This window comes from Nicotiana sylvestris, chromosome 3 (genome assembly GCF_000393655.2).
Source record: "Nicotiana sylvestris chromosome 3, ASM39365v2, whole genome shotgun sequence".
NCBI classification, from domain to species: Eukaryota; Viridiplantae; Streptophyta; class Magnoliopsida; order Solanales; family Solanaceae; genus Nicotiana; species Nicotiana sylvestris.
The window spans coordinates 180,774,553-180,846,641 of record NC_091059.1 but is presented as its reverse complement, the minus strand read 5'-3'; the positions used below and the strand labels follow the sequence as shown (position 1 = coordinate 180,846,641).

General features: G+C 36.7%; 4 protein-coding genes and 1 long non-coding RNA gene across 5 annotated transcripts; 2 read left to right on the top strand and 3 right to left on the bottom strand.

Moving 5' to 3' along the window:
• Window positions 1–24,292: 24,292 nt before the first annotated feature.
• LOC138888442 (uncharacterized mitochondrial protein AtMg00810-like) lies at window positions 24,293–25,018 on the bottom strand. The gene is made up of 2 exons (XM_070170306.1): window positions 24,545–25,018; window positions 24,293–24,454 (listed from the first exon to the last, which is right to left on the bottom strand). The coding sequence occupies exons 1-2, from the start codon at window positions 25,016–25,018 to the stop codon at window positions 24,293–24,295; spliced, it is 636 nt and encodes a 211-aa protein (XP_070026407.1).
• Window positions 25,019–25,828: 810 nt separating this feature from the next.
• LOC138888441 (uncharacterized) lies at window positions 25,829–28,258 on the bottom strand. The gene is made up of 4 exons (XM_070170305.1): window positions 28,073–28,258; window positions 27,369–27,843; window positions 26,888–27,320; window positions 25,829–26,255 (listed from the first exon to the last, which is right to left on the bottom strand). The coding sequence occupies exons 1-4, from the start codon at window positions 28,256–28,258 to the stop codon at window positions 25,829–25,831; spliced, it is 1,521 nt and encodes a 506-aa protein (XP_070026406.1).
• A 3,999-nt stretch (window positions 28,259–32,257) lies between these two features.
• On the top strand, window positions 32,258–52,105 carry LOC104245811 (alpha-N-acetylglucosaminidase-like). The gene is made up of 19 exons (XM_070171246.1): window positions 32,258–32,658; window positions 32,794–32,870; window positions 34,442–34,653; window positions 34,748–34,869; window positions 36,380–36,465; window positions 37,909–38,003; window positions 39,897–39,978; window positions 41,008–41,114; window positions 41,255–41,285; window positions 42,291–42,432; window positions 42,656–42,703; window positions 42,936–43,046; window positions 48,746–48,847; window positions 49,275–49,373; window positions 49,802–49,912; window positions 50,757–51,001; window positions 51,090–51,327; window positions 51,402–51,480; window positions 51,682–52,105. The coding sequence occupies exons 1-19, from the start codon at window positions 32,434–32,436 to the stop codon at window positions 51,936–51,938; spliced, it is 2,469 nt and encodes an 822-aa protein (XP_070027347.1). The 5' UTR covers window positions 32,258–32,433; the 3' UTR covers window positions 51,939–52,105.
• A 1,561-nt stretch (window positions 52,106–53,666) lies between these two features.
• On the top strand, window positions 53,667–59,098 carry LOC138886949 (uncharacterized). The gene is made up of 2 exons (XR_011405910.1): window positions 53,667–54,084; window positions 58,823–59,098. It is a non-coding gene; the product is annotated as an uncharacterized lncRNA (long non-coding RNA).
• A 4,664-nt stretch (window positions 59,099–63,762) lies between these two features.
• LOC138888440 (uncharacterized) lies at window positions 63,763–64,432 on the bottom strand. The gene is made up of 2 exons (XM_070170304.1): window positions 64,199–64,432; window positions 63,763–64,080 (listed from the first exon to the last, which is right to left on the bottom strand). The coding sequence occupies exons 1-2, from the start codon at window positions 64,430–64,432 to the stop codon at window positions 63,763–63,765; spliced, it is 552 nt and encodes a 183-aa protein (XP_070026405.1).
• Window positions 64,433–72,089: the final 7,657 nt, after the last annotated feature.

Genomic DNA, 72,089 nt, shown 5'->3' with positions numbered 1-72,089 from the left:
GCGCCTAATTTCAATGCTTGAAATGTAAGGACTGAAATGTATTCCTCTGTTCTATGGGCGGGCTCCCAATTTCAACACTTGAAAGTAAAACTGAAATATGTTCCTCTCGTTATACAGGTGGGCGCCTGGATTTAGGAAAATGACCTTTTTTTTCTTTCTTTTTTTCTCTTTTTTTCTCTTTTTTTCAAAAATGTTTTTTTTAGCATCTTAGGAGAAAGATTCATCGGACTAAGATTTTGATCCTAGGAGAAGGTTCGTCAGACTAGGTCTCTATCTTAGGAGAAAAATTCATCGGACTAAGATTTTGATCCTAGGAGAAGGTTCATCAGACTAGGTCATTTTTGTTTTTGGTATCTCAGGAGAAAGATTCATCAGACTGAGATTTTGATCCTAGGAGAAGGTTCGTCAGACTAGGGTTTTTTTCTTTTTGGTTGTTTTTTTTTTCTGTTTTTATCTTTAACAACCACTTAGGAGGAAATGCATCTCCTACGGGTGAAACTAAAATGAACTTAGGAGGAAATGCGTCTCCTAGGGGGTAAAACTTAAACTTAGGAGGAACTGCGTCTCCTATGGGTAAAACTTAAACTTAGGAGGAAATGCGTCTCCTATGGGTAAAATAAACTTAGGAAGTGCGTCTCCTATTGATGAAATTAACTTAGGAAGTGCGTCTCCTATGGGTAGAACTGAAACAAACTTAGGAGGAAATACATCTCCTATGGGTGAAACTAAAACCAACTTAGGAGGAAATGCATCTCCTACGGGTGAAACTAAAACCAACTTAGGAGGAAATGCGTCTCCTATGGGTGAAACTAAACAAACCTAGGAGGAAATGCATCTCCTATGGGTAAAACTAAACAAACCTAGGAGGAAATGCATCTCCTATGGGTAAAACTAAACAAACCTAGGAGGAAATGCATCTCCTATGGGTAAAGACGTGGAATGTATTCCCTTATTATACAGGTGGGCGCCTAATGGTAAAGACAGAAAATGTATTCCCTTGTTATACAGGTGGGCGCCTAAAATATGAAATGCACAGACAAAAGTATTCCTCTCGTTATTCAGGTGGGCGCCTGGTGGTAAGGATATGAAAAATGATACGCCCGTGTTATACTGGTGGGTGACGTAGAACAGAAATGAAAAGACAGAAATGTATTCCCGCATTATACTGGTGGGTGACCCAGAACAGAAATGAAAAGACAAAAATGTATTCCCGCATTATACTGGTGGGTGACCTAGAACATAAATGAAAAGACAAAAATGTATTCCTCTCGTTATTCAGGTGGGCGCCTGTCTTTAAAACTTGAAATAAAAAGACTGAAACCAACATATCCTATTTGAGGGCGGATGAACCCAACAGATCCTATTTGAGGGCGGATGAACCCAACATATCCTATTTGAGGGCGGATGAACCCACCATATCCTATTTGAGGGCGGATGAACCCAACATATCCTATTTGAGGGCGGATGAACCCGACATATCCTATTTGAGGGCGGATGAACCCGACAGATCCTATTTGAGGGCGGATGAACCCGACAGATCCTATTTGAGGGCGGATGAACCCGACAGATCCTATTTGAGGGCGGATGAACCCAACAGATCCTATTTGAGGGCGGATGAACCCGACAGATCCTATTTGAGGGCGGATGAACCCGACATATCCTATTTGAGGGCGGATGAACCCGACATATCCTATTTGAGGGCGGATGAACCCGACATATCCTATTTGAGGGCGGATGAACCCGACATATCCTATTTGAGGGCGGATGAACCCGACATATCCTATTTGAGGGCGGATGAACCCGACAGATCCTATTTGAGGGCGGATGAACCCAACATATCCTATTTGAGGGCGGATGAACCCGACAGATCCTATTTGAGGGCGGATGAACCCGACAGATCCTATTTGAGGGCGGATGAACCCAACATATCCTATTTGAGGGCGGATGAACCCGACATATCCTATTTGAGGGCGGATTAACCCAAAATATCCTTAAGACTTGAAAATGTCTTACCTTGAATACTTGCTGGGGATTGGGATGAATTTTCCTTTTCTACCTTCCCCATTTTTATTATTATTCTTTTTTTTTATTCCTTTTTTATTTTTGTTTTGTTTTTGCATAGCTTCTCCCTCCAAAGAATACCTCTCTTACCTGTTGGGGGGTAAAATGTTATCAGCTGGGGGTACCTGACTTCCAGAAAATTTTCTAAATGAAAGGAAAATTTTCTGCCCCAGTTTGATAATATCCCTCGTGGCATGCGTTTCTGCATCAATGCCATTTCCTTTACCTGTTTCAAATCAAACAAAATTGTTAGTTTAAAACATGGTGGTTGGTTGTGATACTCCTGCTGGGATGGTTTTCCCTTTCTCCCTCCTTGCTTTGTGTTTCACAACTTGTTGGGGATGATATTATGTGCTGGGGATAATCCCTTCCTCCTGGGGGATATCCCTCTTCTTTTGTGGCATAGCTTGGAAACTGGCATTTCCCCGACCTCTTAGTCTAGTATGGATTTTGCCAAATCATGCTCACTGCTCTCCTTGCTCTGTTCATGGGCCTTTTGCTGGGGATATATGTTTTGACACTGGCCTCGCGCTTGTTCCTCGCTGACTATACCACTTGGATGTACTAGTCAGATCTCATTTTGGAAAGCTGATGGCCTATTTGAAGTCATTTCACACTTGTTCTGACCAGACAGACTCTATTGGGGAATTTTCTATGAAAGGAGAAAGATAAAAGACACAAAATAAAAGACAAAGGAAACAAATGACTCTTTTACAAAAGAAACTACAAATAAAAATCTATCAAACGCAAATACCGACTCTAATGGCCATGACATGCGTATGTGGCCTATCCTCTGCCGTCAATCATCTTTTAAGATCTTCAATTGGCGATTCCCCCTCTGACTCTCAATCTTATTCGACTTGTAGTGCCCGAAGGGTTTTCACTATCAAGTCTCTCTCATCTTTGGGTTCTTCTCTCAGCTTTCATCGCCTTATGGTGCCTGTGAAGGTTTTCACCAATAAGACTCTCTCGTTTTATATCTCTCTCCAGCTGGGGATTTTGGAGTGTTTCTGGTATGACTCTTTCTGTTGGAGATTAGAGTCCTTTCTGCTGTGGAACAGAATGTTATGTTCGCCGGTAAGACTCTTCATTTGTCTGACTTGGCATCTTTTGAAGACTGATCGGAAGGTCTTTCTTTGGACCGTAATGTGGGTGTTTTGGACAGGCTAGAAAGAAAGGGTATAAAAGGCTCAAAAATACATTAATTTTTTGGGTTATTAGTTACAACCTTCGGAATTAGATTTATTTACAACGACCGCAACCTCTGCCCCAGTTTCTTGCTTGGGGATATCTTAATTGTTTTTTTTTCATTTTTTTTTCAAAACTATGACCGAGCCGTGAAGCGCCTACGTATCCTCTTTGAGGAATCAGGTCAAACGTAGTTCCCAATTCCTCTTTTCATTTGATTTTCTTTTTTTTCTTTGTTATCAATTTCTTTTCTTTTCTTTTTCTCTTTTTTTCTCTCTTTTTTCGTTTTGTTGTTTTCTTTTTTTTCTCCCTTTTTTTTCTTCTTCTTTTTCGTTGCTACTGATTCCGAACGAGGGGTATGAAAGAAAAATAAATAAGGCTCAAAAGGGGTAGCGAAGGATAGAGTGTTTGGGTAGTAGAACAAAATGCCTTCGTCATTCCAGTCTTCAAGACATGCCAAGTGCAAACAACACAATTAAACAATAGATTTATAGCGAAGGATGGTGCTGGACTTGACAATTATATTCAACATCTGTTTGTTCACTTGTCACTTCTAAAGCACCGTTGGGCGACACTCTCATTCTCATCATTATGAACGACCCCCATGCCAATTTAGGCGAATCTTTCTTTAACAGTTTTCTTTGTGTTTAACTTGCCCCAGTTCCACATGACTCGGGCTCCAAATAATCTCAAACCGCTCTTATTTCCTTTAAATGCTTTGATCACCTTCCCAGGGTTTTATGATTAACTTTTAAGATTAGGCCCAAACTGGGTGCGCATGTCATGTCCCTAGAATCGGCATTGAATGAAATGATAAAAGGACTAAACAAAAGACGACTGGAACTAACAAAAGACCGACTTTGTATTAGACTACCGGCGAAATGGTTTGAATAGTAAAACAAACAAAAACAACCAGAATAAAATCCTAACACAAACTGGACAAAATTTAAACAAACTGCTATGACAAAAATGGAAAGATAAGAAGGTTTGACACAGGACAAAATCCAAATTACAACCTTAATAATCCGGACAACAGAAATGACAACAAAATAAGCCACTACAAGCTTCTCTCTTGTTAACCAAGGAACGGAGCTTCCTCCCATTTTATCAAACTTGGCATCGTAGCCACTGAGCTTTGCATTAGTATTGCAATGACCATTGCCAACTTCAATATCATTGCCCTTAGTCAACAAGTTCCCAATAGGACTCGAATGCTTCCGTCATCAGGCCTGATTCCTGCAGAGTGTGCATCAGGAGGTGCAAGTAAAGGATTCTGGGTGTCATTGTCCGGCTTACCACAAACCAACCACCTTAACTTATTTGCAAAACAAACGGGTTAGAATGGACTCAGTCAATCCTTATTATTGACAACATCTTTTCTTTTCTTTTTTCTTTCTTTTTTTTTCCATTTTTTCTTTTCATTTTTTTTCATTTTTTTTTCATTTCGTTTTCTTTCATTTTTTCATTCTCTTTTTTTTCATTCTTTTTTTTGTTGTGGTCGAATCTTATGGAGATTGCCTACGTATCATGACCCCGCATGAATCAGACCTTGCGTAGTTCGTGACCAATAAAAATAAACAATAATGAACATTTTTTCTTTTCACTTTCATATTAAAACAAACTGGGTTTCAAAGGTTTAAAGATGACCTACAAACTTGAAAATCAAACAACCCACCTATTTTAATCAAAAGGTTTACAAACTTCAAAACAAATGGCCAACTTCCTTCTTCCATTTGCTAATTTTAACCAAATGGTTATTTTTGCGAATGTGGCCCCTTCCGAATTTCACATGAATTTTGAGGCCGGGGAGGATTATTTTGACACTTTACAAACTTGTCCATTCTTTTACGAAAATAACCTTTCGACAACTGAAAGATACTCTAAGGCTATTTCGGCAAGAACGGTTTAAGACGCGGCCGAAGCTGGCTCGGCTTATTATGACAAAATTCAAACGGTATTCACCCGACCGTTGACTCTTTGTTTTTTTCAAATTATGATAAAAACTTGGTGTTGCAAAACACGGCCCTTCAGCGTCTCGGGGACGAAGCTTTCTTAAGGCTGTGTGGGTCCATATCTCAAAATGACCCAAAGGTGGCTGTTTATGCCAAGTCAGCCTTCCGGCGTCCCTTTCGGGAACATTTGGCTATTTATGACAAAACAGCATCACCTAACTTATTTATAACTCTTTTTTCATCGTTTTTCAAATTAGAAAGTCAATATTGCAAACACGACCTTTCAACGTCTCGGGGACGAAGATTTTTAGGCTGTGGGGGTCAACTGGACCAAGTCTTAAAAATGACCCAAAAGTGGCTGTTTATGCAAAGTCAGCCTTCCGGCGTCCCTTCCGGGAACATTCGGCTATGTCTTGATAAAACAGCGTCACCCGACTTCTTTATGAAATTAAAATTTGACATTACTAGACTTATTTACGACGAATTGAAAATCTTTGACATGTTTTTTTGTTTTTCATTATTATTTGTTTTTGGATTTTTAGCAAAAAGATGGGGTTGGACCCGATGAGGGTTGCCTACGTATCTCACATCCGGTGAGAATCAAACCCGCGTAGTTCGGGCGAATGAGAATAAGTAGGCAAATAAGAATAAGTAGATGAACTAACTTTTTTTTTGAATTTGCGAAGGAAGGCAAATAAAAGAAGCAAGGAAGTATTTTTTTTGATTGATTTTCTTTTAAAAGAAAGACTTCTAAGATATTTTTTGAATTTTCATTTGCTCTTTTTTTTTCTTTATTCTAAAGAAGAAGAAGAAAAATATTTTCGGAATTTTGCTTTTAATAAAAGGAATGCTTCTCAAAAATATTTTTTTTTGGATTTTGAATTTTCTTTTCAATTTTGAAAAAGAATCAAAATATTTTCGGATTTTTTTTTTATTATATATACATGTTTTTTTTTAAAACAATTAGAAAGAATTTCTAAAGAAATCAATAATGGAAAGTATTTTTGGATTATTGTAATTTCAGCATTTTCATAAACAAGTAAATAAACATATTTTTTTTTTAAAAACAAGACCCTTTTTTACTTTTTTTTTTATGGCAAGACAAACTATTTTTTTTTTGAAAAACAAAACCAAACAATGATGATTTTTTCCACTTTTCCTTTGTTGTTAATAAAACTAACTAATAAGACATATATTTTCCTTATTTTCTCAAAAATTCGGCAGAGTTCCGACACTACTTGGAAATTCGTTTTTTTCACATTTATAAACTGTTATTTTTTCCTCTTTTCCACTATTTCTAACTTGTGGATGATGATGAAAACATACAAAATCTTTTTTTTTTGAATTTTTCAACGTTTTTTTTTATATATACATATATACATATATATTTTATTTTTTTATATTTATTATATTTTCAAAAATGTGGCATGGGGACATAGAGAATTTCAAGATTTTTTGGGTTCCGCAAATGTTCCCCATGTGCTTTTCCCAAAATGAAGCGTGAGAGACATAGTGGATTTCCAAGACTTCTTGGATTCCACAAATGTTCCCCATGTGCTTTCCCAAAAAGCAAGCGTGGGGGACATAGGGAATTCCAAGGCTTCTTGGATTCCACAAATGTTCCCCATGCTTTGATTAAAATAACATCATGCTGGAAATGACCAAATGACCCATACGCCCTTGACTAAATACAACATGTAGCACATAGGATGCCGAAGACGGTCTATTATTTTCAGGTTGCTTGTCCTAGACGGACCCAACCCCTGTGTTGAGTCCCCTAAGTCAAATGCACATGATGCAAATAAACGTTCCTACTAGGGATCCGGCATGAGGCTTTGTTATACTAAGTTTTAAAACCTAGGTGTTTGTTCTAGACCTGGCTTACCCGAGCGGACAACTCGAGCCAAGGATGGGAGCTGTGTACCGGTAACCAAAAGGCCATCCGATTTTGCAACTCCTCCGAATCCTCGTTCTATTTTGGGCATATGACACTAACAGAAAGAAGCCACGACCAGCGTGCGCTCCTCAAGAGAGAAGAGAAGGGTTTCGGCACAGTTTATATGTACAGTTCCAACAATATCAAAGCAGTAAAAGCAGCATTTAGCACATTAGGCTCAAAACATGTAATAAAATCAGATAATAAATAAAGCCAAATAATAACAATTATTCTAAGCTCGAATTCTTAACCCTGAACCAGTGGTTCTGGGTAAATTCCCCAGCAGAGTCGCCAGAGCTGTCACACCTCCTTTTTCCGCGCCCGAGGGGCGCAGGGGAGTTTTTTCCAATTAAAGGACAATCGAAACGGGATTGGTTTAATTATTTCAGAGTCGCCACTTGGGAGATTTAGGGTGTCCCAAGTCACCAATTTTAATCCCGAATCGAGGAAAATAATGACTCTATATTATAGTCTGCGTACCAGAAATCCGGATAAGGAATTCTGTTAACCCGGGAGAAGGTGTTAGGCATTCCCGAGTTCCGTGGTTCTAGCACGGTCGCTCAATTGTTATATTCGGCTTGGTTATCTGATTTTATACAAGTATGAACTTATGTGCAAATTTTATCTTTTAACCGCTTTTATCATTCACTGTTATTTTTATAGGACTTGCAACATCGTGAAAACATGTCTCGAACCACGTTACATCAATGCACCCGTGGTTATTGACATATCTCGACTCGGTTGAGATTTGGATTTGGGTCACATAAATGTGCACCCGAATTAAGAAAAATAAATTATTAAGACGTGCCTAAGGCAACTAACGCATTGTTATTTTGGGGAAGGCCGTAAAATTTGCTAAACGGCATGTCCCGAATTCTAAGTATTTTTAATATATATGCATTTAGAGGGCCCCGCAGCTTCTACATTTTTGTTTGTCGAGGCTCGTCTCATTTATTATTAAAAGGAATTTACAACGTCATGGAAATGCATCTCGGGCCACGCCACAATCAATGCGCCCGTGACTAAAGACATATTTCGACTCCGTTGAGATTTGGATTTGGGTCACATAAATGTGCACCCGAGTTTAGGGAGATAATATTATTAAAGGCGCGCCTAAAGCAACTAGCGCATTATTATTTTAGGTGGGGCCGTGAAATTTCTAAACGGCCCGTCCCGGAATCTAAGTGTTTAATACATACATTTAGAGGGCCCCGCAATTTGTGCGTTTTCATTTGGCGAGGCTCGTCTCATTTTTATTATTGTTTTTTTTTTTATATATAAAAAGGGTAAGCCTAAACCAACTACAATTCGCTAATTTGTTTGTCTCTAAAAGGAAATACTAATTCATTAATTTAACAATGGATGGCTAGTAGGATGTATGGCTAATAGAGAGTGTTTTAAGCTTGACCAACTATAATTAATTATGAGCATACGTTAGAACTAACCCATGTGGCAACCAACAGAATAATGACTAGCAAAATCATGATAGGACATATTAAATCAATCCGGCTACAAATTCGGCAAATTAGTCACGATCATGAAAAAAAATTTTTGCACAACTTTTCGTCTAGCACGCCAATTTGAGATAGCAGTAGCATAAACACAAAAAAAACTAAAACTCGATAGATTTAAACAAAAATTTCATCATAACATGTATTCGAGCTCGGACATGATAGTAACCTATATCTACTCAAATAAAGATTAGAAACTAACCTCTAATGACAAACACTGCTGGAGGTTTACAATTCATTTATCGAACCGAAACGGAACCATAGTCAGCGAGATGACAGCAAACGAAACCAACGAACTAGAACCTCACATCGGCACTCGAACGGACTTCAAACGGGAAGCCATAGAAACAGTCATCAAAGCTCAAACGGAATAGCTCGCACCATAGACTCGAACGCGAAGGGACGGAGGATGGGTCATGGCTGCTGTTGACGTTTCCAGGTGATCGTTTGGACATGAAGGATTGGACGACGCAATGCAGCAGCCGCGATAGCGCTGCTCGCCGGGCTGGGGTATGAACGGAGGTTTGATGGTTGCGTTTTCGACTGGTGGAGTTTGACGACGGGTGAGTAGGGGAAGCTGAACGGGATGGAGGGAGTTGGTGGCGCGAGGGACAGTGACGACGCAGCAGCAACAGCTGCTGCTCTTCCGGCTGGGTTATGGCGGTTTGGACAATAGGGTGGTGGTGTTTGGACGATGAGGGGGAGCTGTTGGTCGTGGTCAGTAGGGTCGTTGATGCTGCAGCTGTTCCGGCGAGGAAGCAACAGCTGCTGCGTGATAGCAGCGGACGTGGGGGTGTGACCGGTTCAGTTGACGATGCAGTAGGGTTTTTTGGACTGGTTTTTTGAAGAAGACGGAGGAACAGTGGTCGTTTGGGCAGCTGGGAGGTTGTCGATGGTTTGGGGTCTGTTTGGTGGTGACAGGGAGATGAACGGAAGGCTGTGTGGTTGTTGACGGAGGGAGCTGCTAGGGCTTCTTCTTCTTCTTGTTGAAGAAGAAGACGATGAACAGTAGTTGTTCTTTTTCAAATCCGAAAATCCTTTTTCTGTTGGCTTTCGTCCGTGTTTTGTATTGGAATGCCCATGAAAATGAGCCCCACGCGTGGTGGGGTTCGAGGCATATGTCCCCCACGCGTTGTGGGGTTCCCCACGTGTCCTGGACACGGTTTATTATGGGCTAGGTCCGAAAATTAGGCCTAAAACCGGGTAGTTTGAACCCGAATATTATTCTATTGCCCGGACCCGAGAAATAGGAACGCGTTGCTTAACTAGTGTAAGCAAAATAACTACCAAAAATAAGACTAGTATTTAAACAAAACTATATCTTTTTAAATATTTTTTCAAGATTTAAAATAGCTACAAAATATTAATAAAACTATTTTTTGTAATTTTCGTTTTTTTATATAAAGATAAAATATAAAGTAATATTTTTGTATTTTTCCAAAATTAAAATGACTATAGAATATTAATAGAACTATTTTTTTTGTAATTTTCGTTTTTTAATAAAGACAAAAATATGAAGTAATATTTTTTGTATTTTTCAAAATTATAATGACTGCAAACATTAATAGAACTATATTTTTTTTTTGTAATTTTCGAATTTATATGAAGTACCAAAATAAAGTACAATTTTTTGTATTTTTCAAGTTTATGAGAGATACATAAACTAAAATTTATATATATATTTTGAAATTTTTCTTTTTTTTGCAACGAAATAAAGAAAAAATAGTTAAAATAGCTATACTAGACCCAATTTCACATATTCACGCTAAAAATGTGAAAATTCTCGGGGAGGGTCAAAAATCACGTGCTTACATTCATGATTCAGAAGACTCATAGAGAAGATGGGTTTCGGCACAGTTTATATACACTTTACAAAATATCAAAGCGGTAAAAGCAATTAGTTAGCACATTAAGCACAGATCATGTAACAAAATCAGATAAAGCTGAACATAACAATTTATTCTAAGCTCGATTTCTAACCCTGAACCAGTGGTTCTGGGTTATTTATCCCCAGCGGAGTCGCCAGAGCTGTCACACCTCCTTTTCCGCCCCCGCGAGGGGTGAAGGAGTTTTTTCCAATTAAAGGACAATCGAAACGGGATTTGTTTATTTATTTCAGAGTCTCCACTTGGGAGATTTAGGGTGTCCCAAGTCACCAATTTAATCCCGAATCGAGGAAATGAATGACTCCATATTACAGTCTGCGTACCAGAAATCCGGATAAGGAATTCTGTTAACCCGGGAGAAGGTGTTAGGCATTCCCGAGTTCCGTGGTTCTAGCACGGTCGCTCAACTGTTATATTCGGCTTGATTATCTGATTTTATACAAATATGAACTTATGTGCAAATTTTATCTTTTAACCGCTTTATTATTATTGTTTTTAAAAGAAATATGAACATCGCTTAAAACACGTCTTTGGACTGCGTTACATGAAATGCACCCACAATCCGGAACACGTTTTATTTGATGTTTTGGGATTTGGATTCGGGTCGCATGAAATGCACACCCAGGCTTAAGAAAGTAAAATATTAAACACGCGCCTAAAGAGACTATCGCGTTATTATTTTGGGGAAGACCGTGAAATTCGCTAAACGGTCCTTCCGAATTCTAATTAAACCATACATTTTGTGAGGGCCCCGCAATCTGTGCCTTTTATTTGGCGAGACTCGTCTCATTTTTATTTTAAAGGATAAACCTACAGTGACTAGATTTCTTCTATTAAGTTTGTCTCTAAAATAAAAGAAAATCTCCCAATTAATTACTTGCTGAAAAACGTAACTTATTAGTTATTAGTTTACGGCTAATGCGAATGGAAAATTGCAATCGAGTTTGTACAAAGAAAGACTGCTTTCATTCTATATTCTATTATTTAATAATACTAGAACATGAGATTGGCACACCATAATATTAAAACAAATTAACTAGTATTTGATTAATTTAAACTAACATTATTAGATGAAGAAATTATACATATGCAACCCCATTACTCATTGATCAGTCAACTACATTTTTATACAAAGAAAGGAAAATTCTATTCAAACACAAATCTAAACAGGAGGAATTCAACAGGAACAAAGCCTGATTAATATTTCATTTCGCTTCAAGCCGAGAGTGTACAAATGTGTACCTGGAAATGGCAGTACAAGAAGAAAAGAAGGAGGAGTCAGCAGCAGTAATAACACAGTAACAGCAGATTCAGCAACACCGCAAAACCAGTAACAACCAGTAGAATAACCCAGCAACGGATTGAAAAATCAGCAATACCAAAGTGCAATCGCAGTCAAAGCAGAAGAAAGACGGATACAAGATGCAGTAGTTTACTAATTTTGAATCACCCTTGAGGAAAGACAAACGGAAATTATTCAAGCGAAAGTTCAAATTGCCTTTCTCTTTTACTCTCAAAATGTTTCAAGTGTCAAAGTCCTCTTCTAAAAAAAAACTCTCCTCAAACTAAAAGCTCTCAAGTATTTCCCTTTTTTTTCCGTCCCAAGTTTTAGTCTAAAACTCCCTTTCTTTTTTAAACTGCCCGTTTTTTTCCAGTTCAGCTCTCAAGTATATAAAGTTTGTCCTCTTTAATGTGTCAAATGACCCTATATATAACAAGACTCTTGTCTTGAGTCCCCAACCCGAAATATTCCCTCAATGGCATGCTTTGTCCCCACTAATTAATGTTTTCTTTATTTTAAACCTTTGTCCCCCATGCCTACATGCTTTGTCCCCCACTACATTAAATAAATATATCAACCCCAACCCATTACATTTTGTCCCCCATGCCTAACATAAACAATTACAATATTCCCCTCCACTACATTATGTCTTGTCCCCCATTATATTAAACAATTATTTCAAACCCCACCCCATTACATTTTGTTCCCCATGCTTACATAAAGAATTTATTCAAAATGTTCAATTCCCAAACTACCCCTCCGACCTTATTGCAATTACCATTTTACCCCTGAATGTACTGCAATTTACCAAACTACCCCATCAGCTATAACCAATTCACCTAATCAATCTCAACCAAAATATGGTCAATATGACCAATTTCTAAACAAATTCAACAACAAATCATATGAACACAGATGAATCATACAACTTCACATTAATGGAAATAAATTAACCATATTGGGAACCAATCCTGGTTAACTTCGACCAAAAAAGGAATGAGCAAAATAGACAACAATATTAACAACACAATACATGATTAAAACTAAATCAACAAATCAAAAACCAAAACATAAACTCACATTAAATCACTGGATTAAAAATGAACTTCAAACAAAGATGAACATGAATTAAAACTATTTTAACAACAAACATGATGGATTCAAATGATTAAACCAACATATTTCCCTATTACAACTAAATTCTTTTAGACAAATAACAAAACAAAATCGAAGAAGAAACAATTACGAATTTAAACTTGAATCTAACAACATTAAAAATTTCTAAAAAATACATAAAACACATGAAACAAACTGAAGAAATAATTAATTTAATTTCAATTTGAATCTAACAAACATTAAACTAACAATTTCTACCTAAAAAAAATAAACAAGAACAATAAAACAAACATGAAACAAACTGAAGAAAAATAAGAAAAGCGATAAACACGAATTGGTTAAACAACTAACCGGAGCGAAACGATGATAAACTTCAACAAAACAAATCTGCCTGGAAAGAATTATCGTGCCAACATAAATTGACGCCGAAGACGACCACGAACGGACATCAACGATGCTGGAGAAGAAGAAACATCGGGCAGCAACGACTTGGACGTGAAGAACGCAGCGGGCAGCAACGATTTGGAAGCTGGAAGAAACTGCTATGGCAACAACGACAACGAAGAAAAAGCAGTGGGCAGCAGTCCGCGTCGACGGGAAGAAGACGCAGCGAGCAGCAGCGATGCTAAGGAGAAGAAGAAGCCACGGGCAGCAGCAACGGGAAGAAGAACAACGGTCAGCAGCGACAAAGAGACAGTAACAGCAGTTGGTCGCAGAAGAAGAAGAAGTGGGCAGCAGCTCGACGGAATCTCGTACTCATTTTGAAGAGCTTGAACACGCAGCCATGGCGGGGTTGTTTGGAGAAGGTGAAGACGAGGGAGAAGACGAAGAAGAAGAAACAGACAGGCTGAATGCTGGGATGGTCGGGGTGGCTGGAAACTCGACGAAGAAGAGGGCAGCCATGGGAGGGGTCATTTGGAAGCTTGAGGAAGAAGAGAGGGGATGGGGGCGGGTAGTTTAGGTTTTTTAGGGTTTGGGTTTTTGTTTTGTTTTGTGTTGGAAAAAATGAAAAAAATGAAGAGGGGTTGGGTATTGGGATTATGGGGCGGACCGGGTCGACCCGTGTGGAGATGGACCGGGTCGTGGGGATGGTTGGACAATTTTTTGGGCCTGTGACTTACAATTGAAGAAGTGGCCCAATCCGATTTTTCTTTGTATTTTTGCTCTCTTTTCTTCTTTTATTTTTCTAAAACTAAATTATAAAAATACTTAAATTATTATTAAGGACTAAATTAAGTTATAAAAGCGCAAATTAACTCCCAATAACAATTAACGCACAATTAAGTAATAATTAAGCATAAAATTGTACAATTGGACATTAAATGCTAAAAATGCAAAAGATGCCTATTTTTGTAATTTTTAATTTTTGTAAAACAAACTTAATTACTAACAATTGTAGAATTAAATCTTACATGCAAAATGCGATATATTTTTGTATTTTTTATTAATTTAACAAATAAACATGCACAGACAAATACAAATAATTATCCAAAAATGTCACAAAAATTCTCAAAATTGCACACCAAGGAAAATCATTTTATTTTGAATTTTTGGGAGTAATTCTTTCATAGGACAAAAATCACGTGCTTACAGGTACAAAATATTTACCTTGTCGATACTACACATGATCACCCCGCCAGTCAAATCTGTATATGTTGGAGTTTCAGTCACTTTCTAATTAAGAATGCGTGGCACATTTGTGCCAACACGAACAGCTAGATACTTGTCAACCATAGAGCAACACTCAAAAAACCATATTTGTAATGCAAGTGACAAACCTCCAAGCCTATACATTGTCAAATAGGCACATTGTTTGTCCCTCGTTGTCCTTAAAATATCTTCAAATGACTTTTTTCCCCAAGCATACATCTGATATTGACCACTTTCAATGATATCAAAATCATCTTTGTTGATATCATGATTATTGGCATCTGAGAATATGAAATGATGGACAAACACCATCAAGGCCATCTTGAACGCATCTTCGTCCGACTTTCAGTCCTTTTTCTTGAAGCGATCAAGAAGTTTCCCCCTCGTTATAGCCTTTTTTCTATCTCCTGGAAAGTACTCTTTTAGCAACCTATTAACATCTGGTTTGTCATAGAAAGTGGTGTCGTCTTCTACACACTTCAAACCAGTGATAACAACAAACTCTCCAATGCCAAAATGCAGCAAACAACCATTAATTTTCACCCACAACTCCATTTCCTGTCATGGGATGACTTCCCTCAATAATATACAATGAATAAGTTGATTTTGAATTTTAAATTTTAAATTGAGGGAGGTCCAAGAAATACCCAAAACAACTAGCACGAAATATTTGAAGCTGCATGTCAGTCAAACATTGCTTCAAAATGCTCACAATATCAGTTTCAGTATGGGAACTAATCCTGTTGTGGAAATGATCAACTGGTTGTATATAGAAGTCCCCAACCTTGCATATGGAAAAAATAACAAGAAATAGATCAGGAACAAAAACTATACTAAAAAGTTTTATAAAAATGTATAAATCAGTGTAGTAGTACTTGTATAAAGATGTATAAACACCTGTATAACTTTGTATAAAATTGTATAAGCATGTATAATTTAATAGCAACACAGGGAATACCTTCAACTTAGCTTTTCTCTCTTTCAATTTGCAGCAAATAGCAAACCTTTGTTCTTTCGATATGCAATCAAGACCACTCTCACCATCGTCCTTCATCTTTCTCCTTTTCGGTTTAACATTGGGGCCTACATCATCTTCATTAACCAAATCAACTTTCAGCTTTTCTTTTGATTTTTCAGGTCTCCCACATTTTTTACTCCTTATTCTAACGATGTTAACCGGAGTAGGAGTATTACTTGTTTGCGAACGAGTCATTCGACTGCTCTCTTGTTGCAATTTTTTTGTAGGAGCAGAAGACTCAAAATTATCATCATCGGGAGCCTGGACATGCATATTCGCTTCAGAAGCAGGGGTTGAGGGCAAGTCCCTCGATGATTTAACTGGAGTGGGAGAATTTCTCGTTTGCGAACGAGTCATTCGACTTCTCTCTTGTTGCGAGTTTTTAGGAGGATCAGGAGACTTAAAATCATTATCATCTGGCGCTTGGACATTTACATTAGCTTCAAAATCAGGGCTTGAGGGCAAGTCCCTCAATCGTTTCGCATAATCGAACTTAACGCCTTTTCCAGCAACCTTCATTTTGCTTTTAGAAGCAGGAATTTTTGAACGCATTGTCGACAATTAACCAAACAAACAAAGCTTTAACAAAAGTGAAGACAACTGAAGGAAAACACAAAAATCAAAATGTAACAAAAATCAAAAGTGAACCAAAAATAAAGGCCATGAACACAAAGCAGGGGCCAATTTTCCCAAATTATAACAAAACTCAAAAAATAAAAAATTCTACCCTAAAATTCGAAATAACAAAGCATGCAAACTGAAAACATCAAGTTTAAGCCTAGAACTGAGATAGAAGGAACACAAAATCAAACGAAAAACACAACAACATTGTAAGAAAATAGGCATAATCAGAAAAGCAAAAAAAAACTAAAAATAAAACAAAATTCAAAACCAAAACTGTGGTAAAAGCATAAAATAAAACGAAAATTACCTGAAAATAAGATTGAAAGCTCGAAAAAGTACTTGAACCCAACAATGGAGGTCGGTTATCGTCAGCTCTGAGAAAGCGTGAGGAAGAGAAACAGAGAAATTGAAATTTAAAATATTAAAATCGTTGTTTTAAATTGTGGGCTACCGAGTGAAAACTAAATTTCATAACATATACAATCTAGGCTAAGCCAGGTAAGGGCTTCAAATATGGGCTATTTTCGAATGGGCTGTATGGCCCAAGTGATATATGATGTAATTTCTCCATAATTTTATGGTGTTTCAAATCATCGGTTTATTTTAAATCCCAAATCGAGGAAATTTGACTATGTTTTAAAGTCTACGAACATAGAAGACCGGTTAAGGAATTCTGTTAATCCGGGAGAAGGTGTAAGGCATTCCCGAGTTCCATGGTTTTAAAACCTATCGTGCATTTTTAACTCTCTAACTGCTTTTTAATTACTTTAAACAATTATGGAATTTATTTGGACAAGTCGCGTTGTCGCGCACTTATTATTTTTGTACACATTGTAAATCACGCCACGTAAAACGTACTCGTGATTCACAACATGTTATTTTTAATTATTATTTGAAGCTAGGGTCGAGTCACGCGAAACGCACACTCGAATTAGGGTTTACGTATCATGACTATGTCATGGGAACCGTATGTTACGCTCCGCAATATTACGTCGATATTACGTCTCGCAGTATTATATTATGATGATGTTACACCTTGCAGTACGACATTACGATGATGTTACGCTTCGCAGTATTAAATTACGACAATGTTGCACCCTGTAGTATTGTACATTGAATTTGTCGTAAGGTAATTGACATCAATCCAAGGAAAAGATTATTTGAAGATTGTAAGGATTATGCTATTTCAAACAAGTGATGAGTAAATTCGTGAAGATGAGAGGGAAGCAAGTCAAAGAAAATGAATTTTCGTCCAAGTTTGACATATTGGGATAAAATACGGGTTGAGCGTTAATAACCGATATTTATGAACTAGTACCATACAAGGTACCATATGACCATGATAGTATGATATATGAAAGTGTATTAAAAAAAGTAAAATTTTAAGTAATTTGAGATAATTCTTAATTATGCGGGTAATTGATTAATTACTGGGTAAAGAAACATTACCTAATTAATAAATTAGTGGATAAAGACTAAAAATCTCCACCCAAAACGTGGCAGCAAGACACATATTAGGAAAATGAAAATGACTCGTAGTCATTTTTGGAGTAGGTGGCAACCTAAGTAATAACTAAAAGACACTTTATTCTCACTTTTTGAATAACAAGTCTTGTAAAAGTATTTTTAATACTACACTTCATAACAAGAACATTAGCAATTCCTACAAGTCAAGTTCCTACATAAAACCAAACAATTCTAGTTGCAATTAAGACACTACCAGACGTTAAATTCTCCTACAAGGTTTCAACGAAATTCTTGCAACCAAACAATTCCAACGAGAATTGTTAGAACCATAGCAACGTAAAATTTTGCGGTTCTAAAGGAGTACGGTGTAACCTTTTTCAAGAATATCACACGAATATTTTTTCTACTGCAGGTATGTTAAGGCTATCCCTTCTTTCTTTTGGCATGATCTATACGACATGAACGAAACGAGAAAATGCACAACTTCCATAAATGACTCTATTCATAGAAATATTAGAGGTGCCTATGTTCTTGAATTCCCATGTATCCTATTATTTTATCATATGTTCATGGGTCTCAGAAAAATACGTAAGTTGAAAAAGTTTACTTCATGAGATTAATCAAAGGCATAATGGTCTTATGATATTCCGAAAGATTTTATTGACGTATTTCTCATGCATTACATTCATTTATACATGTACATTGACCCATGACCAGATGACATTATATATATATATATATATATGTATGGGAAAAGGTTACGGCGTTATATACGCACCACCACCTGATCAGTTGGTATACGTTGATGATTTTGCCCATAGTGACCGAGATGATATGATGGGATGCCCTCAGAGGCCTGATAATGTTATGAAACATGTACCTATGCACGACATGACATTCATACGCATATGCATGACACTATAATTATTTCATGAATTATAGAGTTATCCAGACTTACAGGTTGAGTCATTTATTCTATATTTCTTTTATGTCTGTTATGTACTTATTTGTGTGCCTTACATACTCGGTATATTATTCGTACTGACGTCCCTTTTACCTGGGGACGTTGCGTTTCATGCTTGCATGTCTCGATAGACAGGTCGAGAGCCCTCCAAATAGGCTATCAGCTCAGCAGAAGATGTTGGTGCGCTCCATTTGCTTCGGAGTTGCTTGTTTGGTTAGTATGATTTCGACATGTATTGTTTGGTATGGCGGGACTCTGTCCCGACCTTTATAAAAATTATGTATTCTTAGGCTTGTAGACAGATGTCATGTACGTAAAAGATTGTATGGCCTTGTCGGCCTATGTTTACTATACGAGTGGTTATTTTGGTCTTATAGGCACGTATATCTTATGTATAAGTTGGTATCACATGTTGTATTCTACTTATTTTACAGCAGCCTTCCGACTCAGTTATCTATGATAGTATGACATGAAAAAATACGTTATGTTGGTACTCGGTTGAGTAAGGTACCCGGTGTCCGTCGCGGCCCATTGATTTGGATCGTGACACCATACCCATAGTCACGATAATTTTTTTAATCGCGCCTAAAGCAAACTACGATATTTGATTTATTTTCTAAATTAATTGGAGATTTTTTGTAAGGCCATGGATTATGGAAAAGAATTGTTGAAGCAGAGATCTAATCGTTTTATATTGTCCAGGAAATCAACACGTCAAAATGGTTTCACATGCTTGGATTGAATGTTGGAAAAATTAAAATTTAACTACAATGAATTGAATCCAGATACATTACCAAATTGGAATTGAATTCGACAGATTCAAATTATCTTATGGCTCGAAATTAGTTATTACAAGTACATGCATTTACATGAATAAACAAGTCTCAGCTCTTGTTCTTCCCTTTACTTCTCTATATCCTTCAATGACATACTGATTTTAAACCTGTTCAATTAACCCTTTTTGAACTTTGACAGCTGGTAACAATGCTATTAAGCCCGAAATGATCAAAAATTAATAACAGTGTTCCTTATTGACAAACAGGAATTAGATTAATTCATACAAATGTTAGGTTTCAAGTTACTCAACTGTTTCATCCAAATTAAAGTAAAGCACACTTTAGAGCAACAGAAATCACGATTTGAAAAAAATCCACAGAAATTCAACACGAATTCAAGCATTTTTTGTCATTTAATGAAGATATAATACAAGGGAGCTTGGAACTGACTTAATTGAGCAGAGAAGACATTAAACTAAACCAAATAAAGGCTGGAATCAATTCGAGTGAAGCTTAGCAAAGTCTCCAGCAATAAACAATCATAAATTTGAACTTTGACAGCTGGTACAAGTCCAGAAAAAGAAGAAGCTGAATTTTGAAAGTTTAGCAATCAAATCCTTTCGAATCTTCTTTGAAATCCCAATTTTCTTTTGTTTCAGGGGCTTGGTGATTTTCAGATTTGATTTTTTGGATTTTTTTTAATTTCAAACTTGTTTTCTAGCTATTTCGCGTGTGTTTGTGAGAATATATATAAAAAAATAGATTCCGTGTGTGTATCCAGATGTGATAGTGACAGATTAGTGAGATGGTAAAGGGAATTCAAAAGGCGGCTAGGGTTCGTCCTTTATAAAAGGGGTCTGTCTGTTGAGAGCGAGGTGAGAGCAGGGCGTTGCTAGGGCTTTTTAGGGTCAAAGGGGAAGATGGAGTTCTTCTCATGAGGGGAAGGGGTCTGTTTTAGAGCCCGGAACCCAATTATGGTTCTTTTGAACTCAAAATACATAAATAGGTAATAAAAAAAAGGTGACATTTATATATATAGTGCCACAATACTTGGCGTTATACATTAACGTTAACTGTGTCGTCAATATATAGTGTCAAGTATTGTGGCACTATACTGAAAAAGCTGACACGCCCAGGTATAGCACCAAAATACCTGGCGCTATACATAAATCTTTATATATAGCGCCTGGTATTTTGGCGTTATACTCCTTTTTCCTGGCCCCACCAATAATTCTTGGCTTCAATAGCGTATAGTGCCAACTTTTTGGGCGCTATATATATATATATATATAAATTCCCGGCTAGCCATTCCCTATATAAAGAGGTTAGGATTGTATAGAAATTCATTCAAAAAAATTTTAACTCTTGTTGAAATGTTTATTGTTGTTAAATTCTCCAGCATTTTTTCATTATGTCTGAAGAGCGTAGAATAAGAGTTTCATTATATTGGGGGGGGTGAGGTTGTGATGGAGAATAACTTCGTGGACTACAGTTTACCTGCTCAATGTCATGTTAAATTGCCACTTACAATGAAGTACGATAAATTGATATCGTTGTTATGCAAAAAAATGAGTGTGAGGAAATGTTCAGTGATACTTTAAGTAACCGGAAGACATCCGTATTCCGTCACTCCGCAGGGGGTTGCTTTTTACTCGGAGTTTAACATCGACGATGATGAAAATTTGAGTGATTTTCTGAGGACTCCGGACGAATGCCGGAAATTTCTTGTAATCACAATGTTGGAAATGTACGTGAAGGTCGAAGACGTTCCAAAAAACGAGGTTGTGCGTAGTAGAGATAACCCCCAGTCATCGGGTGGTTATTTTGGAGCAGTTTTTGCTGGACAGGTTCCAGATGAAAGAGTTTTCCTTGATTTAAACTTATGTGAAACCGGCGAATGAGCAGCGAGAAAATAATTTATACCCTGCTTTCCATAATTCACAAGACGAGTATGGGAGTATATAATTAATAATAACAGAAAACATACCAGGACCTCGTGTCTCCCGGCGTATGGGACGTACCGACCGTGTGCCTGATGAACTGGGTTCCCGATAAAAAGTCGGGAAACAGTGCGGTACCATGCCATATAGCGTTGAATAGGAAAGTGTTGCGGAGGTGGGGTCAAGTCCCCTCGCCTGTCCCAAGTACTCAACTGCTCGTTAAGCCATGCCATAAATGTGTCATCCGCCCTGGACCGATCATCTCTCTCATAAAGTAAAGCACGCCATGCAGGCAGAGTCGGTATAGGCTGCGGCAGGCCAAACTGACGAAATACCCTCTCATAATTATGTGTTTTTTTATAATTTAAATTCATATTTTTTATAACTTAATTGTACAAATTATATATATATATATATATATATACATGTGAGTTCCGGACTCGATATTTTGAGGCCCAGTGGCACCAACCTATCATTAATAATTATGTATTTTTTTATAATTTAAATTCATACTTTTTAATAACTTAATTGTACAAATTATATATATATATATATATATATATATATATATATATACACACACACACACCTATGGGTTCCGGGTTCGATATTTTGAGGCCCAGTGGCACCAAACTATCATTAATAATTATGTGTTTTTTTATAATTTAAATTCATATTTTTTTAATAACTTCATTGTACAAATTACTACGTTACAAGACTCTAAATGTTACTACGTTAAAAGGGTCTACGTTTTACTACGCTAAAAAGGTCAAGATTTTACTACGCTAAAAAATAATCTAAACTAAACATAAACAACAAATAAATTTAATTGCAAATAAAATACAAAGCGGCATGAAAACACATATATATAAATCAGGATATTTTTTTTATAAAACACTAATATTAAATTCGGATAAATTTAACATGTTAGTTTCGAAAAAAAAAAACAAACTGAAATAGAACACATACAAATCAAATAATATGCATTATTATAAAAGTTTCAATTTAAAATAAACTGAAATACCTCGATTTAGAATTTTCGGAAAGCAAATAGATTGAAATTTTGACTTCGAAAGTGTGAATCAACAATAATACGAAGCTCTACTCGAATATGGGACCTACGTTCTACAACTTTTATGTGACGAGGAGATCCAGATTTTTTTTTTAAAATCGTGGGCAGCGGGTATGGGGGGACCAAGAAGAAAAAGGAGTAAAATATTGAGGAAGAGAACATAATGACGATGAAGAAGACGATTCTATTTTTAAAAATTTATGTATAGCGCCAGGTATTTTGGCGCTATACCTTCAGTATAGTGTCACAATACTTGGCGCTATACTTGGGCGTGTCAGCTTTTTCAGTATAGTGCTACAATACTTGGCGTTATACATTAACAGCACAGTTAATGTTAATGTATAGCGTCAAGTATTGTGGTACTATTTATAAAAATGTCACCTTTTCTTTTTATCACCTATTTATATATTTTAAGTTCAAAAAAATCACAATTGGGTTCCGAACTCTTCTTCATGTTCGGTGGCTAGGGTTTTTTGCTATGAGAAGGAGGTTTTGTTTGGAGAGGATGGAGGAATAAGGGCGGTTAGGATTTCTTTTTGGAAGAAGGGTGGGTCTGATGTTGAGAGAGATTAAGAGGGAGAAGAAGGGTGGGGGGGGGGGAGGCTTTTGAATGGAATTTGGATTTGGGCTTCACATTAAATTGGCCCAAACGGAGTTGAAAGACTAAATAGCCTACTTCTTTGCTTTTTCTTTATTTTTCCTTTGATTTTTAAATTCTATACAAAATTAATTAAAATCCTAAACTTAAATCTAATTTGCAACATTTAAACCTAATTATCTATTCTAACATTTAAATAATTAAATATCTTAACACTAATGAAGAAAAATTATTAATTTAAAACTAAAAACTAAAAATGTAAAAATGACCATTGTATTTTGTGATTTTCATTTAATAATGCATTTAATTAACATAATTAAATCCTAAATGCAAATAAAAATATAAAATGCTAATGCAATGAAGAATTAAATATTTTTTGGTATTTTTCATGATTTTAAAATATTAAATACGCACAAAAATGCAGTTAAATGCAAACAAGCAGTTAAAAAGGAATTCCTAAAATTCTATAAAATTAAAAATAATTAGAAAAATCTATTTTGGTGGATTTTGTAGGAACATTTTCGTGAGGCAAAAATTACGTGCTCACAAAGAGCATATTGTAATAGTAATTCCACAATTAAACTCCCAAAAATTTAAATGTACTCTTAAGAGAGTGTAGTAAAATTCGAATTCAAAGGAAAGGTGTTAGGATGAATAACCACCAAGGTCCTTTTGATAGTTACATAGGAGGTAATGTGAAATTGAGCCATGCAAATGAGAATTGAACCTAAATTCTTAGGGAAGAAGAAAGAAGAGAAAGGGAAGCTTTGTTATTTGTTAATGAAGAAATGAGCTGATACTCAGCTATATACAAGTCTTTCACCTCTCACACGTGCACCTCACGTGATCTACTAACTAACTTGTAACTAATTTCTTGACAGCCTTTTAACAGCTCACTAATTGCTCAGTTTAGCTTCTCACTTTAACTACTCTTCTGCTTCTCATTCAATAACTCCCCCTCAAGCTGGAGGGTAAAAGACATTGAGCACTCCTAGCTTGGATAGAAGGAGATGATGCTGGCTAACTCCCAAACATTTGGTGAGGAGGTCTACAATCTGAGATTGTGTAGCAATATATTTGGTTTCAATAAGTCCTTCTTCACCTTTTCTCGGATAAAATGCCAATCAATGTCTATATGTTTGGTGCGCTCATGAAACGTGGGATTTGCTGCAATTCGGATAACTGCTTTGCTATCACAATGAAGTTGGATTGGTCTGGAAATAGGTACACCTAAGTCTTGTAGTAGTCCAACTAACCATACAATTTCTGCCACACTAGCTTCCATGCTGAGATACTCAACTTCTGCTGAACTTTGATTAACTGTGTGTTAATTTTCGACTTCCATGAGATCAGAGAATCACCTAGCTTAATGACATATCCTGTGACTGAACTCCTAGTGGTAAGACAAGCAACCTAATCAGAGTCGCAATAGGCTGTCAATTAAGTGGCCGAGTTCTGTTTTAGAAAACCCCATAAACCAAGACTACCTTTGATATATCTTACCACCCTCAATGCTGCTTCCCAGTGTGACCTCTTTGGTTGCTGCATGAATTGATTCAGTACCTGATCTGTGAAGCAAATGTATGGCAGTGTGATGGTAAGATAAATCAGCTTTCCAACCAATTTTTGATAACTGCATATGTCTTCAAGCAAAGGATCATCAGTGTCACCAGTCAATTTGTGAAATTCAACAGTGGTCAGTATGGTATTGGCTTCAAGTGGTGTTGTAGTTGGCTTTGCACCACTAAGTCCAACATCGGAAATTAGTTCTAAGGCATACTTTCTCTGATTGAGAAGTATCCCTTGCTTTGATCTCACCACTTCAATCCACAAGAAATATTTGAGTTCTCCAAGATCTTTGACCTTGAAATTGTTGTGTAAGGTATGTTTAGCTTCTTCAATGAGGTCCTTATCACTCCCAGTAATAATTAGATCATCAACATAGATTAAAATGATCACAATACAGATCATCAACATAGATTAAAATGATCACAATACACCCTTTCTCTCTGTTTAGTGAACAAAGAATGATCATGAGGACTGTGACAGTATCCTGCTTGTAACAGAACAGTAGTTAGCTTGATATTCCATTGCCTCGACACTTGTTTGAGTCCATATAAAGATTTCAAGAGTTTGCACACTCTATACTCCCCCTGCCTATGAAAACTTTGAGGTAAGTCCATATAGACTTCTTCATATAAATCTCCTTGAAAAAGGCATTATTAATATTCATTTGGTATAAAAACCAGTTCTTTGAAGCTGGCACACTAATGACTATTCTAATTGTGACCATTTTTGCAACGGGAGAGAAAGTTTCATGATAGTCTAGCCCTTCTCTTTGTGTGTACCCCTTTGCTACCAAGTGAGCTTTGTACTTGTCTATCTCCCCATTAGCCTTGTAATTGATTTTATATACCCACTTTGAGCATATAGTCCTCTTTCCAGCAGGTAGTGGAACTAACTCCCAGGTTCTGTTCCTTTCTAATGCATCAATTTCCTGCAGCATTGCTTGAATCCAACTGTGATCTTTAAAGTCTCCATGAATGATCTAGGTTATGTTGGCACAGAAAAATAGCCCAAATAAGCTCAATATGTGGGATTAAGATGAGTGTAGGTCACATAATGGGATATAAGATAGGAACAATGTGCCTTTGGCTTGATAGTAGTGATGTAGTCACTAAGCCAAATTGGAGGTCTGATTGTTCTGTTTGGACTCCCATGTGTGTGTGCTTGAACAGAACCATGTTGCTCATGGTGCTGATCTGCTTTTGTTGTCAACTCAGTTGGTTATGTCTCAACTTGATCAGATCTTGTTGTAGGGGCTTCAAGTGTTTGTGGTTGACCCATTGCATCTTCTGTGTCAGGTGCTGCATCAGGGAGATTAGGTGAATCAATGGCTGAACTTTCCACTGCAGGCATTGCTTCTCCTTGTTCAGGTATTAGTTCTGCATTTGTAGGATGTTGATCATGATAACCTCCTGCATGTGTCTGGATTATACCTGTATTTATGGCCTCTTTAAATAGAAAATTGTCACCTAATTCTTCTTGAGCCTTAGTTTTAAAAGGAAATAGTGATTCCTTGAATTGAACATCCCTGCTAACAAAAATTTGATGATTTTCAAGATCATATAACTTGTAACCTTTCTGTGTTTCTGAATATCCCACAAATACTGTCTTACTGGCTCTTGATGTGAATTTGTCACCTCTAGGCAACCTGCTTGCATAGAAAAGGCATCCAAACACTTTTAGATGAGGCAGTTGAGGTAGCTTACCATGCAACAACTCAAATGGTGTTTTCCCTTACAGCATTATTGATGGTAATCTGTTGATCAAGTACACATCAGTTCTAACACAATCTCCCAAAAATTTTATAGGCATTAAACTTTGAAAGGTTAATGCTCGTGCCACCTCTAGTATCTGTCTATGCTTTCTCTCCACAACTCCATTTTGTTATGGAGTGTATGGACAACTGCTTTGATGAATCACATCATATGAAGCTAGGAGTTCATTACATTTTGAGTTAAAGAACTCACTACCATTATCAGATCTAAGGATTTTTATATTCTTGTCAAACTACTTCTTTATTAAAGCAAAGAAGTTCTTCAGTACTACAAATACTTCATATTTAGATTGAATTAGACATATCCAAGTGTATCCGCCGTAATCATCCACTATAGTAACAAGGTAATGCATTTTATCATATGTAGGTTTTCTGTATGGACCTCATATATCTAAGCGCATCAATTGAAAAGGACTACTTGACCTACTGTTGCTATTAGAAAACTTTAGTCTGCTCTGTTTTGACAAGGGACAAATTTCATAACATTCTAATAGTTCAACATCTACTTTATTCTTGACATCTGCAATGTGTTGTATTGCTCCAACAGACCTAGTCTCCAATGCCACAGCTTTCCACCATTGTCTTCTTTATGAACTGTTGCTACTATTGCATATTTTATTGCTTCTTGTAGTATGTACAATCCTTCCTTTTCCTTACCAATCCCGAGAACCTTCCCATTGAAGAGTCCTTGGAACATACAAAAATCAGGGAAAAACAAAGCCACGCAAGAAAGTTGTTTGGTTATCTTGGACACTGAAAGAAGATTAAACTTGAAATCTGGGACATGTAGAACATTCCCAAGCTTATAGCTTCCTATACTTGTAATTTCTGCTCTACCACCAGTATGTACTTGAACTCTGCTGCTATTTTGATCTCTCAGTGGTCTAAAAGTAGTTAGCAACTCCTTATATAGTGTAATATGATGTGATGCCCTTGTATCTATTATTCATTCACAAGCAAAATTGTTGGATAACAGTAAGGTCATACCTGCCATGTTACCTGTTATGTTATCTGCATTGTCACTCGATGTTGGCTTGTTCAGCATATTCAGTATCTGCTTGTATTGTTGTTCAGTAAAGAAATGACCTTGTGCCTCTGATGAATTCATATTTTCTCCTGCAACTGTAGAATTGTAATAAGGTATGAATCCACCAGATTGTGTGCCATTCTTCTTGCTCTTAAAATCCTGTGGGTAGCCAACAATTTTATAACAATTTTTCTTCAAGTGTCCCTTGTATCCATAATGCTCACGGATTACATCAGGCTTCTTAGGCTTAAAACCTTGGTGTGTTCTTCCTGCTAACATTGTTAATGGATCCTTGTTCATATCTACCACACCTAGTAATCTTTGGCTTTCCTCCTGAGACACTGTTGCATAGGCTTCATTTACTGACACTATAGGTCTCCTCGCTAGCAAATTACTCCTTAGATTATTGTAGGACTCAGTAAGTCCCATAAGGAACTGCAACAATCTCTGTTATCTTAAGGGCACAACATAAGATAAAGACTCCTCACAATCACAAGAAGGAAGTGGAGCTGAAACATCTAATTCATCCCAAAAATCCTTCATCTTAGAGTAATATGAAGTGACAGAGTCGGTACCTTGCCTTAAAGCAACAATTTTAGTCCACAAATGAAATATCCTAGTCAAAATTTTATCTATCAAATCGCTCCTCAAACTCACTCCATACCTTCTTAGCATTAGACGCATATACGATACTGGCCATCAACTCAGTCGCGACTATGCTTCCTATCCATGGCAGGACAATAGCGTTGCACTTCTCTAACTGTTCTGCTAATTCTCTTCTATACATGCTTTTGACATAGGTTCCATCCATAAAAACTAATTTTCCTTTGCCTCGAAGAGCCAATTTCATCGCTCTACTCCACAACGCGTAATTATCTAGCCATGTGAGTTTGAGCAGAATTAGGTGTCACGACCCAAAACCACGTGACCGGCACCCGACACACTACTCGACCTGAGCGAACCAAACCATGTGATATACCCAAATCATATGCATGAAAACCAATTTAACTACGAAAGGTCCTTGAAAATCTTATACATTTTCAAGTTAAATGATAAGATATTTTCCAATTCAAAATCACACATGACACCTTTTCATAATAATAACAATGAGACTAAGTAAAATAAATATACTTTCATGAATGTCGTGTACAACCTCGTTACTACAACCTTTCACAACTATCTATGGAGCATCTATACCAAAGAATAAAAAATAGTTGGAGTAATTCCAACAACATAAAATAAGGAAGAACGTGATAGCTATCACGAAATAAAAGTGGTGCTTCATAATACTTCGAAAAGAGAGTCATCCTGGTCTGACCGCATGCCACATATCATACATCATCCTTAAACATGTAAAGTAAGCAGGGCTCTTGAGGGGGCCCCCTAAGGACTGAGTACACCACAACGGTACTCAATAAGTGTCATAGACTCTCTCTAACTTAAGTTCTTGGGACAAACTTTATAATAAAAAAATAATGCACCAATATTTGATATAAAACAATAAGAAATTTTATCAATTCATAACCCTTGTTATTTTAAATAACAAGCAAGTGAAATATAACCCACAATATAAACTTTTAAAACATTTACATCAATCCAAGATTTTGGATAAATCGTACAAAATCATTACATATGTTTTAAGTCATCGAAATCACTTTCGGCTCATTAGGCCTAAACATAAGAAAATCATCCTTACCTTTCACTGGGAGTACTATACCATCACCGATATAGGAAAGTCAACTAGGTTATGTACCTAGCGGCAAGTATCATATACCCTACTTGTTCAGGTCGTCTCATCGTAATGTTGTACGAATCGACTCAGCGATGCTAATAATAGCACAAAATAGTACTCTCTCGAGGGAGAGCATTCTGCCGTAGTCTATACCACAAAGTGGTCATCTACACCTACACCGGCACGTGTAGTTTTATGACAACGAAAACAATATATCCGAAGTCAATCTCGGTGAACACAAGTAACTCCCAAAACATTTGATACTTCAAAAATAGATTCATAGCATAGTAGCTTCAAAGGATTTATTTTTATCAAATCATAACATTTGTAGAAAATCTAAATTATTTGAACAAAAATTAAATAAACAACCTTTTTACATGCTAAAGCCTTTAGCAATTTAACATCAATCTTTAAAAGATACCACAAGAGCTATTCTGCATATCAATTTCCAAAAGAAATACTTTCCATGAAAACTTATCTTTAGCACTCAAATATATATACTCTTGTCAATACGTAAGTTTTGATAAAAACTTATAATATTTACATTGAGTGTTATTTTGCCAACAATATTTAAAATAAAATTTTACAAAACAGCATAACACTACATAGACAACATAATATTTTAGTACATGGAGACATCCGTACTTGTTTGTCCCCACAAACACGAAAGTACATTTGCAAACAACTTAAGTATTAACTTAAAACATGCTTTTAGAGAAAGTTCCTCAGGAAGAGTAAATTTTAATCAACTTACTTCGCTTTCGCTTTATTAACATTCACAAGCTTTCAATTCTCTTCCATCATCCAATGTTGATTAAAAAGCTCAACATCACCAACAAGTCGATATCTACAATTAGATATCCTAATTACATCATAATATGATCTAAGCTTTTAATCAATATCCATATATGGCTCATAAATTGGCTACAAGCCCCCAACAATTCAAATCGCCAAATAGATTTACAAGCTAGACCATTCAACTTCATCCTTATATTTTAATACCCATTGGAAGTCATTAATGATACTACATCAATTTTCCAATGTCACCAAGTTACTATTTATCATCTTCCATAATCAAAACTTGCACAATATACAATTCGGATGATTACTTAGTTGATCACTTCCATCTCTTGCTAACAAATAATTCCGTAGGTTCAGTATTCAATTAATTTCATCACCAAGGTTCACCATTCATCTTCTCTCTTATTTTCTCAAAATTACTATTCATGCTATGAACTAGAGTTTTATAATCCAATCTTTCAACCAATAAAAATTGTAACAAATACTTCAAACTACTCATAATAAATGAGTTTGAAGCATTGAAACTACCTCTAGTAGATCAATCTTGAAAAATCACAACTTTGGTGATTTTTGTGTTCTTGAGGATCTGATGATGAAATCTAGAATTTGGATATTAGAATGATGTTATAACTCATATATTGGGTAAGAAGCAACCCAGAATAACATTAACAACTTACCTTGGTCGATTGAACTTGATTTGAGCTTAAAATCGCCCCTTTACCTCAAAGACCCTAACCCCAATAGTCAAAATACTCTCTCCCTCGACTCGGTATTTATAGGCCCAGATTTCTGGGCTTTGGACGCGGCCTTGGATGCTATGGCAGCACTTCACTGCCAGCCATTCTTTCGGACGCGGCCCTGGATGCTTCGCATCCGCAGACTCCTCCGCCAGCCTTTGGTAATTTGGTCATAGCTTCTTATAATAATGTTCAAATGACAAACGGTTTGAAGCTTTATAAACTAGACTCAAAGAACTTTCATTTGATAGGTTGTAATCCACATAACTCTTTATATATATATATATCTATATATGATCGTCCAAAATTAGGTCTTGTGCGTACTCATTTGGAACTTTAGTCTATCATGTAGTTTCTATCTTGATTTGCCCCAGAGGCTCTCCTTATAACCTATCTCACTTCAAATACATGTCGTACACTTAATATCATATTCAATTAATATCCATCATATTAATAGTCGTTATCTGCGCACAAAATAATATAATTAGCACACGTCAACTTTCTTAATAGTGCTTAAGTACTTTGAAATTTTTTGGGGTGCTACATTAGGAATAGTTCAAGCACATCTCCAGCTTGAAGATACATCTGATGATTGTCGTCAAGTGAAGTAACCTCATTTCCTGCTATTTTTACAGAGATTTGAGCTTCGCATTCTTTTGCGACTCACAAAATTACACAAATCTGTGCTTAGTGTTCCTTTGTGAATCTCAAAATTACACAGGACATGAACCTTCGTCAAGCTACCCGCTCTGATACCATGTGAAATTGAGCCATGCAGATAAGAATTGAACCTAATTTCTTAGGGAAGAAAAAAGAAGAGAAAGGGAAGCTCTGTTATTTGTTAATGAAGAAATGAGTTGATACTCAGCTATATACAAGTCTTTCACCTCTCACACGTGCACCTCACGTGATCTACTAACTAACTTGTAACTAATTTTTTGATAGCCTTTTAACAACTCATTAATTGCACTTAACAACTAATTTCTCAGCTTAGCTTCTCACTTTAACTGCTCTGTTGCTTCTCATTCCATTAGGTAAAAAGGAAACTAATGGATACATGTACAAATCACTAAAGATTTTGTTTTGCCCTTAGCTTTTAAATCATCCAATTAAGTAAAGGCCTTAACTTTTGGATAACAAACCATATTTTTTTAAAATAACAAACCTTGGGATTATTCTTATCCAATACTCCTTCCGGTTTACTTTAAGTGATTTTTTGACTTTTTTTGTGGTCCATAATATTTGATTTTTTTCAAATATCAAGAAGTAATATTATTTTTCTAAAGTTATCCTTGGAATAAAAAGCCTAAGAATAATTTGTTATGTTTTGAATGAGCAAATTAAGGTTAATATGATCAATTTTATTACTGATTAATGCTAAAAATAATTTTTTAATACGTATAAAAAAAATCAAAAAATTACTTAAAATAGACCGAAGGGAGTACTAAAAACAAGAGTTTCTTTCCTTGTTATTTTGCTTTCGGAGAAAAATCACCAAAACAAGAGTAGTGAAAGGGCGATAACAAAAAACGGACAATGGAGGGGAACCGGCCAAGGTAGTTGACCTTTCAAAAAAAAATAAAAAAATTCATCATACCCTACGCCTTTTTTCTATGCGCCTTTGGCCTGCAAAAGTTTGTCTTCACTTCTTCAACTTCCACTCCATTGATACTCTCTCTTCTCACTACAAAAACATGTCTCACATTTCCACTATTATAAACCTCTCCAGTTCAACTACGACTTTCAATTTCAGCAATGGATTCCATTTCCATGATCTCCTCTTTAATTTTCATCTTATGCGCTTTCTGCTTTTCCGGAGCTAATTCTTCGACGCTCGGAGTCAATTACGTTTCGCGGCTTCTCGAAATTCAGGAACGGGAAAGGGCACCTTCTTCGCTCCAATTAACTGCCGCCTACGGCGTTCTTAATCGCTTAATCCCTTCCCATTTTTCGACTTTTGAGTTTCACATCATTACCAAGGTGTATTTATAAACACTAAATTTCTTAGATGCTTTCGCTTTAATTGGTTACGAAGGGAAAATTTGTTTCATCAATCGTTCGTTTTAATATATGGCAGCAGCAAATTAAAGAGAGGTTGTCACGTTTTTCATGTAGGACCATTGTGATGGAGAATTTTGTTTCAACATAAGCAATCACCCTGGTTCGGCTCGAGAAGGTTCTCCTGAAATTTTGTAAGTTACAAATTTTATTTATGTTGCCAAATGTTTACAGTGACAATAATCCAATATCCTTTAAGTAGCAAGTTTTTGGTGCTTCTTTCTCGGGTAAATTTCTTCAATGTTCATTCAAGTTAAGCTTTGTAACACAGAAGTCACTTTTTTATCTTTTGTAACACAAAAAGTCATTTTAGTATAGCCATATTAACAGAAATATACAAGTGACCAAAAAATGCAACTTTTGGCCAGAAAACTAACGTGGCTATCCTAATCCACTAATTAATTTAGTATAGTGGATTAACAAATTTAAATTGAAATGAAAAATGCAAAATTTTGGCCGGAAAACTAACGTGATATTGTTGGTGTTTCTAAGAGAGGCATGAGTGTGAAGAGAAGAATCATGATTGAATGTGTCACTACTGTGTTTACGAAGAAGTCTATAGTTTCTAAGAATAGAGTATCTTGAGGGGTGTTTTTGGACTTTTATCTTAAATCTACAGTTTAAATGGCACAATTTGTGAGGTCTATGATTCGCAATTTTGTGATGCACTCTTTACTGTTTATGTTGCTTATTAAGCAGTATTTTTGGGCTGATGTTGCTTAATGGGCGCATTTTTTCAGTGAATTCAAGTATGAGCAGTAATGTTTAGTTTGTTAACCTTTTCTACGTCAATTGGTGATTTTGAAAGTTAATTCAAATATGACCATTAGTTTTTGCATTTAGTTTGTCAGTTCAATATGAGCAGTAGTTTTTGTCGTGATCACAGTTTGCTAACTGCAGTGACCAAGTTATGAATTCAAAGTAAAAGATGACTTTGTGTAAAATTTAATAAATTAATTAGAGGATTAGAATAGCCACGTCAATTTTCCGGCCAAAAATTGTATTTATAGTACAACAATAACAACAACAAAAAACTTAGTGTAATCCCTCAAGTGGAATTTGGGGAGGGTAGTGTGTACGCAGACCTCATCCCTACCTTCAAGAAGGAGAGGCAAAATTTGTATTTATAGTCGCGTTTATATTTCTGTTAATTAGGCTATAGTAAAATGACTTTTGTGTTACAAAAGAAAGAAAAGTGACTTTTGTGTTACAACGCTTAACTTGAATGACCATGGATGAAATTTACCCCTTAATTCTCCTTTCTGTTTTTATAAAGCTTCAGCGAGTTATTGTTAGAGACTGGAGATTGATGGAGTAGTTCTAGTAATCAAATGGGTTTGAGCACTACAAATATGCAGTATAATTAGTACGATAATGTTTGAATATTGCTGGTCAGGGTAAGTAGTCAAAATTCTGTATTGTGTCCTGACAAATAGTGGGATACTACACAAGCCTGTTTATTGCTTTTATGTAGAGAGCTCAATGAGCTCAGTTTGACTTTGTGCTAAACATATATTATTGCTTTTCAATATTGCATTTCTGTTATGTAGCAGAACTTCTATAATACCATAATAAAACTATTAAAAGAAATGCTTTTTCTCCATTTTTTATAACTTAACAAGTCTTAATGTCTTTTATACATAATGTATTGCCCACGAAGGAAATTATGGAACTCTATTAGTAAGTCTATCTCGATGTTACGCAGAATAAGTGGAACCACAGCAGTAGAGATATTGTCAGGTCTTCATTGGTACTTGAAATATTGGTGTGGAGCACATATATCATGGATCAAAACAGGTGGAGCACAATTAGCTTCTGTACCTTACCCTGGCTCTCTCCCTGCTGTTCAAGATGCAGGAATAGTAGTAAAGAGACCTGTTCCTTGGAGCTATTACCAGAATGCTGTCACATCAAGCTGTAAACCAACATTTTTTTAAAACCTTTTAGACACTTTTTCAGTCCTCTCAAAGATCAGGAGGTATACTTAAACTTTGTCGATATCTGTTTCTAGATACATTTGCCTGGTGGGATTGGGTAAGGTGGGAACAAGAGATTGACTGGATGGCTCTCCAGGGAATCAATTTGCCATTGGCATTCACTGGGCAAGAAGCTATATGGCAAAAGGTCTTCAAGGTACTTTCCTTTGATCCTAGTGTCATATTGATTGTCTCAGTTGAAGATTCCTAGTTCTTCTTACTGATTTATGTTGAATAAGATTGGTAGTTTTCCATTTCACTGGGTTAACTCATACTGGGAAAATCCATAGACAACAAGTTTGCTAGAAATATAAAGGTGCAGGTGTCTGGTGAAACATTCAAGTCAAACAGTTTGATACAGAAAAATTCAGACGCGGCTTAAGTTGACTTAATGAAGTTAATTGTTTTTACTTTTTGAATCAGCCTGGAGATTACTTTAATGTAACTGTTAATCTTTTTTTTGGCTAGTACATTCATGAAGGGCAAATCGAATTTTCAGTCTTTATATTAGCACTTCTGTTTCCTGGGTTCTTTCTTGTCTTATATAAAGGCACCCAAATGTTGAGGTTAACCATACATATCCTGTGGTGAGGTTAATGGGTGCTGAAGCACCCAAATGTAGAATGTAGATCCGCCCATATCTGCACCTAGTGGCGGATCCAGGATTTTGGGTTCCTGGGTGCTTAACTTTTTTTGACGTGCAGTTACTACCAATCACATAGTATAAACGTACTACCATTTTGAACATGACGGTAAAAAAATTAATAAAAATCTCGTATTAATGTTATAGGCGCGTGTAACAAAAAATGCCACGGGAGAGAAATTTTTTTATGGATTTTGCCACTCTAGAGGAACTATTTGTTTGTGGAAAGTGGTCGAACTTTGGAGTTCCTTTCTTTCTTTGTTATAGAGGATTATTAGGTAAAAAAAATAACATATCCAATATATTCTCACACGTGGGGTCTGAGGAAGGTTTTTTCTTCTTCTCTATATTAGATAAAATAGAAAAGGAAAAAAAAAGGTGAAGGTAAAATAAAATTTAGAAAAAAAGTAGTCTGAAAGGGAAATAAATAAAGTAGTAGTATTGGATAAAAAATGTAGCTACTGGATTAATTTTTTTTTAAAAAAAGACTTAACTGGGCTGAAAGGAAGAAAGTAAAATTGACCATGTTATGAGTCGGATTCGAACTCGCCATCCCTCAATGCAAAAAAACAACCTCTACCCTTAATTGGCCAAAGCACCCATTAGCACTTCTGTTTCCTGGGTTCTTTCTTGTCTTATCCCTCAAGTTTTCTGTATAACTATACATATCCTGTGGTGAGGTTAATGGGTGCTGAAGCACCCAAATTTAGAATGTAGATCCGCCCATGTCTGCACCGTGCATGGGCAGACTGCACCTTAATGATGTCTCTGAGTCTGGACAACTAAAATCCACTTGTGCGTAATCTACTGCTCCGTTTTGACTCTGAAGATACTTCTAGAACTTCAACTTTTCCGGTAAAGTCTTCAGTTTGCTATAGTGGATATATGCTTATTGTAGAACATGCTGAAACCTGAACTTGAATATAATATTAAGCCTCTTTGGATGGAACATTGCTCTTACTGTGTCCTTTATGGGTTGAATTTGTGCACTTATATTTTTGACAACTGATTTTTACTTGCACAGAACTTCAATATTAGTACTTCAAATCTGGATGATTTCTTCGGAGGTCCAGCGTTTCTTGCATGGTCACGTATGGGAAACCTACATAGGTGAGCTTCTAGTCATTGACCTCTCTATACTCTTTATTGAAGTCCCAAGAGTTGTCAGTGTTTTGGAGTTGTAGTTTTACTATTCCACATTTCCCTCATACTATCATCAAAACAAGGCAATTTTCTCTTGCTTTGCTCCTTAAAATGCATTCCTAATTTATGCTTCGAGTGTGATCAAATATTTCCAGATAAAAAGGGCAATCTGAACGTTGAACATGTATTTGTCTTAATGAATTAAATTAGTCTCTATTTTCTTAAGACTACGGTGAGACACTCTAGGGAATTACGAACTAAAAAGGAGAAGAATCAAGAACCAAAACGAAGAAAAAAAACTAAAAGAAAAGTTAAAGAAGTATGAAACTTTTACAGGAAACCAATTAAAACAAAGGCAAGATTAAAAAGAGGAAATTTTTCCAGTGTTTTTCTTACTTTAGTTAGTTTAAAACATACTCATTTGCTGAAGTAATGACTAAAAACCTAGCTATATTAATGAGTTTTTGCTCCGGATTAGTATGTTATTGATTGAAGGGGAGTCTTGGCGTAACTGGTAATGTTGCTGCCACGTGACCAGGAGGTCACAGGTTCGAGCCGTGGAAACAACCTCTTGAGAAATGCAAGGTAAAACTGCGTATAATAGACCCTTGTGGTCCGGCCCTTCCGCGGACCCTGCGCATAGCGGGAGCTTACTCCACTGGGTTGCCTTTTTTATTAGTATGTTATTGATTCTATCTCCATATCTTGTTCATTGAAAACTAAAGAAAGAAAAATTATCACTTGGTACTCTCAATGTGCAGCTAACTAGTTAGCATAAATTTGTTAAACTCTGTTTTGGGTATTTCATTTTTTTCACCTATCTAATCGAGTGTCATTATAGTAATTTTTAATGAAAATTGGGGAAAGGGTGCTTCATTTGAAGAATTGAGTTCTTTTTGCATCATGCATTGCGATCAAACAGTTCCAAGTTTTTTGCGGTAAAGTTCTCTCATAGAAATTTGAAGATGTGTACTGCCTATAATAAGTCACATAAAATTGATGGTGTTATTTTCCAATGATTAGTTCATTCAGGAGCTACTTTTTTTTTTGGGCAAATAAAATTCTATTACCAAATTTGTATCGTATGTACAGAAAAGAGACACTGCTGGACAATAAGCCCCAGCAGCAATCTCGCAAACTTCAGAAACATAATAACCTATAAGCTATTCAGTTGTGCACCCATTTATATAGGATAGAAGTTGAGTTCATCCAGCCATGCACTAAGCTTCCTTTTTGTTGTATCATGAACTTATTTAGCATTGATATTCAATGTAGAATGTAATCTTATGGCATTTAACTTCGTTTCATGGCTCAATAGTTACTTTCCTTATAAGCAATTTGGCTTGCATGTTCTTATTCCTATTATATTTCTATTGTCTTTAATTTCCTAACGTAATGCATCAATCATAGATGGGGCGGGCCACTGCCACAAAGTTGGCTAGATCAGCAACTCATTCTGCAGAAGAAAATTCTTGCCAGAATGTTTGAACTTGGGATGACGCCAGGTACAGCTATATAAGTGTGTTTTAAAGCTTTCTTAAGTTTCCTGCTTTTCCTAACTGAGAAAGGTTTGTTTCAAAACAAAAATTAGGTAGAAAGAAGTCAGAAATTGAATCATGCATCTAAATTCCATATAATTTTGATGAAGTGCCGGCATAGTTTTTTCTGAAAAATGAAAAAATGAGGATGAAAGTAAACTAAAAGGCTGCTTTCCTCGTATAAAAAAGTTAAGCTTTCACAAGACAATGTTTTGCTTCATGTGGAAAGTGTAGACGAAGAGGAGAAAAGGGCGAATAAGGAGCATTATAAGTTGGCTAAGAAAGAGGCAAAGCTAGCAGTTACGGTGGCCAAGACTGCAGCTTTTAGTCGTTTGTATGAGGAACTCGAGGGCCGAGGAGGGGATAAGAGGTTGTTCAGGTTAGCTAAGGCGCGAGAAAGGAAAGCGCGGGACTTGGACCAAGTGAAGTGCATCAAGGACGAAGAAGGTAGAGTTTTGTTGGATGAGGGGCTTATCCGTCGGAGATGGCAGACCTATTTCCATGGTCTCTTGAACGAGGAGGGGTACAGAAGCATTGTACTGGGTGATTTGGAACTCTTCGGGAGTCGTTGTAACTTTGGGTATTGTAAGCGGATTAGAGTTGATGAAGTTAAGGGGGCTATGCGTAAAATGAGCAGGGGCAAAGCGACCGGGCCGGATGAAATCCCGGTGGAGTTTTGGAAGAGTGCGGACGAGGCAGGCTTGGAGTTGCTCACTAGGCTATTTAATGTCATTTTTAGAATGAAGAAGATGCCCGAAGAGTGGAGGTGGAGCACGATGGTTCCTGTATACAAGAACAAGGATAATATCCAAAATTGTAATAACTATCGGGGTATCAAGCTGCTTAGCCATGCTATGAAAGTCTGGGAGAGAGTGGTAGAACTAAGGGTAAGGAGGAGTGTGTCTATTTTCGAGAACCAGTTTGGGTTTATGCCGGGGCGTTCGACTACAGAAACCATCCACCTTATTAGGAGATTGATGGAGCAGTATATGGAGAGAAAGAAGGACTTGCATATGGTGTTCATCGACTTAGAAATGACATACGATAAAGTCTCGAGGGAGGTTTTGTGGAGATGTTTGGAGGCTAGAGGTGTACATATTGCCTAAGTTAGGTTGATTAAGGATATGTATGATGGAGTAAAGACCTGAGTGAGGGCGGTGGGTGGGGACTCAGACCATTTTTCCAGTTATGATGGGGTTGCCTCAGGGGTCGACACTCATCCCTTTTTTTGTTTGCTCTGGTGATGGACGTACTGACACGCCACATCCAAGGGGAGGTGCCGTGGTGTATGCTATTTGCAGATGATATTGTGTTGATTGATGAGACGCGAGACGGTGTGAACGCACAATTAGAGGTATGGAGGCAAACCCTGGAATCTAAAGGTTTCAAGTTGAGCAGGACCAAGACAGAATACTTGGAGTGTAAGTTCAGTTGCGAGACTCAAGGAGGGGAAGGGAGGTGAGGCTGGACTCGCACGTCATCCCTAGGAGAGGAAGTTTTAAGTACCTTGGGTCTATTATTCAGGGGTATGGGGAGATTGACGAAGATGACACACATCGTATTGAGGTGTGATGGATGAAATGGAGACTCGCTTCCGGGGTTTTGTGTGACAAAAATGTGCCACCGAAACTTAAGGATAAGGTCTGCGTACACACTACCCTCCCCAGACCCCACAGTACTGGGTATGTTGTTGTTGTAACATGTTTCTTGTTTAACTTCCAAAACTTTTGTGAATGTTTAAAGCAAATTTAAAAATCTCGAAAATTTTGAGGATTTTTATTAAATATATAATGTGGGCTTGACTTCTGCGTTTTGTTGCCCTTGGTAAACCAAATTAAGCTGATTCCGTGCATCTTTCAGTTCTTCCAGCCTTTTCTGGAAATGTTCCGGCAGCACTGAAGCATGTATTTCCATCAGCAAAGATAAGTCGTCTGGGGAACTGGTATATACTTGCAGATCTGCTTTAACACAAAGTACTAGATTGGTGATTTTAAAAAAGCTAACGCCTCTATCTACTATTTTCTTTCCCTTATTTTCTTTGGAATCTTTCAATCTTTCCATTAGATTTCTTGCGGAGATAACATGAGAAATCAGCTAGCAGGAAGGATTTCCCTCATAATCATATTTTGATACGCTATTTCTCCTTAATCTTACATCTTACTTTTTCAGGGTCAAATGTAATTAAGAATTGCAAGAGAAAAAGTCTATGCTAAAGATATATTTAAAACCGGACTTGGCGCATTTTAGAAAGAGAGCTGAGGAGTTTTTAAAATAGATAGACACGTTGGTTTTCTCTTTAATCTGCTTTTCACTGTATTTTTGGTAAATGTCTGTTCACAATCTTTGACCACGGTTGCCTTTATAGTTATTAGTAGTATCCTTGGGGGATAACATTATTAATAGTTAAAGTTGTCGATTACAAAATTCACTTAATATTTAATGACAATATAAATATTTAGTTGTACACTTGTATCCTTTTTTTTTTAATATGTAGTAAGCTAGTTATACATTTGTATATTTTCTTAATTTGTAAGAAAAAAGTTTAAGAAATAAAAAGTATTTGGACTGATCCTTCTAGGTGATGACATGACTAATGATTTAGAAATAATTGCTGAAAATATTAGACACTGTTCTAAGTTCAATGTCCAATTACTTCTAAGGTTTCTCTCTAATAATTAATTCGCCAAGCACAAACATATCTATTATGAAATGGTTTCTTCTGATGATTTTATCTGTTTTTAATAAGTGATGCAATCATGCAAAATATCACCCAGTTGTTATGCTTTGTAATCAATTAAATAACCATGAGATGAGCTATGAAGGAGTCTTTAAGTAATATTCTCAAATTCTTGCACTGGAACTGATAATCTAACATTGCCCTTGGACTGTTGATCAGAATGAAGTGCATAATTTTCATAAGCATAATACTATGATTTTCTGCTATTTATTTACAAATAAGTATTGGTTTCAGGTTTACTGTGAATAGTGATCCCAGATGGTGCTGCACATATCTTCTTGATGCAACTGATCCTTTGTTTGTTGAAATCGGAAAAGCATTTATTGAACAACAGCTAAAAGGTATGGTAATAGAAATTTTTTGTCACAATCGGACCAATCGCCGTCTCACTTTGATTCTGTAACAGTAAGATTTTGTAGCTCAAAAAAGCTTTTCTTTCTGTTTTACTCTTTTCTTGTTGGGGCCAAACCTTGCTTTTCAGAATATGGAAGGAGCAGCCATATATATAACTGGTAAGCTGTTTCAATTCCATTCTTGTCAGGTAGAAAGATTGATATACTATCAGTGATGTTGAGTTATCTTATCGTCCCACATGGGGCTGTGTTAGGGATTCCAAAGGGTTTATATAAATCTTGGGCCACTCCACACATTGCCTTAAGGTTCTTGGTTGGATGCTCAGATTCTTTCACATGTTAGAAGTCAATGATACATCCAGAAAGTTTATGTTACTCAGAAACTGTACTGGGGGTAGTTTTGCACTCTATCTTGCTAATGTCTTACTATATCACACAGATCAATGGGTTGCTTATACAGTATTCAGAAAGCTGTAAGTGTATCAACTAATTCTGGGCACTGATAGATGACATTAACTTTTGATTTTGTACGATATTGGATTTTCTATGTTCCATGCTCTTCAGCAGCAATTTTCTACTGCATTGCCCAAAAAATATATTCACTGATAAACTGAATAAAACGATCCAGTTTTTGACCTCCCATTTTGTCTGATCCCAAATGAGAGGAATAAATGGAAGGAAATTAGCAGCAAGAAAGTCTTCCATGTTTGTTTGGGGAGTTTAGGTTGGTGTTATAGCACTAACTTCATTTCTTGATGTTTTGTATTTTGTACTCTACTCAATTAGGTTATCATAATATATGTTAGGAAACTGTGACTTTCCTTTGCTACTCTCTTAAGACAAAGTTTTACTTCTATTGTTTAATCTTATATTGAAAACTAGTTGACATAGATTGGTCATTTTCCAGGATCATTCATTCCTTCAATATTTAGAACCTGTTAAACTCTTGACATGTCAGCATAAGTGGCTCTATTTCTCCATCTCCAATTTCCAACAGTCTTATTTCAGTCAGACATGATTTCCAACCCTTACCTTATCAAAAAAAGAAAAAGCATCTTTTGTCCATGATAAAGAACTGGCATGCTTGCAGTAAGCTATTGTGTGATGGTCACCATGTGGTAATAGCCTATCTTTGTAACCCTGTCCAACTTTGTCTCATCCCAGTTGGAAAATGTCAATCTATTGTAGTGATACCTTTGATGAGAACACACCACCTGTTGATGATCCAGAGTATATCTCTTCCTTGGGGGCCACAATTTTTGAAGGAATGCAAAGTGCTGATTCTGATGCAGTTTGGCTAATGCAGGTGAAATGACTTAACTCTTGCAGCAGATTGTCCAATTTTGGGAATCTCTAATTTTTGTCTACTGGTATCTGAAACTCCTGTTCAGTTAATCCTGTTTAGTTCTTTGTACGGGTATTCATTAACATTCTGTCTTCAGTTTGCCTGAATCGGGGAATTGTCAGTCTACTCCTCTGGCATGGCGCACACAGCATCTCTCTTATATCATTTTCTTTTATTTTTCTAGGGATGGCTTTTCACATATGATCCTTTCTGGAGACCTCCACAGATGAAGGTTGACTCCTTAATCTTTATTTCCCTCTTTTTCAATATCTAAGGTTCATGCTGATTACTTCTTCAAGAAAAAAATCTTCATGCTCTTTAACTAAAGCATATTACTTATTGTCCTTAGCTCTTTGAGACATGGTAACATGAAGTTTTTGCATCAATTATAGAATGTTCAATGCCTCCAAAAGTTTGCCTTTATGTCTCCTGAGATACTAATTATTCAAATGCACTCTATTCAGGCACTTCTGCATTCTGTTCCTCTTGGCAAGTTGATCGTTCTTGATCTTTATGCTGAAGTTAAACCTATATGGGCTACTTCAAAGCAGTTCTACGGCACCCCATACATATGGAAAGTAACATTACTATTTTTCTTCTATGTATCTGATGCAGTCTTCAGTGTCATCAAGTTCTAGATAGTCATTCCACAATAGGTAGCATGCTATTTGCTCGGTTCATCTGGCCCATCTCGGTTGAAATTAGTCTTCAATTGGGTTTTTTTGGCTGGACACATCATAAATATCTTCATGGAATGACTTGGAAGGGTGTTGGTTTGGATATGATAGAATTTTTCTTAATCCGTTTGCTTAACATAGATGTTCTGGACTGATGCTCAGAAAGTAGTTACTTAGACATATTTTTATATGCGTCATGAATGTCGTAGATCATACCGGGCTGCTGTCAATAAACAATAATAAGCATGGCTAACCTTTTGTTCTAAGAGCATTAGACACCATCCAAGCTAGACCATGAGGTCCCTAAAATTTCAAATGGTGTGCAAGAATCTCATAAGATAGGTGTCTGGTATAGTTAGCTGTGATTCTAACAAGTCTTGAAGGCAGTTCATAGCCTTCTTATTCATTATGTAGATGAAATACTGTAACTTTCTGAGTTTCTGTGGTTGGAGCTGTTGCGGAAGCCAAATGTATATAGTGTGAATAAGTCACAACTACTATACCAAAAATTATGACAGCCACCAAATAATAAATAAGACAATAAAACAACAATAAAGGGAACACCAGAATTTACGAGGTTCGGCTAATTTTGCCTACTCCTCGGACACAACCAAATATTTTATTCCACTCCAAAAATACAAGTGAAATAATACTAAAGAGAGAAGATACAAATGCCTTAAACAGATGAGAAGGCAAATGAGAGGTGTGTTTCAATCCTAAACATTAGGCCTTCTTTTATAGGGGAAAAATCCCCTCCAAACTTAACTCCCAACCAATGTGGGACTTTGGCATTTTGCCAAACTTCAACAAATCTCCACCTTGGCAAAATTCCACATTTTCAATTCTCTCTCAATAACAAATTTTGGTTGTGTCTTCATCTTCAATCTTCAGTGTTCAACAATGTTGATCAAATCCAAACAATGTTGAAACTTGACCGCAGTCACCACCTTTGTCAGCATATCAGCAGGATTCTCTGTAGTATGAATTTTCTTCACCGTGACTCCACCTTCTTCTATGATTTCTCGTACGAAATGATACCGAACATCAATGTGCTTCGTCCTTGCATGATAAACTTGGTTCTTCGCTAATTGAATAGCACTTTGACTATCACAAAAAATTGTGATACCTTTTTGTTCAACACCAAGCTCCTTTAGCAATCCTTGAAGCCAAATTGCCTCTTTCACAGCATCTGTAATAGCCATGTACTCTGCCTCTGTTGTAGACAAAGCAACTGTTGACTGCAAAGTAGACTTCCAACTAACTGGTGCCTTTGCAAAAGTAAACACATAACCAGTAGTTGATCTTCGTTTGTCCATATCACCCGCAAAATCTGAGTCACAATATCCAACTACAGACTGATTGTCTTCCTGCTCAAAAACTAACCCGACATCTACAGTATTATGAATATACCGTAGAATCCACTTCACAGCTTGCCAATGCTCCTTCCCTGGATTGTGCATATATCTGCTAATAACTCCAACAACTTGTGAAATGTCAGGCCTTGTGCAAACCATTGCATACATCAAGCTACCAACAACATTTGCGTATGGTACCTTTGACATATACTCTCGTTCAGCTTCATCCATTGGCGACATAGTAGTACTTAGCTTAAAATGGGAAGCAAGTGGAGTACTAACTGGCTTAGTCTTGTCATCTATGCCAAAACGTTGAAGTACTCTCTTCAAATATTCCTTTTGAGATAAACAGAGTTTCTTTGAACGTCTATCTCTAATTATCTCCATGCCAAGAATTTTCTTTGCCTCACCCAAATCCTTCATCTCGAACTCCTTCTTCAGTTGAATCTTCAACTTATCAATTTCTTCCAAATTCTTGGAAGCTATCAACATATCATCAACATATAGGAGAAGATATACAAAGGAACCATCTTTAAGCTTGTGCAAATACACACAATGATCGTATTTGCTTCTCTTGTACCCTTGCCGCAACATAAACTCGTCAAATCGCTTGTACCATTGTCTAGAAGATTGTTTCAATCCGTACAACGATTTTTCAAGTTTGCACACCATATTTTCTTTTCCAGCAACTTTGAATCCTTCTGGCTGAGTCATGTAGATTTCCTCCTCCAAGTTTTCATGTAAAAACGCAGTTTTTACATCCATCTGAACTAGTTCCAAATCCAATTGTGCTACCAAAGCCAACATAATTCTAATGGAGGAATGTTTTACAACTGGAGAAAACACTTCATTGTAATCAATTCCCTCCTTTTGAGCATATCCTTTGGCCACCAATCTTGCTTTGTAGCGAACATCTAATTGGTTAGGAAATCCTTCTTTCTTTGCAAATACCCATTTGCACCCAATTGCTTTCTTTCCCTTCGGGAGATTGGCCAATCTCCATGTATGATTCTGATGAAGGGACTGTATTTCATCATTCATGGAAATCCTCCACTTATCTTCTTCTGAACTTTGGACAGCGTCTTTATAAGTAGTAGGAACATCATCAGCTACAATTGAGGTTGCACAAGCAACCGTCTCTATGAGACGAACAGGTTTCGTTATTGTTCTTTTTGGCCTGCTGGTTGCTATTGATTCAAGTTGTTGTTGAGATTCCTGAGTTGGAATCTCCTCTACTGGCTCTCCTTCCAGAGGGTAATCTTCATTTGTTTCCTCCTCTGCTTCTTGTGTAGGAAAAATAAATTTTCCCTCAAACTCCACCTGCTTAGAAGCACCTTCATTTTGTTTGGTATCTTCTGTTACCTTATTTACCATAGCAAATTCATCAAAGGTAACATCTCTGCTGAATATTACTTTCTTTGTCATAGGACACCATAAGCGATATCCTTTGACTCCAGAAGTAATTCCCATAAAAATAGCCTTCTTTGCCCTTGGATCCAATTTTGACTCTGTCACATGATAATATGCAGTTGAGCCAAACACGTGCAAAGAGTTATAATCTACAGCAGGTTTTCCGTACCATTTTTCAAATGGTGTTTTGCCATCAATAGCAGCAGATGGTAGACGATTAATGAGGTGGCATGCATATGTAATTGCCTCAGCCCAAAATTCTTTGCCCAAGCCAGCATTGGACAACATACACCGTACCTTCTCCAGCAAGGTCCGGTTCATACGTTCTGCCACTCCATTCTGTTGTGGTGTATGTCTAACAGTGAAGTGTCGGATGATGCCATCATTTTCACAGACCTTATTGAAATGATCATTTTTGTATTCACCTCCATTGTCTGTGCGAATACACTTGATTCTCCTGCCTGTCTGATTTTCCACCATCGTCTTCCATTTGAGAAAAATTCCCAACACTTCATCTTTGCTCTTCATTGTATACACCCATACTCTTCGGGAAAAATCATCAACAAAGGTTACAAAATAGTGCTTCCCACCCAATGAAGGTGTTTTGGAAGGACCCCAAACATCAGAGTGTACATAATCCAAAATGCCTTTAGTATTATGGATCGCTGTACCAAATTTAACCCTTGTCTGTTTCCCTTTAACACAATGCTCACAAAACTCCAAGTTGCAAGCCTTTACTCCTTTTAACAATCCTTGATCTGATAGAGTTTTCAAGGATTTTCCTCCAGCATGTCCCAAGCGCATGTGCCATAGCTTGGTTGCTTCTGCCTCTTTGTCGTCACTGGATGTTACTGTCGCTGTCCCAATAACTGTACTGCCACGATAGCGGTACATATTATTATTCTTCCGATTAGCCTTCATTACCACTAGTGCACCGGAGCATACTCTCATCACTCCATTTTCTGCAATGATTTTGAACCCTTTTGATTCTAGGGCTCCCACAGAGATGAGATTCTTCTTCAAATCCGGTACATATCGAACATCTATCAATGTTCTGATCATTCCATCATGGTTCCTTAATCGTATTGAACCAATGCCATATGAGGTAAGAGGGCTGTTATCCGCTGTGTGGATGACTCCATATTCTCCTTCTTGAAATTCCATGAACCAGTCCCTGTTGGGACACATATGATAGCTACAAGCCGAGTCCATCAACCATATGTCTGATGATGTTGATGACTCTGTTGTAACTAATGAGAAGTCTGAATCATCACAATCAGCTACATTTGAATCCATAATGGCCTTTCCATTGTTATGTTTGGCCTTATTCTTCAACTTCGGACAGTCTTTCTTCCAGTGCCCTTTTTCTCGACAAAAGGCACATTCATCTTTGCTGGGTCTGGATCTTGACTTGGATCTTCCCTTCTTTGTCCTCGTTTGATTTTGAGGACGACCCCTCACAAATAGTGCTTCTCCTTCTCCGCCCTTCTGTTTTTCTCGCTTTCTTTGTTCATAGCTGTACAAAGCCGAACAAACTTCTCTGAGAGAAACTTCGTCATTTCCATGGAGTAGAGTAGTTTCAAGGTGCTCGTACTCATCAGGAAGTGACGCCAACAACATCAAGGCCAAGTCACCATCATCATAAGTTGTATCCATATTTTGCAAATCTGTAACCAACTTATTGAAACTGGTGATATGTTCATTCATCGTGGTACCAGGAACATAGGTGAAGTGAAACAGTCTCTTCTTCATGTACAATTTATTTTGACTGTTTTTCTTCAAAAATTTATCCTCCAGTGCTTTCCATAATTTACTTGCAGAAGTTTCCTTTGTGTATGGATATTTCTGCTCTCTAGCAAGGTAGGATCGAATGGTACCGCAAGCAACACGGTTGATAATTCTCCAATCTTCTTCTCCAATAACATCTGGTTTCTTTTCTTCAATGGCCAGATCTAGCCCTTGTTGAAAAAGGACATCTAGAACCTCGCCTTGCCACATCCCAAAATGTCCGGACCCGTCAAATATTTCGACCGCAAATTTCGCATTTGACACAATTCTTGTCATAAGCGAAGATGCCAATGATGACGTATTGTTGACACTTGATGTAGATTCTTCTTGTTTATTGTCTCCCATCTTTGACACAAATATTATTTAATAGCTGACGACACAAATCAAGATTATTTCCTTTCTGGTGTGGAAGATCAGACTAAGCTGCAACCACAGAGCATACTCAGACAGAACCTTGACTCAGTTACCAAGATAAATCTTTTCTGATGTGGAAGATCAGACTATGCTGCAACCACAGAGCATACTTAGACAGTACCTTGGCTCTGATACCAATTGTTGCGGAAGCCAAATGTATATAGTGTGAATAAGTCACAACTACTATACCAAAAATTATGACAGCCACCAAATAATAAATAAGACAATAAAACAACAATAAAGGGAACACCAGAATTTACGAGGTTCGGCTAATTTTGCCTACTCCTCGGACACAACCAAATATTTTATTCCACTCCAAAAATACAAGTGAAATAATACTAAAGAGAGAAGATACAAATGCCTTAAACAGATGAGAAGGCAAATGAGAGGTGTGTTTCAATCCTAAACATTAGGCCTTCTTTTATAGGGGAAAAATCCCCTCCAAACTTAACTCCCAACCAATGTGGGACTTTGGCATTTTGCCAAACTTCAACAGGAGCTTTCTCACCAGCATTAGCTCAGGTTTCTCTAATTTAATGTGAGCTAATATATTAGCTCCAGCTGCCTGAAATTTGTCTTTCCAAAATTAATTTGTTTGTATTCATGACATTTCTTTACAATATTCTCAGGTGTATGCTACACAATTTTGCTGGTAACGTTGAAATGTATGGAGTTCTTGATGCAGTGGGATCAGGACCTGTTGAAGCTCGTATAAGTGACAACTCAACCATGGCAAGTTTGATTGTACTCGTATTAGGTTTTCATTCTGTTTATTATTGTGTACCTTACATAATTATAAGGAGGTTGCCCCATTTTTTGATCCTCGATATCCTAGTCTTGTTAGGATCTTTGAGCAATGTGGCTGAGTTACTTCCAATTCCATCAGTTTCTTCTGAGAATGTTTGACGGAATTTCGAATTAAAACTTTGTGTGTTGCTTCCTTGTTCATAAAGTTAGAGATTACCCGATAGTCTTAGGTGGTCTAGGTATAATTATAGGAGATTATTTGTCCCATTGGCGGTCTTAGATTTCGATCCATGAAATACTAATCTTTTAGGATCTTGTTCCTATAATTTGATTTGTCATGTAACTCAGTCCTTTCTTCTTTTACTAAATTTCTTCATGTATCTAACTCTTAATTTTTTTTACTTGCCAAAAGGTTGGTGTTGGTATGTCAATGGAAGGCATTGAACAGAACCCTGTTGTGTACGATTTTATGGCTGAAATGGCTTTTCAGCATAACCCAGTTGATATCAAGGTAATGTGACAGTTTTATGGATAACCCTGTAGTCTATTATTTGATTTCTTCTGTATCATTTTCTTTTTAGTAAATTAAACCCTTCTTTCCATACATTCTAATGTAGCATTTTTCACTTATCAGTTTAAGCAATTATATGTGGTAAAGAACTGTCTTAGCTAAAAGAAAGTGTTGTCAGTCAAAAGACTAAAATTCTTTGCTTCATAAACTGTAACAGCCTCCTCCTCTTATTCAGTTTTGACTATTGCGTGGTCAACATTCTTCAAGTTTACAAAATTTTGCTATGTTTACAAATTCTGCAGCTGAAGGATAAAGCAGTTCAAACTAGCATGTTTTTTGTCAAAGTACTTCTACATGTTATCAGTTGAACTAGTGAATTCTGGTTGCATGTGCAACACCTAATAAGTCAGTAAAACACTTTCTTGTAGGCTTGGATAAATCTATACTCCAGAAGACGCTATGGGAGATTTGTTCAACCCATGCAAGATGCCTGGAATATTTTGTATCATACCATCTATAATTGCACTGATGGTGCTTATGTAAGTTACCTGTTTATTGCTGCCTTGTTCTTCGTGAGGTGCTTATGTAAGAAATTCATATCTTTGCCATGTCCTTCCACTAAGAGGTGTTTTAAGGATCTTCAAGTGCCATATGAACAAACTAATGGAAACACTGTTTGCACTTGACATATGATAGTATCACCTTTTTAACTGATTTAGTTTGGTGAGTATTTCACATATGTTCCTGTTGAAGTACTCTCACATCACCTAGGGACTACAATACTATGGGATTGATGGTGTAAGTTGATAAATGGGGAAAGGGAAAACAAAATGCAAAAAATAGCATCATCTCAAAACACAACATAATTTCTCAGAACTGTACTCCTCAAATTCTATGGTGCTGCAAACTGGTTGTTTTGGATGGAGATAAATCTAGTGTGATAATTCCACCGTATATGTTTGAGCACTATTTCCAAGACAACATGGTTATTACTTGTCCTTTTTCCCGTAACTCCTAGTATAGTGCCTCATTTCAGCATCGGTATTCAAACAAAAGTAGTGCTATCAGAAAGTCGAAATTACCAGTCTAGAAAAGAAAAATCAAATGTTTATTGTCATTTTCATTCTCTTGTCTTTTATACATTTGGTTATTTATTGGAACTTTTGGTTCTATTAATTTCCGAACTTTGATATGGTTCCTACTTCCTACATACCAAATGTGCATGCACTGACATGCTTCTGCTCCCAAGATAAAAACATGCATTGATATCCAGAATACCAGAAAGTCTTCTATTCAGCATCATACATTCCGAGCCTCATATGATATAATATTCACGAATAATAGCTGTTTGAGTTCACCATTTCCCTTGTTATTTTGGTGCAGGACAAAAATAGAGATGTTATTGTCTCATTTCCAGATGTTGAGCCAAAGTCCATTTCAACACTGCAAATAGCACTAAATAATATCCATGAACAATATGGAAAACGATATTTAGGTAGAGCTATTCTGGAAGTAGCAAATGATTCCTATGATAAACCTCATCTTTGGTATTCAAACTCAGATGTTATACATGCACTAAAACTTTTCCTGGAGAGTGGAAATCAACTATCTGACAGCAGTACCTACAGGTCAGATATGCTAGTTCCTCTAAGTTTCCTTCTCTATTTCCTTTTTTCACTTTATGATTGTAGTGGTTGTCTCTCTCAATCTTTTCAGATATGACCTCATAGACCTGACAAGACAAGCTTTGGCAAAGTATGCAAATGAACTATTCTTAGATGTTATAGAAGCATATAAATTGGATGATCTGTATGCTGTTTCACACCTTAGCCAAAAATTTCTGGGCCTTGTAAAAGATATGGATATGCTTTTAGGATGCCATGATGGATTCCTTCTAGGACCTTGGATTGAGAGAGCCAAAAAACTTGCTCAAGATGAAGATCAGGAAAGACAGGTATAGGTGCCTTTAACTTACACTTTTCATGCTTAAACCTGGACACTCTATTTACTTGAATAGTCAATTTGTAGTTTGAGTGGAACGCAAGAACTCAGATTACTATGTGGTTCGACAACTCTGAGGAAGAAGCTAGTTTGCTTCGCGACTATGGTATGCAAAATTTCCAAGCCTGTCAAATGTTATAGAACCATTGTTATTAGTTTCGGGAAGATTATTTTTCTGGAACCATGAATATTAGACACGCTCTACACTTTCTAAGCTTTGACCTACTCATCAGGTTTAGCTTTTGGAGGAAAGAACCTCGTTACACAAGGTTTTCATTGACTCCCCGTTCTTCTTCCTTTTCTCTAGGTAACAAGTATTGGAGTGGGCTATTACGAGATTATTATGGTCCTCGTGCAGCAATTTATTTCAAGTTTCTAATAGAAAGTTTAGAAGAAGGCAACGGCTTCAACTTGAGAGGTTGGAGGAGGGAGTGGATCAAGCTTACAAATAACTGGCAAAATAGCAGAAATGGTTTCCCTGTAAAAAGTACAGGAGATGCCCTTAACGTGTCACAATGGCTTTTTGAGAAATACTTGCAAGATCTGGGTTCACACGATCACTAAGGTTCTGAATGGATATTGTCACATAGATGTCCCAGGTCCCCAATATAACCCATTTTTGGTTTCTGCAAGAAAACTATTTCAGCATAGTTGATCAGTATCACTATGCTGCTCCAAGCTCAAACACTTGTAATTTTAACGAATGAAATGAAAGTCTGTTTTTTATTTCATATATGCATTTACCAGGTCACAAATACGAAAAGATAAGGAAATCAAAGAAATTAGAGATTTACAGCAAGAAAACACCATGTTATTATGGGTGTGTTTGGTATAACGGAAAATGTTTTCAGTGAAAAATGTTTTCCAAGAAAATAAGTAGTAATCTTATTCATTTGCCGGTGTTTGGTACGCAAATTAAGGAAAATGACTTCTCAAGAGTATTCATAAATAATTTAAATATAATAAACATGAACACTTTCAAACAACTTTCTGAACCCATAAATTTCATAAACTTTCGAAACCACAAAAATTCGAACCCATAAACTTTATAATTTCTAAACCCATGAATTTTCAAATACATAAACCCCGAACTCATAACTTTGGAACTTGTAAAATTTTGAACCTTTAAACCGATAAATAAAAAAACTAAAACTGAAAAATATATTTAAAAAATATTTTTTTCGGGAGGGGGGGGAGGGGGGGTGGGGTGGAGGGGATAGTAGGGTGGGTGGTAACGAAAAAACTGAAATTTGAGAGAGAAAAAAAAGCCTTTTTTGGAGAGAGGGGGTGGGGTGGTTGAGGATGGGGAAGGTTGAGAAGGAGTTTTGGAAAATGTTTTCTCTTCTCTTGATAAGGAAAACATTTTCCTCCAATTGGAGTAAAATGAGTTCGTAAGGAAAATATTTTCCAAAATATTTAAGCCAACCAAACATGAGAAAATTGGAAAACATTTTTCCTTCGTACCAAACACACCCTATATCGGCAACCAAATCCAATTATGATACACATGTACAATCAACTCAACGCAAAATGTTACTATTTTTTAAAATTGAACTTTCATTTTCGGAAGGTGAAACGAGACAATGGACTGTGGGTTGAGGGTGCAAGGTGGAAACTTTATCACTTAAACTCCCCTCAAAACCTCAACCCCATAAAGTAACTGTTCTTAAAATACAGAAGTTGACTAGAGCTTAAAATAATAAGTAGGGCCGGGGAATTGGAAAAAGAAAAGAGGAACAACAGAATTCCTACAAAGTCATTGGGCGGAAATGTCAAATGACGAGAAAAATAAGAAGCAGTAGAGGAAATTTAACACGAAAGATCATATAAATAAATATTCGTTCGGCCAAAAAGGCGTGGGCTTTGTGAATCGGTTGGTTTGTTACAGTCAAAAAAACCATATGGTCATCGTTCTACATTTTAGGTGCTCTATTGCTGACTAGCTCCATGCTCCGCCAATTTACCACATTGTCCTAACATATTCATCTATGACTTTAAAAATAGCAAGCGCAAAAATTTGATCTATTTATGTTGTCTAAAATGGCAATAGTTACCCTAGAAACAAATACAGAAACATAAAAAGAAGAAAATATCGTACACACTCTTAACACATTTGTTTGATGGATGGAATTAGTCCAAAAAACTCTCAACTATTCAATATATCTGCTATAGTATCTTTTTTCACTTAGTTTATCATTTTATAAATTATACATACTACATTGTTTTTGTTATTGTTATATTTTGAAGCATTCTTTTCCCTGCCTTCTCGATCGGTCCAAAATTGAATTATTCACATGTACTTTCTCAAATTGGCAGGGAGAATTTGGTACTTGCAATAGATAACTAATTAATAATACTTGACCTTAGCTGCTTATAGAACATCCCCACTTTCGCATAGGCTGTTAACTCCAAGATTATATCAACTTAGATCTATTTTCTTCTCTTTTCTCCCAAAGTTTCGTGGACCTCTTCCTCTAATTACTTTCCCTTTTTCCAAAATTCTCAATATCTTTGATCACAGAGTAAAGAAACAAAAAAGGTATGGAGAAGAACAGTGCATATGAGAATTCATGGGCTGATCAGTGGGACTACAATAATAATACAGAACCATACACCAAAAAAAGTAATTCCGGTGACGGCGGAGTGGCAAAGAAGGTGGGAGAAAAAACAAAGGCAGTGGCTTCAACTAGCATGAAGAAGGTGAAAGAAGGTACTTCCTCTGGCTTTCAGTGGATCAAAGACAAGTGTCAAAAAACCATCCAAAAGCACTGATTTTAATTTAATACTATTATTACTACAACTTATATATATATATATATATATCATTTCAATTCATTGTTCAGTTCAGTTACATGCTTATTATCTGTACATGATTGACGATACGTAGATTTCACACGGAGATTATTCCTTTCATTTGCGCATATGCGTTGGTCTGATAAATTTGAGATGATATATTGTTAAACTAGTCTCTTCATCTTTCTCTTTTCCAATGTTCTGATTGGACTAATGACCACGAGGATATGAAGGAAGACTCATTCTTCTTCTCGAAAAGAAAACAAAAACAATACTCCCTCCGTTTCAATTTATGTGAATTTGTTTGATTGAGCACGAAGTTTAAGAAAAAAATAAAAAAAATTAGAATTTATGATTCTAAATAAGTCAAAAAGGGGTGCAGAGTATTTGTGTGGTTATAAAAGCTTCTCATTAAGTGTAGAATTAGAATTTTAAATTAAAATATTTCTAAATTTAGAAAGACGTAATTCTTTTTTATACATAAACTATATAAAACTAATATGTTCAATTGAACTTACAGTATCCCGTCCTAAATATAATACAACCATGGATTACATTAGGATTATGCAACCGTGTACAATTTTGGTACCTGGCGCATGCAGTTAGAAGCTTAAACAAGTAAACATGATCACTTGGCACGTCACAGCTGCGAATCTGTGATCCTTTGAATTGTACTTTCGATTTCCGTCCAGTCATTTTTTAAAAAGAGAAACAAGAATAAAAATAAATAAATAAATAAATGGTCCTCGCTTGAAACTGATGAGGCTAGACTTTTGGCTATGGTGAACGCCCTTAGTTTAGCTAGGCTCACAGCCAAGTACTCAAAGACTAGTTTTATGTTGCACAAGAAGTGTTTAATTAAAGATACTTAATTCTTTTTATATATTTTTTAATGTGGGACAACTTGATATCTCTTCTCAAATACTGATTTCTGTTTTCAAATATTGCTATCTGTTCTCAAATACTTAATCGCTAATAACACTAGTTAAATGAAACTTTCTTGTAATTTCAATACTCTGTCTCTCATTCGCGAGACTATTTTTGTTACTTGGTTGGATCCAAATTCATGCGCATTAGCCTTGAACCGTTGAATTCTTGTGGATCACATTGTGCAAATTTTAAAGGGTCAGTGCTAAGCTAGTTTCGGACCAAAAGCAGAATGAAAGAGTAGTAAAGAGTAGAATGAAAAATGTCTGTAACAACAAATTTTCGCGTCAGAGAAAAATAAATAATCAAGACTGGAAAATTGCGTAACAAATGTGGTATTTGGTTTCAATAAATGAAAGTGTTACAATCTCTATGGTATTTCTCTGATTCTTCAAGAATGTAAATGAGTTTGACTTTGATTTGATTCAAGGGCTTGTAAAGCTTGATCTTGAATCTCCTCCTCGAACTTGAATTTGGATTTGATCACGAACAAGTAATTTGATCTTGAACGCATTGGTATTTGATTTGGCATCGTTCTTGATCTTGAACTTGAACTTGTAGCTTGAGTGCTTGAACTTGTAGCTTGTAGAGAAATATGCGGTGTTTGATCTACGAGCACTCTACTTACTTCTTGTCATGTGATGACCCAAGAGGTCATCACTTGTTTTAAAATGAAATTTTGCATTCCAAGGCTTTAAAAACCTCTTTTAGCATCACCTCGGTTTGCGTGTGCAGTCCGGGCGCGTAGCCAGAAAGCTTATATGTGAAAATCTGTGAAAAATGATAAATTTTGACTATAAAATGAATTAGTTTGACTTCGGTCAACATTTTCGGACCCGTGATTTGACGGTCCCAGAGGGTCCGTAGGAAAATAGGAGACTTGGGCGTATGCCCGGAATCGAATTTCGAGGTCCCGAGCCCGAGAAATGAATTTTTAAAGAAAATTATTTTCTGAAATTATTTAAAGGATTTGGAAATGAATCTTGATTAGAGCATGTTGGTATCGGGCCCGTATTTTGGTTCCGACACCCGGTACAGGTCTTATATGTGATTTAAGATAATTCTGCGAAGTTTGGTAAGAAACGGAATCCGTTTGACGTGATTCGGACTTTAAATGCAAAATTTGATGTTTTAAGAAGTTTTGAAATATTTCATTGATTTTGAGGTTTAATTCGTTGTTTAAGGGGTTAATTTGACGATTTGATCGCACGGATAAGTTCATATGATGTTTTTGAGTTAGTACGTATGTTTGGTTTGGAACCCGGAGGGCTCGGGTGTATTTCGGAAGGTTTTTGAATTCATAAAAGTTGCAGGTTTTTGTTGTTCAGTGCCCAGGGGCTTTTTCCTTCGTGTTCGCGTGGGCACACTCGCGAATGCGTAAGGCAAATCTCCCAGGTGCCAAATTTCTTCTTCGCGAACGCGAAGCTGATGACGCCAACGCGAGGCTGGGGAGGCGGGGATAACCTTCGCGAACGCGACCCAGAACACGCGAACGCGATGGCTTATGAGCCTGGGCAGGGGGAGGGGTATTATACCTATGCGAACGTGACCACCTGGACGCAAATGCAAAGCTCGAGGAGTTAGTTCTCCGCGAACGCGAGCCCATTTCCGCGAACGCGAAGGTCTCTCAGGCCTAGCTCATCCGCGAACGCATAGAGCAAATTCCCCCAGTTATTTTAAGTTCCAAAAACAGAATGTATTACGGGAATTCCACCATTTTTCATAAACTTCATCTTCTCCACACCTCTTGGGCGATTTTTGAAGAGGAACTTCATCATACCTTCATAGGTATGTAATCCTAAGCTCGTTTTCTTCCATTTTTATCAACACGCACTAGATTTCTAGGCCTAAAACATGAGATTAAGGGTAGAAATTAGAGATTTACGTAGAGTCAGAGTTTTTTGATTATTTGGGAATTTGACCTCGTTTTGGGGTCGGATTTTATACTAATTATATATTCGGGCTCGTGGGTGAATGGGTGATCGGGTTTTTGTCCGAATCTCGTATTTTGACCAAGCGAGTCCGGGGTCAATTTTTTACTTTTTGGGAAGAATGATGGGAAATCTATAATTAAGCATTGGAATTGGATTGTTTAGCGTTTATTGATGTTATTAAGTCGATTATGTCTAGATACAATTGATTTGGAGCCGAATTCAAAAGGAAAAGCGGTGTTTGAGGCTTGAGTTGGCCGTGGAAGTTCGAGGTAAGTGTTTGGTCTAACCTTAGCTTGAGGGATTAGGAGTTGTGTCTATTAGCTACGTGTTAATTGTGGAGTACGACGTATAGGCATGGTGACGAGGCCTAGTTCAAATAGAACCCTTCCTAGAAGGTGGCTGCGTAGATTAGGTGCTCTTCAAAAGAATTATATTTGTATTTGAGAATTGAAAGTTCCATTAATAAAATAAAAGGCTCTAAGCGTTGAATTTTTTTTTATGAATTGTATTAGTTACTTAATAGTTAATACTTTGAAATTATATTAAATAAATTATAACTCTATTGTAAATTTACAATTACTAGAATATTTCGTTACAAGTCTTTTGTTTTAATATTTTATAATTCTTTACTTAGTTTTCTAATTTTTGTTTTAACATAATAACATTGAAGTTTATTAAATAAGTCAAAAATCTAGCCGTTGCAAACTTTAAAAACATAGTAATTTTCAAAAAACTAGACGTTTTCTTTTTATAAAAAAAATACACTTAAGGCCCACGAACCCGTCCCGTCCCATCCTGTTTGTTAGCGGGATGGGATGGGACGACCGTTTCGTCCCGTTTCATCCCGTCCTGTCTCGTCCCGTCCCATTTGTTAGCGGGACGGGATGAGCCTACCGTTTTGTCCCGTCCCGCAACCATCCCGCTTAAATGTCGTCATGCCACCGTCCCGTCCTGTTGGACAATCATATACGTCGGTGTCAAGCATGCCCGTGAGTCTTGTGTTATAAATGGTTATGACTCCATTGTGGTTTATTGTGCCTCCCATGTTATTTTAATATTATTGTTCCCTTACCGGGATGTTGTGATATTATTGTTCCCTTACCGGGATATTGTTGAGATATTATTGTTCCCTTGCCGGAATATTGTTGAGATATTATTATTCCCTTGCCGGGATGTTTGTTTGATATTATTGTTCCCTTGCCAGGACTCCTCGTGATTATTGTTGGCTTGTAACTGGGAGCGGGTGGTACACCTACCATAAGATATAATGAAATGGGAGGCGGTGGTACGCCTACCACAAGATATGATGAAATGGGAGCGGGTGGTACGTCTACCACAAGATATGATGAAATGGGAGCGGGTGGTACACCTACCACGAGACAGAGTGAAATGGGAGCGGGTGGTACGCCTACCACAAGATAAGTAAAATGGGAGCGGGTGGCACGCCTACCACGAGATACAGGAAATACGATCGAGTTGCACGCCTGCAACAAGATGTGAAAAGAAAGTGAAATCTGCCTTTGTTTTCCTTATTATTGTTAGTGGTTGGATTAATTTGACTCTTTTATAATTCTCCTGATATCCTGTTTTTACCTGTTATTCCCCGAAGCATGTTTCCCCCTCCCAACTTTACTTGTTTATTTCGGTATTTCTTTTTCGTTGTATATATTTGAACTGCACATGTTTATTTGGTAGTCTGGTCCTAGCCTCGTTACTACTTCGCCGAGGTTAGGCTAAACACTTACCAGCACATGGGGTCGGTTGTGCTGATGCTACACTCTGCACTATGTGTAGATCCCGGAACAACTTTTGGACCGTAGTTGGAGGCTACCTTCAGTCCACGCGGAGATCCAAGGTAGACTTGCAGGTGTCCGCATGCCCTGGCGTCTCCATTATCCCTATTTCCTGTTTTATTTTTCCTTTATTCAGAAACAATGTACTGTTATTTTTTCAGACTTTGTATATAGCAAATCTTAGACCGTCTGTGACACTATGACACCAGGTTTTGGGTGGTCCAGGCTTAAGTATTTGTAATATATTCAGATTTCATATATGTTATTGTTATTTTCCGCTTAAATTTGGATTTTCCGCTGCTATCACGTTATCGTCTTATATTTGTTAAAAAGAAATAATTGGATAATGAAGTAAGTAGTTAAAGGATTGGCTTGCCTAGCTCACGTTAGTAGGCGCTATCACGACCCCCGAGGGTGGAAAATCCGGGTCGTGATATGTTATCACTTCTGGTGTCTTCTAGCTTTATGGAGACCTCTATATATAGTTGTAGGGGGTGGTGCGGCTCTGCGATTTGATTGATCTGTTTGAACCGACCAATACCATCCAGACACTTGGCATGATTTAATTGGCCCATTTATTTAGCTTAGACTGCCACATCACATGACACATGGCATGATTTCATTGGCTCATTTATTTGGCTTGGATTGCCACATCACTTGACATGTGGCATGAGCCTGGGCTTTAAGATGAGCTAATAGCCACTTGGACCTTAGGCTAATGAAGTGAGCTTATCATTTAATCCGTAGTCCAATTAAATAGATTAGCCCAACACATATATTGGGTGAAATTAAAAAATAACCAGATTTACAACTGGTCGTTCAAAGATAGTCTAGTTTTAAAAGTAATCGAAATTTAGCCACTTTTCATGTAAAGATAAATCTGGGCGAAAACACTGTTCAAAACCCAGAAAATATGCCAGTATATTATGCTGGAGTTCCAGCATAAGTGTACTTGAACTCCAGCATATTATACTGGAGTTCTAGGATAAGTATGCTGGAACTCCAACATAATATGATAGAGTTCGAGCATAAGTACACTAGAACTCCAGCATAATATACTGGAGTTCCAGCAAGTATACCGGTCCAGCATAATATATCGGAGTTTGGAGCACCGGTGCTCTAGTCTCCAGTATATTATACTGGACCTAGCAAAGTATACCGGTCCAGCATAATATACTGGAGTTCATACACAGATGCACTGAACTCCAGTATATTATGTTGTACCGGTCTCTGTTGCAGCAAAATAGTGGTTATTTTTCATTGACTTGGTAAACGCTGGCTATTTTTGAATGACCAGTCCGAAAACTGGCTATACCGTGGTATTTTTACACATATATTGAATTTAAATAACTAGCCCAATTTACTAGCCATTTAAGGAAATTGAAGATCAGTCTTGAAGTACCAATGGCGTTCATCCATTTAAGAGAAAAATCTAATGAAACTTTGTCAATGCTGCCTAAGTCCATAAGATTAGTCACGTCAATTTCCTTCTAAAGTATACAATATAATTTGTTTTTCATTTGCTAGCGGCTTTAACCTTTCAATTCATACTTAAACAATTAAATAATAATGTTAAAGCTATGAATCTTGAACAAACCAGTAAGTTTACCCACCATCAGTTGTATATGGCATTTGAACACCATATTCTATGTAAGATCACGTCATTTTCTCATTATTAGTTTGCAACGAATTTATGTTGTTTCCTGATCTTGCGTGATTCGGCGAGCATGTGGTTTAACGAGGAGATTAATTATTTCAATTTAAGTAGATCACCCAGTCCCGCTTTATCTAGTTCTTTTTGGGAACGGATAACTCCCCATGCAACTGCCCTCCTATTTTTTAAGAGATAATATCTTATTCTGTTGAAGAGATTATAGTCGCTGCACATCTTAATGGATTAGGAGAACTCCTTTGGGCATTTATATAACTATAAGAGTCGAGTCCCTTCAAACTCATAGCGCATCCCAATCTTTCTGCGGGTTCTAGTCACTATCATTTTTTTCCTTGACGATGTCATAAGCTTGAGTTCATCTTTACAATTTGCAGGTTCAGTCCTTTGAACTAGGAAAATTTATTTATTTGTTTTTATGTAAGACTTCTTGATTTCTCTTTTGTCTTGTATGGATTTTTCCTTTCATTATTGTTTGGGGAAGCTTCTTTGGTGGAATTTGCTGTACTTTTGCATGCTGTATTTATCTTTGAAATTTGGAAAGGAATTTAATCCCTTCCTATCTCTTGTATTTCTTTTGTTCTCTCTTTGTTGCCATTTCTTTTCAGGTTCAAAGGAGGAAACAACAATTATTATATATGTTCTTTGAATTACTTCATCCCGTTTGAGGCTAAAATTATTTTACCTTGGCCAAGGCCAAAATTTTGCAATGTCTCAAGTACAAGAATTTACAACGTCCTAGACAAAGATCATTACACCATTTAAGTCGAAGACTATACATTGCTTGATATATGTGAAGATTATTACATCGTCTAACTCAAAGACTTTACTTTGTCCCATGCGATAATCATCACATTGTCTAAGCTAAAGACTTTACTTCATCCGAGGTAAAGACCATTACATCGTCTGAGCCAAAGATTTTACTTTGTCTTAGGTGAAGATCATTACACGTCAAGAAATTGACTTTATCTTGTTTGATGATTTAACTTCATTTTATCTGAGGCATAAACCATTACACCGTCTAAACCAAAGATTTTACTTTATCTTAGGCAAAGATCATTACACTGTCTAAGCCAAAGATTTATTGTCTGAAGCGAAGACCATTACACCATCTGAGCTAAAGACTTTATTTTATTTGAAGCGAAGACCATTACACAGTCTAAGCTAATGACTTCATCTTGTTTGAAGATTTAACTTCATTTTATCTGATGCATAGACCATTACACCATCTAAGCTAAAGACTTCATTTTGTTTGAAAATTTAACTTTCTTTATCTATGGAAAAGACCATTACATCATCTAAGCCAAAGATTTTACTTTTTATCTGAGGCAAAGACCATTACACCATTTTAGCCAAAGATTTATTTTGCAAAGGCGAAGACAACCATCCAAGCTGAAAACTTTACTTTGTCTGAGGCTAAGACCATTACACGGCCTAAGCTGAAGACTATACTTTGTCTAAGGCGAAGACAACCCTCGAGGCTGAAGACTTTACTTTGTCCGAGGATAATACCATTACACCGTCTAAGCTAAAGACTATATTTTGTCCAAGACAAAGACCAGTAACGTCTATTATACAGTTTCACTTGAAGAATTTACTTCATCACCAAAAGATTTGACCTTTTGGTGCAAAGGAATAAAAACCCGTCGTCATTTCGAGATACATGAATCAGAGATTGTATGAAGCATGATTTATTTTTTCAAAAGCTGACCACCAAGAATATCTCTTCAACTTCAATCTTCACAGGTAATTTTATGATCTCCTTTATATAGATATGTTTCTCCTTTTTTTTTTGCAGGTAGAAGAAGAAATCAATTCCAAAGATACTACTTTAGTAAAGATAACCTCACAGTCGAAGATTTTTTTTTTCTGCAACATAAATCAAGTCATGCAAGCCAATATTTCAAATACTTCCAGTTTAAGAGTTGAAGATATATTAAAACCTTCCTTCAAATAATTCAAGATATACATATTTAAAGATGGTGAATACTATATCAAAGGCTTTTACCATACACTTGGAGATATACTGAAGCTTCCAACTAAATAATTGAAGGCTATATCAATTTGAAGACTTCAAGACTATTATGTGGGATTCTTATTGGCTTTCAATTGAAGAATTGGTGCTTGGAAGAATTAAACTTACACATTTCAACTTGAAGACATCGCAAACTTGAAGGTTGCTACTTGAAGACTTGGCAGATTTGAAGACTTCGACTTGAAGACTTAGTAGATTTGAAGACTTTAACTTGATGATTCAACTTGAATGTTAAAGTATAAGAGTTAAACTTGAAGATGTATCCACTTTGAAGAATTCAACTTGAAGACGTGCCAGACTTGGATAGTTGAAGACTTAGCGGACCAGAAGAATTTAACTCAACTTCAACATGAAGGTTTAGAATGCAGTGACTTCAAATCAATGAAATAGAAAATATGAAGAATTCAACTTGGCGACTTGGCAAACTTGAAGAATTCAGCTAAAAGACATGATGGTCTTGAAAACTTTGTAGTCTGCTAAAGACTATAATTGTCTTAAAGATACCAATCTCGGTGAAGAGGATCAAGTCATTCTGCAGTTTATAACGAGTGAGCTTCTTTGTTTTTAATACTTTATGGATTTGATGACTTGGCGCACTTGAATACTGCAACTTTAAGACCTAGAGGGCTTGAATACTTCAAATTGATGATGTAATAGACTTGAAAAAATCAACTTGACTCAGAATTGGAGCCTTCAACTTGAATAGCTCTTATTAAAGAAACTACAATCATTCCAACAAAGACCTCAATTTGACATGGAGGGCATGCCCCTTTTGACCCATCAAGATAAGACAGAGTTCAACGAAAGAAAGAATACATGTACACCTAATTTTCAAGTGTAAATCAAGTGAATTATATTCCATCTACTCATTTGAATAATGCCTTGGGCAATATATATTTTTGAACTCATATGACTGAACTTAGAATGAAACTCTAAGCTGCCTGCGTACCTTTGTGAAGAGGATCAAGTCATTCCGTAGTACGAACTGGGTGATTTTTTTATGCCCTAACTTTTGCCTAGGCCGCCTCTTTCGAGGTTTTCAACCTAGCGGATCTTTTATTATTATTATTATTATTATTATTATTATTATTATTATTATTATTATTATTATTATTATTATTATTATTATTATTATTATTATTATTATTATTTTGCGGGTCGTGCACAGTTTATACTCTTGCGGGCCAGGAGTAACATGCAGTTTATGCTCGTGCGTTAAGGAGCATATTTGTTTCCTTCAAGGATAGTATCTCTTCATGAATTTCCCGTTGATGGGGCCAATCCGCAAACCTTCTAAGTCAACTATCTTATAAGCGCCACTTGAGTATACCTCTTGTACGATATATGGTCCATCCCACTTAGCAGAGAATTTTCCCACAGATCGACGAGATGTAATAATAGGCCCTTTGACCACAAGAACTTGGTCACCCACTTGGAAAGATCTAAGGTGTACCCTTTTGTTGAAAGATCGAGACAGGCGATCTTGATAACATTCAAGGCTTTGTTGAGCTTCTAGCCTATTTTCATCAAGAGCTTCCAATTCTTCAAGGCGTAACTGAGCATTTTATTCATCAGTGAGTCCTTCTTGAATGGCAAGCCGCAACGATGGGATTTGACGCTCAAGTGGAAGGACTGCTTCAACTCCATAAATAAATGAATAAGGAGTCGTTTGCGTTGGTGTGCGATATATGTGGTCCTATATGGCCAAAGAACTTCTTCCATTCTCTCATGCCAATCTCTCTTAGACTTAGAAACAACTTTTTCAACAAGTTGCAGAGTGTCTTGTTAAATGCTTCAGCAAGTCCATTGGCAGCAGCATAATACATAGAGGAATTGCGTTGCTTGAAGCCAAAAAGATCACATATTTTACTCATCAACTTGTTATCAAATGGGTTACCATTGTCCATCAATATATATCATGGAATGCCAAATCGATAGATAATAATGACTCGGATGAAGTTAGCCACATTTTCCTTCTTTGCTTCCTTAAGAGAAACAGCTTTAGCCCACTTCGAAAAGTAATCAGTTCCAACCAAAATGTATAGATGTCCACCAGAAGACTTTGACAATGGACCAACAACATCTAAACCCCAAGCATCAAATGGCCAAGAAGCAACAGTTAGGTGTAATACTTTGTCACACCCTGAACCTGGGCCTGGACATAACACAACACTCGATGCCTGACTACATGTGACCGAGAGAACCAATTGGCTGCTGAATCAACATGTGGTATCATAACATACTGAATGCGGAAGATAAACTAACACATGCTGATATACTGAAAGTCTGGATGATATAAATCAAAGTGCAGTAATACTAATACAATTCTGAAACATATTTGTAGCCAACATAGCTTAATATAAAAAGCCCGTGACTTTGTCTAATTGTTACTCTAGTCTATGAAGCCTCTATTTGAGTACTGAAAACACTGACTGTATGTGAATACTGAAGACTGTAGTAATGATAATGCCTCGAAAGAACTGGTGAACACCAAATAGCTGGTACGAGAATCCTAGCGCTCTGAATCATCAACCTGTAAATCATTACCTGCATTGTGAGATGTAGGCCCCGGGCAAAAGGGACGTCAGTACATTTGAATTGTACTGGTATGTAAGGCAACTGAAAGAAAGAATTATAAATGCTGAAACTGAAACTAAGCTGATACTGAGAATTTATAAATGATAACTAAAATGATAACTATTCAAACTGAAACTGAAATGATAACTGATAACTGATAATTAATAGCTGAACTGATAACTGGTAATTGAACTGATAACTGATAACTGAACTGATAACTGGTAATTGAACTGATAATTGATAACTAGTAACTGATATGATAGCTGATAACTGAACGGTAACTAATAATTGAACTGAAAGGAAGTAAGGATATGAATACTCCCTCTTCTGAATGATGAACAACCTGTTTATCTGAATATTAAACTGCAGCCTCAAGCCCAATATATATATGTGCACAAGTTGCGGCCTCGAGCCCAAGTATACGTATACATGACTGCGACCTCAGGTCCAAAATGCATAAAGCATAAACTGCGACCTTAGGCCCAAAGATGCATAAAACATAAACTGCAGCCGCAGGCCCAAAGATGCATAAAACATAAACTGCAGCCGCAGGCCCAAAGATGCATAAAACATAAACTGCAGCCTCAGGCCCAAATACAAGTGTTCAACATTTAAGGATTTAAAATCAGGAACTGAGAATCATACTACAATATATGATAGTGAAACACTAAATCACATTGAATTACATAATACTGAAATACTGGATCACACTGAGTTACATAATACTGGAATACTAAATCGGATTAGACTGAGACATGTATTCTTGAACAGATTATAAACACTGAAACTTCAACTATTTATGGCATACTGAGTAATCTATACTAAGACTTGGGGGTATTAAACCCAAGTCTATATTGAATACGCACTGAGCTCACAACGTTCAGAATAAAAGTCATGAATGAGTTATGAAGCTAGAGAATAGAAGTTCTACAACTATTCAAGGAACTAGGCTTAACTATATTTCTGAGGCAATTGATACGTCGTAAAAGAAACGTAGTGTAGGGAGAATCATTAATATTCCCAAACATAGAGAGTTAGCCTCACATACCTTAACTTCCTGTTCTTGAGCGTAATACAACATTCGCCAACCCTTTCAACTTCAATCTATATAAATACAAGTCAAAGGGATTCCATATTAGCAATAATACTCATGTTTTGGTCACTTAGGCATTTTATCAAACACTTGGTGGCATAAAGCTTCATAGCCCTTATTAATGGTATTTCTACACCCAATAACTTATTATGTTGCTCTTAGCTAAATTCTAAAGTCTCAAATGGTTATAAACAACATTATTCTTTATCACCTATAAGGTAATTAACACCCATAACCAATAATAACCTATCAACAACCCAAACCTATCACCGTTCATGCTTTTCTATCAAACCCATCAACTCGTATCTCTTGAAATAGAGTCTATCATCATTAATTCAATGATAGAATCAACTAGAGGGTGAAAATATTACCTTTTTGACGTTCAATCTTCTTGAATTCGAGTTCTAGGGTTTCTTCTCTCAACAATGGTGTCCCAAATCGAATATCTAATTATATGGAGGGTTTAGTCATGTTAATAAGATGTTGGAAAATTAAAATTAACTTAGAATCACCATTAGAACTTACCTTGAATGGTGGAGGGACCCTTGAAGAGTTAAGTTTTTGAGAGTTTTCCTTTGTAGAGCAAGTTTTTATGTATTGGGGCTGTGGGGGACGAAATAGGGCTAAAAATGACTTTCCAAGTCGTCCACCGCATCCCGATTGGCGCGGCCGTGGTCCCGACCATGGTAAATCGCTGAGACACTCCCTCGCCACCGCGGCCGCAGTAAAACGCGGCAGGACCGTGGTGGTTGCACACCTCTCTGTAGAATGGGCATAACTTTTTGTACGTATCTCTGTTTGGATTCTACAATATATTGTTGGAAAGATATTTCAAAGACCTATAACTTTTATTCTTTGAGTTTTCCCAAATTACTTACAGATTTTCACTAAACTCTGATGGAATACGAACCTTCTGCAAACTTAGTCGATTTTGTCAAATCTTATGCACCTCACTTTCCATCTTGATTTTGAAATAACTATTTTCACCCATAATCATCCCGATGAGACTTCACATGATCAAAATATATCCTTACTACTCCTTTAACTCATTCATACCTAAGCCGAATTTTTACGGGGTGTTACATTATCTCCCCCTTGGAATCATTCGTCCTCGAATGAAGGTCCTGGCTGCAACTTCTACTAACTTCGGACCTTAAACGGGTCTAGTAGAAACATGAACTTTCATTAAGACTTGCATACTAAATTGAATGAATTCATGATTACTGAACTGTTGAGATACTGAACTGAATGACTACTGCATTAACTGGATATTGGTCTGCCATGGATACGTGAATATTGAACTAACATGGATATATGAATATTAAACTTGCACGAATATTTGGGTATTGAAATAACATCATATCTAAGTACTAAGCTGACATGAATATCTAAGTATTAGATTGATATGAGTAGCTGAGTATTGAACTGACTTGAATATCTGAGTATTGAACTGACATGAGTATCTGAGTACTGAACTGGCATGAGTATCTGAGTACTAAACTGACATGAGTATCTGAGTACTGAACTGACATGAGTATTTGAGTACTGAACTGGCATGAGTATTTGAGCGGAAACTTGAATGTTATAACATTACACACGAAATACTGGTTGTACCACCACTAATTCTGGTGGCAACTCCAACTCATAAGCTAATTGACCGATCCTTCGCAAGATTCTATATGGCCCAATATAGTAGGGACTATGCTTTCCCTTCTTCTCAAATCTCACAATGCCTTTCACAGGCAAAACTTTCAGAAATAGCCAATCATCAACTTGAAACTCTAGGTCTCTATGCCGCACATTCGAATAGGACTTTTGGCGGCTCTGAGTTATCTTCAAATGCTCTTGAATCAACTTAACTTTCTCTATAGTCTGATAGACCAAATTTGGTCCCATCAACTCCCTTTCACCAACTTTCGACCAACCAATTGGTGATCTACACCTTCGGCTATACAAATCATGCTTTCAAAATGAGCAATATAATCCTATTATAAGGCCCATATTTACCATCTCCACTCAAAATATGTGTATTCTGTGATAAAACATTGGGTTTTCTGCTGCTCGACTTTCACTTACTGATAATTCGGATACTTGTCCATAAAGTCTGCAATGTCCTTTTTCATGTCGTTCCACCAATAAATCTCCTTAAGACCATGATACATATTTGTGGTACCTGAGTAAATAGAATACCTGAAATTTTGGGCTTCTAGCATGATCTTCCCTCTTTAAGTCCATCTATGTCTGGAACACACAATCTGTCGTGGTACCGCAAAGCACTATCATCTCCCCCTTATTCCAAAGCTATCATTTTATGACTGTGAATCCCCTCTTTCAACTACAACAAGTAGGGATCATCAACTATTTCTTCTTCACTTCGCCTACTAAGGGGGGGACAAGTCATATTCTAGACAACAACTCTACTATCTTTGGAGTACGTAAATTGAACTCCTAGCTAGGCTAAGCGGTGAACTTCTTTCACCAGAGTTGTCTTATCTATTTCGATCATGAGTTATACTTCTCACACTTGATTATCTTCTTAAGCACTTCCTGAAAACACTTATAGAATTGTTGTGAGCTAAGTCTATACTCCTAAGTCTCATGTGATGGCACTACCCTTGTGATACATAACTGGGCATGATTTTATAGCTTTACTGTGCTCACTTTATCATCAATAACTAAGCTCGGTGATCATTCTACTCACTTTATTTTTCTTACACATGCTAGACATAATCCATGTGGTAATTATACAATTTTCCCTCATTACCAAACTGATTTTCTTTTCATATCCCATGCTAACTATTCGAGTTTCAAATCTCCATCTGGACTTACTGATGGTTTTCACACCCCTTAGACCAAAGGTCTTATACTTGTGGATCCTTTTCCTTTTTGTTGAGATCCAAATAACTTTCCTTATTTTCTGCAATTCTTTGCACTCTACGTCAATGACGACTCATCTTCCAACTTACTTTTGAGAAATCTTTCTTACTAGGAAAAACGAAATTATTCACTTAACGGAAAGTTAATGTATTCACAACTATCATACACAATCTTAATGATTTAACTCTACTCACACTGTCAATCCTAGAGAAACCATATTACAAAAATTCCTAAAGGCTATTCTTCTATAGTTTTCTCTCTCACTGCCTAGCTAATTTTTTCCCACTGCCACTGTACTTCGAGTTTAACTTAAACTCTTTGGGTTCTAATACATGAGTTCGGTATTTCAAACTGCCATCCATCGCTAGAGATAACCTGGCTAAATGAATCAAATTGTACCTCTACTAGCTCTGGTGAAATTGCTAATTTGTTGTATCTACTCAACACTTACTTAATATCCTTTTTCTAACCACCTGCTAGCATCATATTTTCTTCCCCTGCTTTGAATAACTAAAATGAAGAATAAGGTTACTCCTAACTTCCCTCATCATCTGACCATATTCTTTTGTCGTGACTATTATTCTTTTTGAACTATGCACATGAATCGCACTTAGGGAAAATTCATTTGTCTTATACAAAATTGGAATATCTAACCCCAAACTTTCTATACACTTCAAAATCATATCAGATTATAAACCTCCAACCTAAACACATAGTCACATCAAGGGGGAACTGTCATATCTTTTATCTCACAATAATAGCCACATCGTATATAAATTCACTAACATGGTACTTTCTAGTTCTGATTTGAATAAATATGAACAACTTAAAATCATTCCCTGAAATTCACTATTGGCTGCTCTTGGTTCTCATTTCATACATCATATCTTCTAGTCATTTGCATGAATTGTACGAAATCACATCTTTGGTAATAACAAATGTTTCTGACTCCTAGGTATTTTGCCCTTAGGCTCTTTTCTGCCCAAAACTATAATGACCAATGCTAGGGTCTGACATCTCAACTATCATCATCCAACTTGTGTATCCATTTTCAAAATTAAAAGAAATAGTTTTCTGAGGTAAAACACATGCGATTACCATACACAAACTTATCCTTTAGAGTATACCATCATCTGATAAATCACTTACTGCACCATCCGACGATTCTTGGATCTTAATCCGGACCTAAAATATGCGAAGATTTAGCTATAACCATTCTTACTTACATTTTCTTTGAGAACCCATAGGCATTACTATATTACTCACCCGTCACCAGAATTTTGATACACTAAAAATTGGATATCTAGTAAACATATAAATGAATACCGGCATGATAACTGCTTTTATACTTTCTGATAAGGTTATGCTCTAATCTGTAACACTATCCATTGCATCCCACTTTTGACATCCTCTAAAGTCTCGTATTTACCAACCTGTACTCCATAATTATACCTCAATGGGAAATTATCCTCTCTAGGACTTTAGGTTTCTCCTGCGCGTCGCTTGGGCATCCAATACGTTTGGAATTCGATATGAAGAAAAGGTTACCTATTTCTCTAAGATTCATGGCACGATCTAGAGTAGAAATAAATGAGACAATCTTGGATGTCTTGGTAGTTAACCATTTATATGAGTGGCTGGCACACACATATAAAGGAAACTCTACTAGACACTGCTTCATAGACTCCCTAGGACTCTTGAACCTAGTGCTCTGATACCAAGCTTTGTCACGCCTCGAACCTGGGCCTGGACATAACATGACACTCGGTTCCTGACTACATGTGACCGAACGAACTAACTGGCTGGCTGAATCAACATGTGGTATCATAACATACTGAATGCAGAAGATAAACTAACACATGCTGATATACTGAAAGTCTGGATGATATAAATCAAAGTGCGGAAATACTAATATAATTCTGAAACATATTTGTAGCCAACATAGCTTAATATAAAAAGCCTGTGACTTTGTCTTACTGTTACTCTAGTCTATGAAGCCTCTATTTGAGTACTGAAAACACTAACTGTATGTGAATACTGAAGACTGTAGTAATGATAATGCCCCGAAAGAACTGGGGATCACCAAATAGCTGATACGAGAATCCTAGCGCTCTGAATCATCAACCTGTAAATCATTACCTGCATCGTGAGATGTAGGCCCCGGGCAAAAGGGACGGCAGTACATTTGAATTGTACTGGTATGTAAAGCAACTGAAAGAAAGAATTATAAATGCTGAAACTGAAACTAAGCTAATAACTGAGAATTTATAATTGATAACTGAAATGATAAATATTCAAATTGAAACAAAAATGATAACTGATAATTGAACTGATAACTGGTAATTGAACTGATAACTGATAACTGAACTGATAACTGGTAACTGATATGATAGCTGATAACTGAACGGTAACTAATAATTGAACTGAAAGAAAGTAAGGATATGAATACTCCCTCTTCTGAATGATGAACAACCTGTTTATCTGAATATTAAACTGCGGCCTCAGGCCCAATATATATATGTGCACAAGCTGCGGCCTGGGCCCAAGTATACGTATACATGACTACGACCTCATAAAGCATAAACTGCGTCCTCAGGCCCAAAGATGCATAAAGCATAAACTGCAGCCTCAGGCCTAAATACAAGTGTTCAACATTCAGGGATTTAAAATCAGGAACTGAGAATCATACTGCAATATATGATAGTGAAACACTGAATCACATTGAGTTACATAATACTAGAATATTGGATCACACTGAGTTACATAATACTGGAATACTAAATCGGACTAGACTGAGACATGTATTCTTGAACAGATTATAAACACTGAAACTTCAACTATTTATGGCATACTGAGTAATCTATACTAAGACTCGAGGGCATTAAACCCAAGTCTATATTGAATAAGCACTGAGCTCACAACGTTCAGAATGATAGTCATGAATGAGTTATGAAGCTAGAGAATAGAAGTTCTACAACTATTCAAGGAACTAGGCTTAACTATATTTCTAAGGCAAT

Coding starts and splice junctions, on each gene's coding strand:
- LOC138888442 (XM_070170306.1), bottom strand. CDS start 25,018: ATGTTGATGATCTGTATTGTGATCATTTTAATCTATGTTGATGATCTA. Junction 24,455..24,544: donor GGGAAGCAGCATTGAGGGTG/GTAAGATATATC, acceptor GACTCTGATTAG/GTTGCTTGTCTTACCACTAG.
- LOC138888441 (XM_070170305.1), bottom strand. CDS start 28,258: ATGAAATTGGCTCTTCGAGGCAAAGGAAAATTAGTTTTTATGGATGGA. Junction 27,844..28,072: donor ATGCGTCTAATGCTAAGAAG/GTATGGAGTGAG, acceptor AGATTGTTGCAG/TTCCTTATGGGACTTACTGA. Junction 26,256..26,887: donor TTGCAGATGTCAAGAATAAA/GTAGATGTTGAA, acceptor CTATGCAAGCAG/GTTGCCTAGAGGTGACAAAT.
- LOC104245811 (XM_070171246.1), top strand. CDS start 32,434: ATGGATTCCATTTCCATGATCTCCTCTTTAATTTTCATCTTATGCGCT. Junction 34,654..34,747: donor GAATGCTGTCACATCAAGCT/GTAAACCAACAT, acceptor ATCTGTTTCTAG/ATACATTTGCCTGGTGGGAT. Junction 34,870..36,379: donor TATGGCAAAAGGTCTTCAAG/GTACTTTCCTTT, acceptor TTACTTGCACAG/AACTTCAATATTAGTACTTC.
- LOC138888440 (XM_070170304.1), bottom strand. CDS start 64,432: ATGGACAATGGTAACCCATTTGATAACAAGTTGATGAGTAAAATATGT. Junction 64,081..64,198: donor CACATATATCGCACACCAAC/GCAAACGACTCC, acceptor TAAAATGCTCAG/TTACGCCTTGAAGAATTGGA.